The sequence below is a fragment of the Gymnodraco acuticeps genome, unplaced genomic scaffold (genome assembly GCF_902827175.1).
Source record: "Gymnodraco acuticeps unplaced genomic scaffold, fGymAcu1.1, whole genome shotgun sequence".
NCBI lineage: Eukaryota > Metazoa > Chordata > Actinopteri > Perciformes > Bathydraconidae > Gymnodraco > Gymnodraco acuticeps.
In genome coordinates this window covers 53,012-125,100 of record NW_022991983.1, presented here as the reverse complement: position 1 = coordinate 125,100, position 72,089 = coordinate 53,012, and the positions used below count along the sequence as shown (strand labels likewise).

The 72,089-nt window shown below is 41.5% G+C and overlaps 1 protein-coding gene and 1 pseudogene across 1 annotated transcript; one reads left to right on the top strand and one right to left on the bottom strand.

Annotated features, from left to right (window-relative positions):
- The first annotated feature begins 44,727 nt into the window (after window positions 1-44,727).
- Window positions 44,728-47,212, top strand: egr2b (early growth response 2b). Its single transcript, XM_034201059.1, has 2 exons — window positions 44,728-45,090; window positions 45,405-47,212. The coding sequence occupies exons 1-2, from the start codon at window positions 44,922-44,924 to the stop codon at window positions 46,565-46,567; spliced, it is 1,332 nt and encodes a 443-aa protein (XP_034056950.1). The 5' UTR covers window positions 44,728-44,921; the 3' UTR covers window positions 46,568-47,212.
- A 4,183-nt stretch (window positions 47,213-51,395) lies between these two features.
- LOC117536263 lies at window positions 51,396-56,998 on the bottom strand (annotated as a pseudogene).
- Between the last annotated feature and the right edge of the window lie 15,091 nt (window positions 56,999-72,089).

The following is a 72,089-nucleotide window of genomic DNA, read 5'->3' as shown; positions in this document are numbered from 1 at the left end:
TTCTGACTTGGCTCCAAAAACCATTACCTCAGTTTTATCTTTGTTTAATTGGAGAAAGTTCTGACACATCCAGTCTCAGTTGTACTCATTCTTTAAACTCACATGCCTAGTCAACAAACACAATCTTAGATCTTAAATGTTCAGATATCCACAGGTTTGTCGTCATGGTTTCAATAATAAACATGTCCGGAAATGATCATCGTAATGCTTAAGATATAACCACATTGGCTTTTAGTTAGAAATGACAAAATAACTGGGACTTCACAAGGTAAAGTCCCCACAACCCCCCCTTTCCTCCTATGCTTCAGTTATAATTAACACAGCCACTAAATGACTGTGTCACCTAATTGTAAACTTACAGTATGCTTGTGGTGCCCTTACTTAATCATTTGTTGAATGTTAGAATATTTGGTACCACTTTACAATAAGACTACCCTTATAAAGGATTCATAAAGGGTTTATAATTAGGTTATTAATTAGGTTGTAAACACTTTATTATGCATTAAGAACCATTTATAAACCAGTTCTAACATAGTTTTCATACATCAACACAGGCTCAATATTTGGCAAGATGACTAAGCCTTATATTGGCTACCTAGCTTACTTCGTCTTTTTCATCAGCCAACATCCTTGGTATCTGTTGTTCACTGAGTTGATTCTCCCCCCATCCATCTTGATGTTTCTTGGCCTTTCTTTATGACCAGTTACTAACATTTATAACTGCCAAAAGGGACTCTTATTGTAAAGTGTAAAACACATTCTCATTTATTAATGAGTTATTACTACCATACATGGCAGTGACTGCTGTTGTTAGCTTCCTGTCTCTCTGCTAGCAGCTCCGTGATGCTACAGGGGCTCTGCCTGCTCAACTCATCCGGGGAACATAACTTGAACTCGGCCGTGTTTGTCGTGCTGGTGCCTTGTGGACTATTCTTCATGCTTATATCGGACTATTGTGACTCGCTCTGCGGTTAAAACAGACGGTGCATGAATGCGGTTTTACAGTAAGTGCAATTTGAGTACTTTATTTATGTGTTTATGATTTGAATCAGCTAACGTTAATGAATGTTAAGGCTTGGGTTAGCATGTAAGCGAGTGGTAGATACATCTGTGCTAACGATGCTAATCGTAGCCTCCAAGTTAAAACATAATAGAGAAGTGTTAAGCGTTAAGTGAGATAATACAGTAGAACAAACGGCTTCTGTTTGAGGTTGATAAAATAAGGTCATCCTTGTAAGTTAGAGAGATATTTTATTAGGTCGGTAACTTTATGCATCGCTAAGGTTAATTTAAATTCAAAGTAGTGTTGAAGAGAGGCGTGTTGAAGAGAGGCGTAGTGTATGTGAAATCAACCTCACAATAAGATGTGTGTATATTACAAATAATAATGTCATATTTCAAGATGATTACTTAGATATTACAATTAGGGATCGACCGATATGGCTTTTTCAAGGCCGATACCGATACCGATTATTAGTAATCAAGGAGACCGATAACCGATATTTGGAACCAATATACATTTGCAGTCAAATCAGAAAATCTTGGTGTCAAAATGTAGAATAACACAAACTCCAACACAACTCAACACAACTTCTTTGAAATGCATTTAAGCATATATTATGTTTAATTAACTTTTAAACATCTTACAACTGGTTTCCTCTCTGTGCCCTTTTCTTTAGTGCAGCCATCTGCAATGAGTTAGAGAGAGAGACAAGAAGTGGGGCTGCAGGCTGACATGCTTAACTAACAAGAATGCTTAATTTATTATATCTGTCTATCTAGCATAAAATCCCAATAAGCTGCTAGCAACTGCAAAACACTAGTGCTAGCTAATGTTTTGCAAACTATTAAAAGTGAGGCTATTACAGTAGACCTAACGTTAGTCTAGTAGACTCACTTCTAATATTTTGCTAAACATTTGCAAGATACATGTTGGCTAGCTAATGAGCTTCACATATCAACCTGAAAAACTGCGAGGCTCCACTCGCAGCCCCCCTCCTCCGCACCACAGTTACTCCGCTGCGAGACGCTGCACGCACCCCCAACTCTGACTGACTTCCCGCGTCCCTGTGTAACTGGGAAACTGATAGAATTGGATCATAAGATCGTGGTGTTTTTGCAACTTCAGCATAGGGGATAGGGATGTTTATTGAACTTCGGTTTAACACATGTATGGCTCTGCCGCTCAGCGCTGCTGCTTGCTTCAGTCTGTGTCTGCGTTCTTTCGCACCTGCCTGTAATCTGAGAAGGTCCCGCCTCTCTGGCTGGCTCCCGCCCGGAAAATCTTCAGTGTTGATTGACACTTCAGTAATAGCCTATCAGATAGCGCTGTGGGCGGGACATTGCTCGTGTACACAGAGTGGTGACTGCAGCCAGAGAAACGGCCGCATCAGAGCCAAAGTTGTATCGGCAATTTGATTAAAAAAAAGGCCGATACCGATAATCGGTCAAATGCGGAATATCGGCCCCTAATTACAATATGGTTGGTTGAGCTGAAGTTCATTATTGAGCTTACACGTTAACCTCACAGTCATCTGAAGAACGAACCCAAACCTTGTTATTTTTATTAATTGTAATAACAAATTGGTATCAAATAAATAGTTAGCATTGGTAATACCAATGCTGATAAAGTAAACTATTTTATTTGAGTATTTGTGTCTGGGAGAAGGTACTGTACCCAGTTCCTATGTTCGGCAGTTATAGACTGGGCTTTCTTGTACAAGAGAATAAAAAATCAATCAAAAAAAACATCAATATGGACCATTACTGTATAACTATCCTTAAATTATGTTATACAATGCACCATATAAACAAGTATGGCATTTTGAAACATGATGTGCAACCATTTTTACTGTAATTTGTGTGCATTTTGTTGTTAACTAAGATGATGTTAGGATTTATTTTGTGTTAGTATGCACGTGGACGCTTTGGACATACCTGGAGAAGGAAAAATGGGTCTTCGGAATGATGGGAGTTAAAGACAAAAGCGGAGACTAGTGTTGAAACTAGTGGAGAAACGATCAAGATGCCACCTTGTCCCTCTGATTAGACGGCATGTTAAGTCAGGAAGTAGCATTATTAGTGATGAGTGGAGGGCATACAGGAGAGTGCTGAGTAACAAGGGGTACAACCACTACACCCCCAGACGGCAGTCATATCCAACATAATGAAAGAGCTTGGTCGACCGTCAAATGACATGTGCGTAGACTGAGAGGAAACCGTACAGAGAGTTTGTTGGAGGAACACCTCAAGGTTCTTGAATGGTCATCTTGGCTTGGCTCTGCTCACCCTGATGGACTGCTTGGACGCTTGTTCAAGGATATACACAAAGCCTTTCCAGTCTGAGTACCATTATGTCTTACCAAGTCTTTCATTTATGTCTGAGAAAAGCTTTTATGTTTAAATATGTGTATCAGTCATGCTAAACAGTCATTACTTTGAGTCCTAATTTTCTTCACGTGTGAATAAAATGTTTTGCTTGGTTCTGTTGCATCTTACTTTGCATTTCATGTGAAAATGTGTATTAGGTAAGCGTGAATGTTATAACTCATTCATAAATGGACATGTGTATTAAACCTAAAAACAACGCACTCTTTCAGTGACTCATTGTCAAGGAGTGAACTCATAGGCATGAACTCAAATGCACAACTCAGACTCAAACTCAGGTGGTTTTCAAAAATAAAGACTTTACTGGACTTTAACACAGTAACAAAACAGGAAAACACAAAATCAGTAGACATCAGGAGCATGAGAAAACGGGATATGACCATGGAGCAGGCTAGAGCGTAGTCATGAATGAGGAAACAAACTGGCACTGGACAGGTGGGGACTAACACAATATATACACAAGGTGAGGGGAACAGGTGGGAACAATCAGGGCGGGGAAACCAATCACGAACACAGGAGACACATAGGGGCGGGGAGCATGGAGTTCTGAAACGAGAGGGAGAATTACTTTTCACAATAAGACAGGGCACAGAACAAAGGGACATGACGAAACTAATATAAAGAATACACTTTCATGATAAGAGACATGACACTCATCAATAGATGGTGATACCGATGTGTTTCACACTTTACAATAAGGCTCCCTTTTACCAGTTATAAATGGTAGTAACTCATTAATAAATGAGAATGTGTTTCACACTTTACAATAAGGCTCCTTTTTGGTAGTTATAAATGTTAGTGACTCATAAATAAATGGTCATAAAGAGATGCCAAGAAACATTAAGATGGATGGAGAGAGAATCAACTCGGTGAACAACAGATACCAACCCAGCTAGCGGGGAACGTTCTCACAACTTTGTCTAACGTTACCTACAGGTTCTAATAAGGTTTTAAAGAAACGTTTTAATCTGATGTTCAAAGAACCTTTTTAGGATGTTTATTTTTTCAAATAATGTTCCTATAAGATTTCAGGTTAACTAAGACATAACGTTTTAACTGCAACATTCAGAGGATGTTTTGAGGATGAAATGAAATAAAGTGTTTTATAAAATGTTCCTTTAATGTGATATGTTAACAAAGGTGGAACGTTTTGCCTGCAACATTCTAAGGATGTGTTTTGGACGTTGTTGGGTAACACATTACAGATGTTCTTTATAAAACGTTCCCTCAATGTTACATGATAACAAATGAAGAACATTCTCCAAGAAACATTCTGAAAATGTTTTCAGGATGCTATTCTTTTTTTATAAAACGTTCCTGTGATGGCAAATATTAACACGGTCATGGTCAACGTCAGATTGATTTCTAGAGCGCTTTAAAAAACAAACTTGTTGCATTTGTTTGAAAAGGATGTTTTAAAAAAAATCTGATGTCACCATATTTTCCTTTTGAATAAAACAAACAAGCACGTAATTCATGATAAGCTGTAATCAGATATTGCATGTTTGCGGTGGCATGTGTGAGTTCCCAGCTAGAAATGTTTGTTACCATTCGTTGTTCTAGGAATGTTTTCAGCGGGACGTTTTATTTTGGTTCCCAGAATGTTCTTCTGAAAGGTAGGATAACGTTCTCTAAAAACATTCTTAATATTTTAACATTTTTAAGATGTATGAGCGCATTGAGACAATGAATAGGACGTATAAAAACGAATTTATGCATGCCAATATTCACTCACATGCACTTATAATCACACTAAGGTATGTAGGCCCACAGTATTCATATCATAATATGTGTAAAATATCCGAAAATAATCCAACTTTTTTCTGACTATAAAGGTTGTGTCTCGTATGTAGGTTCTAACTGTTAAGCTATCTGGCCGCGTGTGGTTTGTGAGGGCTGCGTATAAACAGTGTCCGCTGTTTATGCATATTGGATACAAATCGTTATTGCACCCTTTAGATTTGAGACCGACAGACATATAGAGGAACGGACCGACTGTCACTGCCGTCCCTGAAACTCCTGTTAGTGTTTGTATGTGTTTGTTTCTACTGTGTCTCTCTCTCTGCCTGCTGGGGCCTGTACTACGAAGCTGGTTCAACCTAACCTGGATATGTTTGAGTTAGCCGGTTGGCCTAATCCAAAACATACTCAACGGTACTATGACGCTGGTTATCAAGTGGATCGCTCAAGCCAGCCGTGTCCTATCTAGTTAGGTGCGCGTTCACATGAAAGGGGTGGTATCTGGAGCATTCGACCAATCACAAACATGGAGAAGCGTACTGACAGCGCAGCGTTATACTTCCTGAATGAAAAGTCAACTATAATATTAGACATATGAAGAAGTTAAACTTTAAACATCCATGACTTAAACACTTTATACAGGATAAAAGCCACATAGCTGTACCTGCAAGGTGAATACAGCTGGTAACAGAAAAGTGTTTGAATGCGTACATTAACAGGTTTGACTTTAATTACATTTGACTCGAGTGTTTCGTCAACTTAATGTGTTGCTTGAAATAATACTTCTGCATCCAGTCTGTGACACTGTGAGTGTTGCACGGCCAGATACGGCTCAGCTGACTCAGATCAGGAGATATATGATACATTATGAAGTGATATGCCGCGGACTGTACTTAATGTTACTCTGATCCGGTTACTTATGTTGTGGCAGATATTTAAGTAAGCTTTCTTAACGCTAATGTTATAATAGTCAGATTGCTCTGAAGATGGGAGGTGATATTCTATTCATGTTCACGTTCACACAGTCGGTGATTTTTGCCGGCCGTCTTTCCTGCGACTGCAGCTTTTCTGTATTTCCTTTCTCCTGTAATATGACTTGATCGCTTTAAACTCCGCACACTGAGCTCTGATTGGTCAGCAGGCAGTGCTTTCACTGAGTTGAGCTCTTAGCCTGCAACCTAACCTGGTCCCGACCAGGTTAGCCGCTTAGCATAAGTTACCATGGAGATCTAGCCTGCTAAAAAGAGAACCAGCTTCGTAGGACCGGAAAGCCGGAGTTTTCCCTGAATTTTGCCAGCTAAGCGAAAATCCTGCTTCGTAGTATACCCCCCAGGTCTGCTCTACACGGCTGGGAGCAATCTCCAATCAACCACACCTGCAACCTGCTCATCAGCCACACTATGAAAGCCTGCAGCCTGCACTTATTCCCTGCCGGATTGTTGCCGTGAACGGTTTGCTGCGGGCCGCTCTAGCTTTTTACCAGCATATTCTTTGACAACTTTGCCTGCTTTTGCCTCACACTCATTTTGATGTCCCTCCCATGAGGAATCCAAGGCCTTCCACACTCCCAAGCAGCCAGGCCTCTCTACCCACCCTGGAACAACTGTTTCCCACTGCCGCCATAACCAACCTCCACTCCCAGCTCCCCTTTTCTAATAAACAAATGTTACTTTCACCAGCTGATTCCGAGTCATCCTTTTACATGTGTTAATAGTCAAATTCCAATAGTTAAGTAAACTATCAAAATCATCCTAATGACCACAGTGGTCAGTCCACTTACCCAGGAATTTTTAGTTGAACAATTACAGGAATATTATGTTCTAATAATGTAAACATATTGTAGTAAATTGTTACCACAGAACATTTGCATAATGTTTTAAACATAAAGCATGTTATCCTTCTCTAAAATAATAACATTCTGGCAACATAAACAAATCTAACTTGCAGCTGAAAACATTTTAAGAACAGTAGGGCATAATGTTCTAACAATGTTATCAAAAACATTTTAAGAATGTTTTTAAAGAGCGTTATCCTACCTTTCAGAAGAACGTTCTCCGAACCAAAATAAAAGCTTCTGCTGAAAACGTTTTAATTATAGTAGGGCATAATGTTCTAACAATGTTATCACCAAACATTTTAGGAAGGTTATCACCAGAGTTGGTAATAATGTAATAATATTACTTTTGTCGGTAACGGAGTAGTGTAACGCGTTACTTTTATAATTTAGTAATCACACTACAGTTACTAACATTGCCCCGACACGCACTCGTTACTTTTATAAAATAATCACACTCACTGACAGACAAGAGGGGTTTCCCCCGCAGGTTTATATACATGTAGGCCTATGTAATATGCGCGATTTGCGAGACCACATCTCCACGTGCAGTGCTGCATAAACATGGCTGAGTCTTTTCATCTGTAAACTCCCTCAACGGGGCCGCTCGCTGTCTTTTGTTGATCGCCCTCTCACGGGTGAACAGTTCAATGTCCCGCTTCATTGTAGGAATTCTGTCTCTACCACTTTAGTTTGACCATCTCTGTTACTAAGTTATGGAATACTAAATAAATAAGTAATTAGATACCTTACCGTTACTGCGCTCATAAAGAATGATAAGAATAATGCGTCTTGAACTGGTTTCATTAATTAGTGTCTTGACGTTTCACAGACTGTTAGCTTGTTGTGGTAGGCTGGTAGCCTATTTTAGAGCATATAAAAAGAAAGACTTGTGTTATGTCTTCCTTAATGCAATAGTAATTGGGGGTGTAAGTGGAGTCTCGCAGAGGCAAAACTGTGGCGCGCTTACACTGTAGGTGCGCCACAGTCTGCGTGATCTGCCTGTAGGGAGGGGCGGGCCGGCCCTGCGAGTAAAGTAACGAGTAAAGTAACGAGTAAAGTAACGAGTTACTTTATGTAGAGAGTAACGAAGTAGTGTAATATATTACTTTTTTTTAAAGTAATATGTAATATATTACTTTTTTTTAGTAACGACCCCATCTCTGGTTATCACCAAACATTTTAAGAATGTTTTTAGAGAACGTTATCCTACCTTTCAGAAGAACATTCTGGGAACCAAAAGAAAACTTCCCGCTGAAAACATTCCTAGAACAATGAATGTAACATTCTCAGAATGTTTTTAGAACCAAACATTTCTAGCTGGGAAGGATGCTGGCTGATGAAGAAGACAAAGTAAGCTAGGTAGCCAATATAAGGCTTTGTCATCTTGCCAAATATTGAGCCTGTGTTGATGTATGAAAACTATGTCAGAACTAGTTTATAAATTGTTCTTAATGATTAATAAAGTGTTTACAACCTAATTAATAACCTAATTATAAACCCTTTATGAATCCTTTATAAGGGTAGTCTTAATGTAAAGTGGTACCGAATATTTTGCCAAGCCCTTCCTCCAAGATGGGTACTTACCCACAAAATTGGCCATAGGTTACTTTATTCAATGTGAGCTAATGAGCTACCTAAAGCTAACTTAAAGAGCTGTCAAAATTATTCAATTTGTAAGACATTTATTGTGAAGGAAAGAAGTAGCACCACAGCATTTGTGTGCCTTGATCACACTCAATGCAATGCATGACGGAAATCACACAATGTCACTTCCATTAAATGTTACGTTAGCTGCATGCCGTTAGCTGAATGATGTTAACTGCATGATGTTAACTGCATGCCGTTAGCTGCATGATGCTAGCTGCATGCCGTTAGCTGCATGATGCTAGCTGCATGCCGTTAGCTGCATGCCGTTAGCTGAACGCCGTTAGCTGCATGATGTTAACTGCATGATGTTAACTGCATGCCGTTAGCGGCATGATGCTAGCTGCATGCCGTTAGCTTCATGCCGTTAGCTGCATGATGCTAGCTGCATGCCGTTAGCTTCATGCCGTTAGCTGCATGATGTTAGCTGCATGCCATTAGCTGCATGATGTTCGCTGCATCAAGTTAGCTACGTCACTTGCAGCCATAGGCGGCTTGTAAAAAATAGCACTTTACCCCTGCTTACACCTATGTGTACGCCCGGTACATTATTGGGAAACCCTAAATGTTTGAGCACCCTCTATAAAACGTCAAGCTACCCCACAGCACCCCCAAAAGAAAATATCTGGCGCCGCCACTGCTTGCAGCCAGGTAAGACACAGCCTCATGTACATGCAACCCAGTCTCATGGTATTTTCGTGTAATAGTCACAAAATGAATTTAATCTATTGATTCGTGTTCATTGATTTTCCCATTTCTTTCGTGTCACACAGAACGATTTTAAAAGCAATGTATTTCTATTGGTAGTATGTTTCGTGCCTGCAGCACGTCTTTTTCTCCGCTCGGGTCTTGGAAGACCGGAAGCTGTGTGGTTCATAAAAACATTTTCTTACTCAATATCAAGCCACGATTATTGTTTTTATTTTAAATGGTATAATGTCTCTTAATGAGGAAAATAAATGGGGCTCAGAGCCTCAGAATACTGAAATCTGTATTTTTGAATTTGTTATTATTTGGTGCAGGCACGAAACATACCACCAATATAAATACATTGCTTCTAAAATTGTTCTGTGTCAGAATACTGAAATCTAATTTGTTATTATTTATATTGCTTTTAAAATCGTTCTGTGTGACACGAAGAAAATGGGGAAATCGTGTTGGTGAACACGAATCAATAGATTAATTTCGTGACTCTAACACGCAATGCCGTGAGACTGGGTTGGTACATAATGTGATTATAAAAATTTAAATATACATATTTCCTATAAATTCGAACATCATTATTGTCCAATTTTGACAGCCTTATTTGTTTGTGATCATTGACATGCCCACACTTAGTCTTGACAACTAAGACATTTTATGTATGATATTTTAGATGTTGTGTGCATCATTTTGTACATACAGTATTTGCCCTGAATTCAGACATATTGGGTATGATTGGAAACTTTAAAATATACAATAACATCTTAAATGAAGTTCGCTGGATGCAGTATCTTCTGTTCTCTTCTCTTCTCCTATCTTTTCTTCTCTTCTCTTCTCTTCTCTGGGTTGGTTGTTTAACTAGTGTCTGTACAACTGAGTGGCATTCAATTATGAGCGCTATTATCAGCCTGGAGGTTAGTCTAATTCACTCCTACTCTGTTGTCACAACATTAAGACCCCCCAACCCACCCGCTCCTCCTCCGTTATCTAAACTACACACATCTGATAATAATGCCTGATTATGATGTATACACCTCTCCGCTCACCCTCCCCCCACAACTCATCCCCAGCTAAATGAAAGCGGGGAGTGAATGAGCTTCTCCTATGCTGCTTTAACAGCATTAAAGTGTTGGGGCAGGTATGGTTTCCTATCAATTTCATCCAGGAGGAAACACAACACTCACCAACATCATTAGTGAGCAGACATAATGTAATCACTCATGGACAGGGTGTGTGTGTGTGTGTGTGTGTGTGTGTGTGTGTGTGTGTGTGTGTGTGTGTGTGTGTGTGTGTGTGTGTGTGTGTGTGTGTGTCAGAGTTCCCGTTAGAATATTTTTTCGCCGGTCAACATGTCCGTTAAAGTTGAAATCTTCCGGACAAAATGAGAAAAGTGCCGGTGTTCCCGATCAACTTGTTTCCCAATCAACTCGTTTCCGTGGGGTGCGTGACTTTCGACTGAAATACACATTTCGATCGCTTTCTTCTGTCGTTTACATACATCTTTTGGTATATTTGGCTTCTTAGGAACACGTTGATGCACATCCAGTACCAGTGTGTGAGGTTGTGATTACGATGGCGATATCCGGACACGAACAGCTAGGACTACAACGAGACAAACGAGTTGCTCGAATAAATCATTTAAACCAGCTATTGTTTCCAGACTTATTACGGAATATCGTTGTTAATGTCCAAGTCCATCTGTGTATACCTTCAGACAGCCTCCAAGTGAAGCACACAGTGTTTACTCACAGTTTGAAAGCAGCGTGGAGAAGTCTTCATCTGTGTTAAACTGTGATCCTCCCACGGAACTGGGACCCGCCCACGTTAAAATGTGACCCGCCCAGGTTAAATTGTGTTACGATTTCTGTGGCTATCTACCAGCGATCATGTTTAATATGAAAGACTACCCACACATGTATCCCTTATAAAAACGGTATTGTGCAGCACTCATCCAGATAAGATGTGACTGTTACCTCGTTTTGCAAAGATAGCAGCAGAAATGTCATTGGAGATATTTAGACTTTAAAATGCTGCTTGGTCGTGAATGTTGGTGTCGGCAAACAATATTACGAATCCTTTATTCAAACATAATATTCAATGTGCATCGACATGAAAATAACAAAAAAGTTCATGCTGGACTCAAACCCGAGTCCCAACAGTAAAAATCAATCATGCCCTGCGCGTTATGAGTGCGCCACGAATCATCACGTCCTAACAGATCACCAGAGCTCATTTTCTTACATTAATATTGTCAACAAGTTCTAGAAAAATGCAACCCGAAGTTGTTTGAAGTTGTTGCTATGGAAACAACATGACGGAGAACAAATTAATATCTTCTACATATAATAACGGACAAAGTAAAGAATGAAGTGTAGGCTATGCCTGTTTGAAGTTGTTGCTATGGAAACAACATGACGGAGAAAAAGTATAATCTTCTACATATAATAACGGACAAAGTAAAGAATGAAGTGTCGGCTATGTTTAAATGTTTGGAATTTGACCGTGATGGCCCTCTTGAGTTGCCGTAAAATATGACGAATATGACGGATGACGGATGCGACGGAAATACACCCGAACATATCTGGTAGCCCGAACATATCTGGTACTGACACCGGCTAACGGGAACTCTGGTGTGTGTGTGTGTGTGTGTGTGTGTGTGTGTGTGTGTGTGTGTGTGTGTGTGTGTGTGTGTGTGTGTGTGTGTGTGTGTGCTAGGAAGGGGGTTGGTAGGTCTATATTACATCCAGCAGCAGCGGCACTTATTAAAAGTGAACTTTTTACAATTTTGTTTGTGTGTGATTGTTTTATGTGTGCATGAGTGCATATGTGGTTGTGTGTGATATGCATGTTAATATAAGCTCATGGTAATTACAGGTGGAGTTTTTTTCACAATTTGGGCATCAAGAGGTTTGGAGGTCAGAGGTCACACATTTATCACAGTTTATGTCAGATACACAGAGTGGGTGGGATGCAATGGCTTGTGTGTGTGTGTGTGTGTGTGTGTGTGTGTGTGTGTGTGTGTGTGTGTGTGTGTGTGTGTGTGTGTGTGTGTGTGAGTGAGAGATCACTGCAGGATGATATGAGATATATTTTTAAGCTGTCACAAAAGAAGAGTGTAGGAGGAGAGGAAGGAAGCAGCATGGAAAGGAGGAGAGGGAGAGAGGAGACGTGAAAACAGAAAAAATAAAATAAACATAAAGAGGAAAAAATAGGTGAGACGAAAGGAAAAATGAGGGAGACAGATATGAGGAGAAAAGGGAAGCGAAAAGTGGAAAAAGACAAGCAAATGAGGAAAAGATGAGAAATAAAAAAAGTGGGGAGAAGTTACAATGAAAAGGAAGAGAGGACAGAAACGGGGTGCGGAAAGGAATGGATAGATTGAATGAAGAAAAAAATGCAAAAAGAAGAGGAACGGTAAAAAGGAAAGGGGTCAAGGACAAACGAAAGAAAAAGGATGAGTAAAGGAAAAAATAAAAAGTAAGATCGAAGATGGAAGTAGGAGAAGAAGAGCATGAAAGGAGATTTAAGATTAGGGAATGCTTTCGAAATGAACGGAAAAGTAGGAAAACATCAATAGGAGAGAGGAGGGCAGAGATAGGAGAGGAGAGGAGGTGACACAAGTAAATGGGAGAGGAAAAGAGATGGGGAGAAACGGAAATAATTGAAGTGGATGGGCAGAAGAGAGGAGACCAGGTGAGGAGGAATAATGATGACACAAGAGAGGAGAAAAAGTGGGATGGAGAGGAAAGGAGAGTAGAGGGGAAGCGGGAGGAGAAATGGAGAGCCTCTTTATGTGTGACGCATCCAGTCATAATACATAAAACCAATGCACCATTATACTCCACAATACTCCACAGTGTGGTGTGTGTGTGTGTGTGTGTGTGTGTGTGTGTGTGTGTGTGTGTGTGTGTGTGTGTGTGTGTGTGTGTGTGTGTGTGCGTGCGTGTGTGTGTGTGTGTGTGTGTGCTGAAGAGGGCTGTTTGCAGTTCGCATGTTCATGCAGTAATTTTGTACTTAGGTTTCTCTGTCCCTGGGGTTGTGCGTCATTGATCAACCTCTAATAACCCAGCACTGTTTATTTCCATTAATTAGGATACCAAGTTTTGTTTTCATGTGACAATATAAATGTTACAAAAAGGCATTATAAATTCCTGTAAAATTCCTATTCTATTTAGGAAGTGGACGTAGTCACCGTGACTTCACCAATTGGTTTGGAATTCGAGTTTGGCATAATGGTGGTCACCATCTTGGTTTTCGTGTCGCCATCTTGATTCATATAAGAGAACCGGATACAGCGTTGGAGGTGGGCTCCCGTTAATTTGTATGGAAGCCGTTTTGTTCTACGACATTAAATACATCAGCAGTGACCCCGCTGGTGATTTCTGAAGAGTTTACGTGTCTGAAAAACGATGGTTGTTAACAAGTGGCTGAATAGGACTACAGAAGTTAAAACTAAACTGCAAAATGTTCAAACAAACGCTTACAATCTGTATGTTTGTATATGGATCTTACAGTAAGTTGGCGTGACGTTGAAGCAGTGACCCTGCTGTAGTTCGTTTATAGCATAACGTTAGCATTTTGCTTCTGGCGACTAGATTTATGATTAGAAAATTATAAAAGACATGTGGATATTATCCGGCTGAACAAAACGTGATCCGTCTCTTAAATGTGTCTCAACCACAGACCTTATTTCCAGCTATTTTCCAAAATCCTATGGAGAAATTGCATTGCGTTTTTGACGAAGGAACCGGAAGGAGTTTACTTCCGGGTTTTAGGACGCGTCACTGCGGTTCTCTATTAGTGCATGAAGCCAAAATGGCCCAACTCTCGAGAACAAAAATACACAGAAAAAACTGAAACGTTGACTTTAATTTAATGTATTATGTCAACAGATTTCACAAAACTGTATTAGGTTAGTTGAAAGCAATACTATTAAAAACAAATATAAAAACACAATAGTTTCAACTTAATATCATTGCTTTCAACGAACCTAATACCGTTTTTTTAAATGTGTTGACTAATACGTTTAATTCAATTCAATGTTTCAGTTTTTTCAGTACCCTACCACCCTGTGATGTTCTTCATCCATTTGTCTCATAGAGCACATAGACTTCTATATAATTGGACTTCTTTTGTAACCCGTGTAGTGCAGGTTAGAAGCACTTCAACATTTGATAATAAATGTGCAAACCTATGTGAATTTAACAGGGACTTTTATTTTGAAAGATACAACACTTAAAGGTGGGGTAGGTAATTCACTTCAGATTTTTTTTTTTGCTATATTCCATGGAATGCTCCTAACGTCCCGATAGCAATGAATACATTAAATGCTTTGACAATAAATACATACAAAAATTAATCTCTGGAAGCCGTGGCGCTGTAAAAAGCACGACCAATCATCTGAGCCGGCCCGGCTAAAATAACTGGATGGCCTGCCTGCCTGTCAGCCTTCCATCTGTGCACAAACTTATCTCGTGCCCTCATTGGTCATGTGCGCGTTCGTGTGTGTTGGAGGAGGGGCTCTGTAAGGAAGTCTGAAGGAAGGGGCAGGTTTTTTTCGGCTGCGTACTTTCAGATTCTAGCGCACTCGAGCTGGTTTCTCCATTCTTACCTACCCTACAGTACCTTTAAATTAACACTTCATAAATGTATATAACTTTCTACTTTGTCGCTTTTTAATACAGATGGACTTAATCAGCTTTCATGCAGAATTTCTAAACTTATCCATGAAAAAGAAAAGTTTAGTTTAGCGATTGTATCATTAAGTGAGCATTCTTTGTTATTATAAATCATCTACTTAAAGAGAAATAAAAGCTTATATTATTATTTAAATGCTCATGTTGAGTAGCCCATGTGCTTAGCTACACAACTCCTTCAACAAGGAAAGAACACTTTACGAAAAGGACACTCATTGAACCCGTAGACAGCTGTTCATAAGACATGAAAAGGCATTAAAGCAAGATCTTAAGACAAAAAACAAAGAAGGTCTTGTTTCCCTTGCCTAGCTACAGCACAGACAGAGACAGTGAGGAAAGCAGAAGCATTTTAATGTCAGGACAGAATCAATATGGGTACAATGATGGGTTACAGAGAACCGCAGTTGCCTTAAATGTTGGCCATGAATCATGGCATTAGTGATGGAGGATCGATACAGCTGAAGAGAAACTACTGCCAGATCTGTTCTCTACAAACTTGGCTTGGCTTGTACGGCCTTTAATATACTGGCAATTCACTCCCTGGTCATGTGTCGCCCTGTGTGCTGTCTTGTATGAATGCACTCTCAAGTTGCTTTATTAATTAGCCCTAAAACATCACACACACATACACACACACATATATATATATATATACATATATATATATATATATATATATATATATATATATACGGTAACATTGAATTAATTTTGGAATTCAACCTCAATTTTCGGTAATGTTTATGAGGCAAGGAAAAAACCCTCATTCGGACCAGAAGCTGCTGAATGGGTTAATGTCAGACACACACTCATAACCAGAGCTGAAGAATATACAGAGGGGATTTCTTCTTCCACCCACCACTGTGATTGTTTGTTTGTGTGTGTGTGTGTGTGTGTGTGTGTGTGTGTGTGTGTGTGTGTGTGTGTGTGTGTGTGTGTGTGTGTGTGTGTGTGTGTGTGTGTGTGTGTGGTTGCAGAGCTGCACGGTAAGCATCCATGCATGTCAGTGTATCTTGAAATTGACATTCAGGTTGTTGTGAGTGAGTGGATAAAATGTGGGTGGAAGATAATGATGCATATTTTCAGATCTATATATGGTATACAGAAAGCCTGCTGCATCAACCATTTCTGAAACCCTTCTAAGTTTTTATCAAATAATTATTATAAAAAATGCTAGTTTAAACATTAAACCTGTTCCATCTGAACAAAAAAAATGTTGATACATTTGAAGATGAGTCATTTGCTATTGGTATACTGCATATGTAAAAAAAAAACATTTTAATCTACATCAAATCAGACAACCGTTAGGAGAATAAGTAAACAAAGGATTTAGTATTTCATACAAAAAGGATGATTTTTATTCCTGGCAATGTGAGAATGGAGGATCCTAGCACAAAAAAAAATCTTCGTTGGTTTGGATTTCATTTAAAAATAATTGGTACATATTTCGGCAATAATTCTTAAATTCACAAGTTTAGTTGGACAGTGTTTGCATCGCAGCAACAAGCTAGATTTGCTCTGCTGTTTTAGTTGGATTTATTAGAGAGTTTTTGATTAGTCATTATTAATACATCACGTTATCTTCATACTACTTCAGTGTGAAGAAGATTCTGTTAATTTGTGCTTTCATTTGGAACAGTTTCTGTTGACTGTGACAGATTCACCTCTTATCATTCACGTTTTAGTTAAATAATATCTAAACATTCATATTCCTTCACATTAATTCTCATTGAGTCAATCTAGAGAATTTGGAGATATGGATTCAATATTTCCCGTGGCGTAGCAACCCCTCCTCCTACCCTCTGTCACCTTCTCATGCTGCTATCTTCTCACCTCTTTCACAAACATGATTTATACCTCCAATTATCATACAATCAGCCTTCATAACATGATCTTTATTTCTTTCATTCATATCATTTAACTGTACAACGAGCCCGGAGAGTTTGATTTGTCATTTTATCGACTGGAACGTGGAAGAAAAAGCGGCCATGTTGGGAAGCTGATGGATGGTCTGTTTGTGCGTCTGACAGGGTGCATTGGCGGAGCTTCTTGGGAACTTTAACATGGGGCTTGGTTGTGTTTAGAACCAGTTTTGACATACAGGGGTCAGGGTTGAGGTCCTGGGTCCTGGGTCCTGGGTTTGGCAGAGGTCAGAGTTGAGTTAAGTTTGTTCACCTTTGACCCTCAAGTTCAGCCAATCATTAATAACTGTCCTCAGCTTGTTAACTGCTTCAAACGCCTCGACTAAGTTCACAGATTTTCTATCAAGCAGAAGGCAGGCAGCCATATGGACGACATGCAAAACTTAAACAGGAAATAAACTGCCAGATGCTCCAGGCCACATTAGCAGCTGTTAGCATAACACACCGAAATCTCTGTGGCTGAGTTGCATCATCTGTAAATTAGGAACCAGGTTTTTGACAAAGAAGAATACATGGAATCAAAAGACAATGTCTATGGCTTATTTTTTATATTTGAGTTGTTAACTCTTTTTGTGAGTTCAACAATGTAGGAGTTGTGTAGCCGAGCTCATTGATACTTGTGAAATTCAAATGTTTCCTCACCATCACCATCAAGAGGTCCAAACATAAAATCTTTATTTCTAAATTCTAAATCTACATTTTACCCACCTAAACAAATGCATTAAAAGTAATCTATAGGATGAGTTTGCACCCTGAGGCTAGGTACAGAAAACTGAATGAATAGGCCAACTCAAACAGAAATGTGTAAGGAAGTCTGTGCTAGTTAATATACAACCAATGAAAACACGCTAAAATATTTAGTGTCAAAACAAAATATAGGACAAAAAAAGAATGCACATTAAACAGACTGCATGTTGCCAATTCACGAAAGCCTGACCGAAAGTTGTAAATATTAAATATTCAGAACTGCTTTTCATTTACTTGTAATTTATTTAATACACACATTCTTATTATTTTTGACAGAGGTGTTATTTACAGATTTATATTATTTTTGTATACTATTATTTAATAATTTTTGGAGCCTACACATCTTTTTTTTGCATTTGTGGAAGGTGTTGTACATATACATATATACATATACAGATGGATTGCTGATCTGTTCACACAAATAATATTGAGACAAATGTACCTCCATACAACACCACCAGTGTTTAGATAGAAAGAAACAGCAAGATGAGATGTGTGTGTTTATTATATGGCTGTTTGTGTATCAGTATTTGATCAAAGGTAACCTCAGCCTAAACATGATCCACCAGTTCCCAAACCAAAGGGTCCAATTAACCAATTAAGTCTCTCATTAGCTCACCTAGCTGTGTTAATGGACTTGTTGAGCAGAGAGAGAGTCAAAGCAATAACATGGTAATATGATTACACTCAATATCAGAAAGAATAGAGGGGGGAGTAAGGAGAGTGATCACACTAATAATCTGTTTCTGTGTGTGTGCACAGTCTATGGATGAGTTTATATCAGAAGCTAATTTATATACAGAGATTGTTTTTTAAGAAATATGGGTTGTATTTTAATATGTAATATCAAGTTTCAATATGATCATAATGGCCTCAGCAGGAGATGGTGTCTGGCACTCACACATGTCTTACTGTGCACTGGGCCCTTAAAGGAATCTTTCATTTTTGTACTAATAGGTGCGTAGTTGGGATCTAGAAAAAAACGGAAATGCTGACTTTAACTAGAAAATGCATTTCCTGCAGAAAATGCGTGCGAATGCTGTAAACTGTGAACATTTGTGGCTGAAAATGCAGAAAAATCGGAATGTTTTATTAGTTGAATGGTCTCTGTAGCTGCTTTTAGCAACAAAAACCAAGTAAGTGTGTTGCTGAACTTAGCGGAGAAATGCAGAAAAGTGAAATGATTTGAATGATATTGTTACAGCTCAAATGCATTGCAATGACTTTGTTGAAAACTTGAAAGTGAAATGTTAAACACAAAACTAAGGCCAACAGGGTGGGTGGAGGGGGTCTGGAGGACGGCTTGGGCTAACAGCAGAGATCAAGGATGGGGTCTCGGGCGGACGGCCCGGGGGCAAGGCAGAGATCAAGGAAGGGGTCTCGGGCGGACGGCCCGGGGGCAAGGCAGAGTTCAAGGAAGGGGTCTCGGGCGGACGGCCTGGGGGCAAGGCAGAGTTCACAAAGGGGGACTCGGGCGGACGGCCCGGGGGCAAGGCAGAGTTCCGGGTGGGGCGAAGGCCAAACAGCTCCGGAGGCCCGGGCAGGACCCGGTGTCGGCCGAACAGGAACCGGAGCCGGTGGGACAGGCTTCGGCAGGATCCCCCATGGAACTGGACAAGAGGTTGGCAGTACCCCCGGCAGGACAGGTGATGGCGGGGCCTCCAACTGGACTGGACATAGAGCTGGCAGGATCCCCAGCGGAACCTCTAAAGGTACGGGACATAGAGTTGGCAGGACCCCCGGCAGAAGAGTAGTCGGCGGGGCCTCCAACGGCACAGGACTTAGGGTTGGCAGGACCCCCGGCAGAAGAGTAGTCTGCGGGACCCCCAACGGGACAGGACATAGGGTTGGCAGGACCCCCGGCAGGAGAGTAGTCGGCGGGGCCTCCAACGGGACAAGACACAGGATTGGCAGGACCCCCGGCAGGAGAGTAGTCGGCGGGGCCTCCAACGGCACAGGACTTAGGGTTGGCAGGACCCCCGGCAGAAGAGTAGTCGGCGGGGCCTCCAACGGAACTGGACATAGGGTTGGCAGAACCCCCGGCAGAAGAGTAGTCTGCGGGACCCCCAACGGGACAGGACATAGGGTTGACAGGACCCCCGGCAGGAGAGTAGTTGGCGGGGCCTCCAACGGGACAAGACACAGGGTAGGCAGGACCCCCGGCAGGAGAGTAGTCGGCGGGGCCTCCAACGGGACAAGACACAGGGTTGGCAGGACCCCCGGCAGGAGAGTAGTCGGCAGGGCCTCCAACGGCACTGGACATAGGGTTGGCAGGACCACCGGCAGGAGAGTAGTCGGCGGGGCCTCCAACGGGACAAGACACAGGGTTGGCAGGACCCCCGGCTGGAGAGCAGTCGGCGGGGCCTCCAACGGCACAGGACTTAGGGTTGGCAGGACCCCCAGCGGAACCTCCAACGGTACAGGACATAGGGTTGGCAGGACCCCCGGCAGAAGAGCAGTCTGCGGGACCTCCAACGGCACAGGACATAGGGTTGGCAGGACCCCCGGCAGAAGAGCAGTCTGCGGGACCTCCAACGGCACAGGACATGGGGTTGGCAGGACCCCCGGCAGAAGAGCAGTCTGCGGGACCTCCAACGGCTCAGGACATGGGGTTGGCAGGACCCCCGGCAGAAGAGTAGTCTGCGGGACCTCCAACGGCACATGAGTAGGGACTTGAGTAGGAACTTGAGAGGAGACTCGAGAGGGGACTGGAGAGGGAACTCGAGAGGTGACTTGAGAGGGAACTCGAGTGGAGACTCGAGAGGGGACTTGAGAGGGAACTTGAGAGGGAACTTGAGAGGTGACTTGAGAGGGGACTCGATAGGGAACTCGAGAGGGGACTCGAGAGAGGGCTTGAGAGGGAACTCGAGAGGAGACTCGAGAGGGGACTCGAGAAGGAACTGGAGAGGAGACTTGAGAGGGAGCTTGAGAGGGAACTGGAGAGGAGACTCGAGAGGGAACTAGAGAGGGGCATCGAGAGGGGACTCGAGAGGAGATTTGAGAGGAAACTTGAGAGGGGACTCGGGTAGGAACTTGAGAGGGGACTTGAGAGGGCACTTGAGCGGGAACTTGTGTCGGTCGGTACGACGACAGGACACGGGGAGCTGGCGTTGGCTGGAGAGCTAACAAGAGACGAGGTGCTGGAGTCGGCCGGTACGCCGACAGGACTCGGGGAGCTGGTGTTGGCTGGAGAGCCAACAGGAGACGAGGTGCTGGAGTCGGCCGGTACGCCGACAGGACTCGGGGATCTGGCGTCCGCCGATGAGTCAACAGGTGACGAGGAGCCGGAGTCGGGACCATGACTGCTGGGGCCGGTACTTGAGCCGGAACCATGGCCGGTTCTGGAGCCGGAAACATGGCTGTAAGATCCAGTTCTTACATGGCTGTAAGGTCCGGTTTTTGAGCTGGAATTGAAGCCGGAACCATGGCTGCTGAGGCCGGAACTGGGGCCGGAACCACAGCTGCTGGAGCCGGAACTGGGGCCGGAACCATAGCTGCTGGGGCCAAAACCATGGCTGCTGGGGCCAAAACCATGGCTGCTGGGGCCAGAACTGGGGCCGGGACCATGGCTGCTGGGGCCAGAACTGGGTCTGGGACCATGGCTGCTGGGGCCAGAACTGGGTCTGGAACCATGGCTGCTGGGGCCAGAACTGGGGCTGGAACCATGGCTGCTGGGGCCAGAACTGGGTCTGGAACCATGGCTGCTGGGGCCAGAACAGGGGCCGGAACCATGGCTGCTGGGGCCAGCACTGGGGCCGGAACCATGGCTGCTGGGGCCAGAACTGGGGCCGGAACCATGGCTGCTGGGGCCAGAACTGGGTCTGGAACCATGGCTGCTGGGGCCAGAACAGGGGCTGGAACCATGGCTGCTGTGGCCAGAACTGGGGCTGGAACCATGGCTGCTGGGGCCTGTACTGGAGCCCAAAGCATGGCCTCCGGGGCTAGGGCTGCTAGCCTGGACCTGCGACTCCTTCTCTTAAGAGCCTTTTGGAGGCTCCGTGGACCTCCAACAGCCAGACGAGTTCCAGAGAATGGCTCCTGGACAGGAGCAGGAACTGGGGAAGAAGCAGAGGCCGACTCCAGACGGAACACACCGAGGCGTACGGCGCCAGGTTGGAAGTTGGGAGTCAGGGTGCTAGCATGCCTGGGGCTAGCAGGCCGGGAATCACACACCGAGAGGAAGTCCAAAATCTAGCCAGGTAAGAACTTCACTAAACCTGGCTTCTCCATAGCCATCTGGTGTGCCTCAGCCATAGCAGCCTCTCGCTGCTGAACCCTGACCGCTCCTATCCATCGATGAGCGCAGACAGACAAAGAAAAGGTAAAATCCAATAGTTCCTGCTCAAACGGATCTGCTGGGCCCATATCTCAGGTCGGTTCGTAAAGTTACGGTGTGTGTAGTAGTGATGTTACGTATTGCGCCGAGGCTTCGGAGCGTGTGTCGAGTAATCCCCGAAGCTTTTTGTGAAGCATGTATCGAGGCTTGTATCGTTTTGGGCCAGTGACGTCATCGATGACAAACGAAGCCTCGCTGCCTGTCGATACCACGTGACTGCTTCAGGAAGCGATTCAGATCGGTTGAACCGTTGAACCACAACGCTCATAATACCCATGGATGTATAACAAGAACCATATTACCCCTCCTGTACCCGGGCCCGGTGACACGATGGAATCAAGAGAGCTCAGATCCTCACTTATATAGAGGTCGGAACATGTCATAAGTATAAATAGATACAAGCATACATAAATGTAGGAATAAAAACATCAATAAAAACTGGAATACATATCTTGCAGTGTTTTCAGGGAGCTGTAGTGTGTGTGCTGCGGCTCAGCTGGAAAACAGTTGACTCATGACCGCAGGGTCCCTGGTTCAACGACTGAACAATACGTCTTTTTTGTTGTTTCTAAAAGCTACAGCTAAATGAGATAATGTAGTTAATAAATGTATTCTTTGATATGCTTTAGCCTTTCTCAGGCTACAACATGGTTACGTTTATGAATATTATTAAGGAATACAAATCCCTCTTTGCAATGTTTACCAGCCTCCTTAAGCTTTTCAATCACAATCATTAAACTGGAATAAATACAATATTGTTAACATGAAAATATGATTTAATGTTCGTTGTTTAGAGTTATACTAAGGCTTTACTCATTGGGAACTCGGTATGAGATAGAGCACACTGTTGAGATGTCCAATCTGCCTGTTTGACACACTTTGACCAACAGGGGGTTTGTGTTCAAATGAAGCCCATGATGAAGCCTCATGAGATGAACCCTTTTGCGAACCAATTGGCTGGAAAGCTTCAAAGCTTCATAAGGCTTCATCTCGCCATCACTAGTGTGTAGGAAGCAGGACCCAAAAAAGCATTTCAAATACAGTCACTAGCCATCGTCATTCCGATGTGGGGGGAGTGGTTTTCACCATCATTATCATCATTATATATTTTTTAAATGACTAATATTGGCCTAAAATACCCCTTTATTGATCAAATAGGAATATAATTGTCTTTTAAATAATGTAAACTAAAGGGAACAATCTATTTGACGCAGCTGAAGCTCTGGCCTTCCTTAAAAAATAACTAATTTAATGAAAATCACAGTTGTATTACACACAATGCACTGTTTTTTGAGAACAAAAATTGGTAAATAATGCACCATAATACATTCTGATGAAATATAACAATTATTATGAATACAAATAAAATAAAAGAAGCCTCCCGTGAGTTACTACAAGCTATAAAGTAGATTTTTAAAAACGTTTTATAGAATAAAAAGCTCACTGCGGGACGTTGTAAAAATGCGTGTGTGCACCACGACAAAAGAGCCTCACTCACTTTACATTGGGGTTTTTTGCGTGGTGCAGACACGTAAATGTAGCAAAGTTCGTAACTCCACCACGGTGTTAAGGAGTCGTGGTGGAGTCACGCATTCTGGTGAGACCAGGTTGAAATATACACAGCTAGATGAGATCGCATTATTTTTAGATGCAACTTTAGAGTAGAGGGGAATTATTGAAACGGGATGTCCAGTGTTCCACGGCATCCGCCACTGAGAAAATGTGGGGCAGGGCTGTAAAGTGTGGGGGGGGGGGGGCAATGGCCCCTTGGCCCCCCTACTTCCGGCGCCCCTGACCTGAGTGACATCATCTAATCAGAGCAGACACGCCCACAGACAGACTGGTACACGCACACACTGGAGGTTTGTATTATAATTTTTTCAACAAAAGTTAGAAATAGGTTTATCTCTCATTCAGAACAATGGAAAGGCTCTCCTTTCACTGCACATCTCCATGGAAACCTTTGATCTCTGGGCTCAGGTACACAGATGTTTGATAACTTCGTCACTGTGGTAACCTTTGATCTCTGGGCTTACACACATACAGGTGTTTGTAAACATTCATGCACTACTACTTACATATATGTAACTCCTTCAGCCTACTTTCAGCTGCAGAAACCATTCAACTATTAACTTATTCAGCTATTTCAGGACATTGAGGCTATACATGTTGTTGTTTATACCTTTGTTAAGCCTTTTCTTTTAAGTATTAAGCTTCTTCACTATTTGTCCTACTCTTCCAGTTTAACATTTCACTTTCAAGTGTTCAACAAAGTCATTGCAATGCATCTGAGCTGTAACAATTTGATTCAAATCATTTCACTTTTCTGCATTTCTCCGCTAAGTTCAGCAACACACTTACTTTGTTTCTGTAGCTAAAAGCAGCTACAGAGACCATTCAACTAATAACACATTCAGCTTTTTCTGCATTTTCAGCTAAATTCAGCCACAAATGTTCACAGTTTACAGCATTCACACGCATTTTCTGCAGGAAATGCATTTTCTAGTTAATTGTACAATAAACTGTATTAGGGTAGTTGGAAGCAATTATATTGAGTTGAAACTCAAATGTTAACCTAATACAGTTATGTTAAATCTGTTGAAAGTATACATTTAATTAAATTCAACGTATCCGTAGTGATGGCTAGTTACCTATCTCACTACATGATAAATTAGAGGTTGGTGTCCATACATTTACAAAAAAATGCTCAAAGAGAGTATAAGAAATGAAACTACTCTCAGATTTACATTGATAATATTCCATGTATATCCTGTACACAATCAGACACAAGGGCTGATGGGATGCCCTAAGGCTTAATGGATGTGTCTCTTTCTTCAAGAATGATTAGCAGGATGTTGTATTTCAAATCAAAGAGCACAATTGATCTCTCATTTTAACAAAGCATGAAATTGTGAAAGTTAAAGTTAATGAAGATGATCAGATATCATAACGTTATCAATGATGTCATCAAAGTAATGCTGGAGATACACATGTTTAAATGTCCCATTTACCAGCCTGTAAAGTTTTACGACCCTATTCAGAATGCAGATGCACTGTGTGTGTGTGTGCGTGTGTGTGTGTGTGTGTGTGTGTGTGTGTGTGTGTGTGTGTGTGTGTGTGTGTGTGTGTGTATGTGTGTGTGTGTGTGTGTGTGTGTACATAGATCAGTGGCTGCTCAGGCTATTAGAGATGGGTCAGGCCTCATAGGGCTCCCGTGGTTTAATGTATTAATATATCTGTGTAGATGTTATGTTCTAATGCTTTCTCTCATTAAAGAATTTGATCTGAAATATTGGCTTAATAAGACGATACAGTAATATCATCCCAAATCAAGATCAAGCAAGTCTGGAAAAAAGGCCCAACATGTCAGATCTTGCACTAATCTATATATTATGCTGATCTTACACATTTTCTTCCTGATATCAATGTGTGACTTAAAACATATAGACAATATTAACCCTAATCACACAAGCATTTACATAATATTACATTAAGGGTTTAAGTTGATATTATTTCTGCTTAGTTTATAATATGATTACAGTATAACCACCTAATCTAAAAAACTAAAAGGAGAACTTTGTGATTATGTCATTCATCTTTCATCAGATATTACTCTATTGATTTCCTTTGTCTTTAGCAGCACTGTCCCCTTTGCTGTAACAATGTAAATGGCCTCGCTTTGGGATGAATAAATTATATGATAATTATAATTTAAATTTTTTCTGCATTCAGGGAGGCATTGTCACCAATATCTGCCAAAGCAGCAGTTCATTTTCTTTAGGGACTACCATGGATGTATAAAGAAAGATGGATACAGCATTGGGGGCGGGGCCTTGTTCATTCATATGAAAGTTGCTCAGTGAAGCATGAAGCCATAATGGCCTGATCTGGGCCCACAGAGCACGTTTTTCTTAAGCCTCCAAACCACTCCGTCACACCAAGTCTTGGCTCAGTCAAATGAATGGTTGATTCATGGTCTATGATTTTGCTTAAAAGCTGTCATATTACAGCAATATAAGTCAACGGTAAAGTCTTTTTGGGCCCAATGACGTCACACACTGACACAGAAGTTGTTGTCCACTACAAATATTTGCTTCAACATCGGGCTCATTCCCTGGGGCTTGGGGACATCCTCAGAACTGCCCAACAGCGGACAAAGTGTCACAAACGAGCTGAGAACCAAAATGCAACACACGGGAAACCAGGGAAAGTCGGTAAGCAGCTTTATTATAAAGTGTCTCACTTGAAAAGTTCTGATATGAGATAAACCGGCAGACAGTAGGGGACAGGCGAGGGTTCCAGGAGTAAGCAAGACGGGAGATACAGGTACAGGCAGGGTCAGGGAGCAGGCGAGGCAGAATAATCCAGGGATAGGCAGGGTCAGGAAACAGGCGACGCAGGCTGGTCAGGGACAGACAAGGTCGAAACCGGGGGAGCAATCTGGGAGGTAATGCGGGAAATAACTACATGCTGCGAAGTACGTTCTGGCACTGAGGTGAGAGTGTAGGGGGCCTATATAAAAGGGGAGCTAATGGGCGTAACAGAGTGTGAGAGAGAAACAGGGTGTGACTGCCAGGTGACTAAGGTGATTGAGAAATGCTAATGCAGAAGTTACATTTCCTTAAAATTAGTGGAGGTAATTTTGGGCTCTGATTAATTTAGTTCAGTCAGACAACTCACGTGTTTCTTTAACATGTTTATTAGAAGCAGCATATAGTTAAGTTTGGCGACTAGGCTCTGGCCTCATCACTCCACAGATATACATAGCACCATGAGTGATGATTAAATAACTAACCCCTGAGCCTACAGGTGGAAGCTGGGGTGGTGGTGGGGCAGCAAGCAGCAGCGACGTAGAGGTAGCTGCAGCAATAGCAGCAGCAAGCAATGCATAGAGAGAGATCTGCAGGTTAAATAGAGCGGCATATTAAGGAGACTCTGTTTGGTTGGTTGTAGAGTGGCAAGGGGGCGTTATGTATGAATGCAGCATAAGTGCTCGAGTTGACTGCCTGAACTAGCTCGCAGGCTTCGCCCCATTTCCTGGGTATAAATACCACCTCTTTAGACTGACTGCTGAACACGGTGCTGCATTTCTTTAAAATTCTCTAGGCCCAGAGGAACTTCCATGTTCTCCTAGAGAGACCACATTTGATCCATAACGCTAAACCAATATCAGTCTGACCCCATTTGGAAGTCATTCGATTTAAGACATACACGTTTCAATCATAACTCAATGATCAGTCAAATTGAGCCAAATTATGTTTGAAAGACTTTACAAACCTCGTTTGTATGGACCCTTGTGTTGGTGGGGTCATTATTAGTTGCAAAACAACAACAAAAGCACATAAAGGTGAAGACACAAAGCTGATGTGTTAATAACAGCTGCTGCGGTGGTTAATTATGTTGATGGACAGATGCTTATTGCTGAGAGAAGCTCCACATATGATTAATGCACTCATCGACTAATGGGTAAACTTCCACAATGTTTGTACAACCTGACACAATATACACAAAACAACACAAACACACACACAGGAGATGTTGGGACTAAGGCCTCATGTCTCAATGTGACTGCTGGTAGTAAATTAAATAGCGATTAGTTGAGGTCATTTGTTAGGCTGTCTGACACCAGATCAGCTCCTGGGAGGTGCTGGAAGATGAATGGAGTGCTCCACAAGTACGAAGTCAACAGGTGAAGATTAACTGGCTTTAATGATGCCATTTGCTTAATGTCTTCACCATTTACTTTCTGTTTGTCTTCTCTTACATCTGCAGAAAAAAAGTAGTTATAGTAAAAATAGTTCGTTGAACATTCTGAGAGCTGCCTTTTAGATATATTTACATTAAACACACAAAAACTACGATGGGCTAGGGCTGCTGAATATATCGATATTATATCGATATCATGATATGAGACTAGACATAATCTTAGATTATCAATATTGTGAGTGTGTGATTTTTTTTTTTTTACAGGAATGAAGGGTGCATGTGAGGGATATGTTATGGTTGCATTAATGTCTGCATGTTGAAGCTGAAGGAGGTGGAACCATGTTCCCCTCCTCTCGTTGAACATGGTGTGAAGTGAACATGACACATAACATAACATCAGTGTGGAACGGTGATGAACTCTTTGACCTGCAACACTCTGTGGTTAGAGACTTCCATTGGTTCAGCAGCCCCATCATCCCAGTCTCAGCTCTCACTCCTAAAGTCACTAAGGGAGGACTATTAATGGGGCTATGAGAATGACACACACACACACACACACACACACACACACACACACACACACACACACACACACACACACACACACACACACACACACACACACACACACACACACACACACACACACACACACACACACACACACACACACACACACACACACACACACACACACACACACACTCTCACGCACACATGCAATATGGTTATGCACCTACAGTATGTGTAGAACAGATCTTTCTATATCTTTCTCTAATGACCTAATCTTTCTGATATGAGGAAGGTTTTTTGTAACTCTTTATTGCTGTTACAGGACATTAGCATTAATGTTTTCTGATGATGATCCAGAAGTCAAATGTCAATGGTGGAGCCCGGCTCAGTCTAATGACTGAGGCAAGGGATCGCTTTAATGAGTGGAAACCAATTAACTGTGACCCGCTGATCTTTGGCTGCTCCCATGTGATCCTGCAGACATGCTGCTTATGATAAATGGGAGCTGCGAGATTCATTCTACAATTATATAGCCATTTTGATCCCTGGCAAAGTCCTATTAAGCCCAGGGGATATACTGAGTTTACGTTAAGTGACAAACATCTGGAAATTCTGAAATAAATAAAGCAGTTGTACAACTTTTATTAGTAAATAGTACAACAAATCCTGCCAGTTAATCATATGGTCCTAGTAGCATTGAAGACAGAGGGAAATTAAAATCCTTTTTCATCTTTATAATATTTGTACATGTTAAAATGTCAGGGGGGCTCCCTCCGCAAGATGAGGCCCCCTCCGCAGATCACGCAGTCTGCGTAATCTGCCTGTAGGGAGGGACGACTCTGTAAAATGTGTTCAATTACTTATCTTGAACTCAGGGGTGTGTAATGTGTCCAGCCTCATTGATTTGGAAAGACAAGTAAAAAAAGGTCATTACCATTATATAGAAACACTCAGGCTGATATCTTAGCAAAAACATTTCTCGTTTCCATTTGAACTTTTTAGATGTTTGCTTTCAAGTCAAGGTGTTTTTTGCCAATATCAATGCACACACACATGAGCTTGTGTTAACATGCAAAATGACATGTGCACACAGAGACATACACAATCACAGCTGCGGGATATATTATAGACCTACCAACCCCCTGCCTAGCACCCCCCCCCTCCCCACACACACACACACACACACACACACACACACACACACACACACACACACACACACACACACACACACACACACACACACACACACACACACACACACACACACACACACACACACACACACACACACACACACACACACACACACACACACACACAAATGTCAGTCACAATCATTTATATCACTTGCTCACCATATCCTTCTTCACAGGTTGTCTTTATAGAACATGTTAATAAATGTTTCTATTTTGCACAGCCTCCTCTCAAACTGTTAAAAGGACAACCCTTGTGAGAATGGCGTTTTTTCCCTTTGCTTTTCTTTCCACTTCTTACTAATCCATGCACAAAAACACACACAATCAACACGTTTAGATGAGGATGGCTCAGAGAATCAAACTGTTAGAAATGACACCAACCTCAGAACTGACAATGTGAGAAAGAGGTTTGGTTGTTGGCATGCTCAGTTAGCAACAAGGTAGCGAGGCCGGTGAAGGACCAATCAATCAATCAATCAATCAATCAATCAATCAATCAATCAATCAATCAATCAATCAATCAATCAATCAATGTTTATTTATATAGCCCAATATCACAAATGTTACATTTGTCTCAGTGGTCTTCACAGTTTGTACAGAATATCAAGCAGAATATCAAGCAGGCTGCAGGCTGGCTTGTTCACTGAAGTCAGGAAGCAGGGAGGTGGATCCTTCAGCAGACAGTGAGTAACAGCTCTGCATACTCTTCTACTGCTTTATGTGGAATTCAAATGGAAAAACTTGAAACTGTTGTGATTTGACCCACAATTCTACACATAGTTTTAAGTCAACATACAGATGTGTGCATCTGCTGCTGCTGCTGCTGCTCTGCTGCTAGGAGGTATCAGCGTGCTGAATGCTGTCAGAGTTCAGAGCAGATGGAAATGCTCTCTTCTGAAACATGGTGAGTGGCTCATTTCACAGAGTGGATTGTTGAGGGAGCAAAAAGGGGAGAATTTTTCTCTTTCTCCAAAATAACATTCGCACGTATTTCCGCGTTTGTGTGGGTTTCAAGTTTTGCTTCATTTGAATGTTTTATTTTAGGGAACATTTTTCAAAGTCAGAGTAATCACATTGATGCAATTTGACAGCATGGGAAAGTACAGTGGCACCGTTGCTTTTCACCTATAACATGTTCAAATGTTTGGAGGTTTTCTTTCTAGTTTGTAGAGTTTTAAGAGGGAGAAAAATGTACTACTAAAAATATATTAAACACAAAACATCCCATCTATTATATTTACCCAAAATACTAATCACAATGAATTCCAGCGGCATTATAATTCCAGTAATGCATTCTTATAAATAGCAACAATCAGATTATGGTAATGTTCCTCTGCGCTGTCTTGTTATTTCAGTGCCCTCTTTCTGAAATCTCTTTGATGGTCACCCTCAATAGAGGAAAGAGCCACCTACACCAAATTACCAAGAATAACAGAATCCTCCCACGGCCCGAGGAGAAGAAAGAAAATCTGCCGGCCAAACAGCAGCCATCTCCCACATGGTCATCTTCATCCTCCTGTGTGTGCGTGTGTGTGTGTGTGTGTGTGTGTGTGTGTGTGTGTGTGTGTGTGTGTGTGTGTGTGTGTGTGTGTGTGTGTGTGTGTGTGTGTGTGTGTGTGTTGGGGGTGCGGGGTGACACGGGGAATCTGAGGATGTGGGTGGACAGTGACAGGCCGAGAGCGCAGGAAGGTAGAGAGACAATACGAGGGAATGAGAAGAGGGGAGAGGGCAGAGCGGAGTTTTAACACGTTCACGCTTCATTTTTACAAAACGCTCCGTACTGTCAGCACTTTCCTTTTCCTTTATATTCAAATATGTTTTCCAAGAAAAAAGCTTAAATGTAGCTAAATGTAAATTCTTGGAAGGTTTCCTAGGAAAGAGAATGTATCATTGTATTTATTTTGAATAGAAATGTCATCTTATGCTTTAAGATTGTCTAATTTTAAGACATGCAAGTAGCTCAATGAATAGTTACATTTGTTTAAAATAATCTCTCAGTTCTCCAATCATCAAAGTTGTAGCCACAAATTCCACTCAAATTCCATAGCTACTATTTGTCTGTATTTTCAATAAATCATTACTTAAAAATATGAGATAACACTGAGATGTTATGGACACTAAATGGGACTTTATTAAGGGACCCAAAACTATTCATACATTTTTGTTTATCATAAATCCTATCACCTATAGAACATTTAAAAATAATGCCGCTTGTGAAACTGTGTTTTTGGTGAACCACTCATTCAAAATATTACATTTTCAATATAAAATACAAGAAATGATTGGACAATGATAAGAACATTAAGAGCAATGGAAGAGCCGAATAACTTTTATTGATGTTCACATTCTGATATGCTTGCTGCTGATACATTCTTATCAGAGATAGTTAACAACAACACATTCATTAGAAGTTAAATTGACTTGAGTTATTTCTTTTATTTGAAGTCATATCCCTGAGCTCCCCATTAAAACTAAAAGCTGAAGTTACTATTTTCTTCTTCCTGTAACTTAATCACCCATAGCGATACATGAAACAACACAAATATAAAATAATGAAACATCATGGCGATTTGGGGCCAAATCACCAAACTGTATGTGCTGTTATCAGGAAAGCAGTGGAGCACAGAGGGATGGTGAGGGAGCGCAGTGGTACATGCTGATTGATCTTGTGAGGAGTTAGCTGGGGGGGTCCGGGGCCCCTGCTGCTGTCGGCCCGCTGACTCTGGAGCTGCTGCTGGAATAAAGCCTGGTGACGGGGCGGCCGGCGGGCGTGGGCGCACCGAGCGTTCGGCCATCAAACCCCAAAGGCCTCCACTCCCCCCTTCTCTCTTTGTTTTCTCCATTCACTCCTCTTTTCCAACTTCTTGCTTATTTCCTCTTTTCTTTACATCCTATACTCGCCTGTACTTTCTTGCATTCCTTCTCCCTTCTTTAGTCCATGAGATTCATTCTTCTTGTTTCTTTTTCGATCCTCCTCATCCCTGATTTTTTTTAATTCCCTCAACCTGTCTTTTTCCTGCTTTCTTTGACTCCTTCTCTCCTTTCCTCCTTTCTCGCCTCCTTTACAGTTGACCGTACTTCCTTTAATCGTCCCTATTCTCTCCTTTGGATTATTTTCTGATATTCCTTTGTTTCTCTGGTTTGGTTGTCTCCTCTTCAATTCAGATGATCTGAATGTGTTTCCTTCTTGACCTCCCTCCTCTCCCGTAACTCAGTCTGTTCTTTCAACTGTCCACTTCTCTTTCACTTCTCTTTTTCCCTCATTCCTTTCCTCACTCCTTGCTTCTATTGTGTCCTCAAAAGATTGTTCTCCCTGCATTTGCTACTCCCACACTAAATGTATCCTACTCACTTCTCCATTTCCTTTCATTCCTTGCTGATTCCCTATTCCCTTCTGTCTTTACCCTACTTTCCTTCCCTTCTTCATCTTCTCCTTCTTTGCTGTTATTTGATACCTTTTTGTCTTTAAAACATCAGCAGTTATGGTGAAAAGTTTCCAATGTAATATCTTCAGATCAATGAAGTTTGAAGAAGCTCATCCTCAAACGATCATCTGATACCATCTCTTTCTTCCCTTTCCTTCACCTCCCCCTCCCTTCCCTCCTTTCTTTGCTTCACTCCTTTCCTTTTTTCCATTATTTTCCTATATATATATATATATATATATATATGTATATATATATGCTGGACACGCCACTGTCTCCTTTTCTTCTCCTCTGTTATCTGGCAGGGCTTTCACTCGTCTCTCACTTCTCTGCCACAGTGAGCAAACATTTTTCTGCCCGTGGGCGAGACAAGAGAAATACAGGCAGCATTATCTGAGGACGTCCCCACAGCCAAACCGTTTCCTCATCTGAGTTTGTGGAGGCGGACGAGAAACATTCCTGAAAATGCGAAACATTCAGATGAGGCTTATTAACGCCGGGGCTTTTCAAACGCTTTCAGTGTTCTGCACAAACTTAGGAGCTTTTGTGGTGGCTCGGCTATTGTCAATGGACTGCTCACACAATCAGCATCTCATGTGTGTTGGACTGAGCAGACTCACTGTGGTCCAAACACACTGCTGTCAATGACCTACTGTATACTGGGAGCATCATATGATGTGCATTGTTTGCAGGTCAAAGACTATAAATGCCTTGTGCAAGAATACAGCTGATGATTAAGAGCATTTAAGAACTGATGGGAAGTAAGAACAGGTTTCTAAAATGTGTCAGTCTGAGCTGTCACTCAAACATCTGTTACTGTATGTCAGGATGCAGACATGTCTTTCAGCTGTTTGTGTCCAAAACATTATAATACAAATACAGTGAGAGATGTACACTCTACTTTTAATATGTTTGGCTATTGGCTATTACATTGCACTCACCAACGTTATTGTTGTGATCATGCATGGTAACACTAACCTGATGACGTAGAATACCTTTACCAGGTTTGCAGGGTGCATACAACTTTTTAGGAATTGTAGTGTTATATTGTTTTTTGTGCATGTAAGTGGTGTGCAAAGGCTAACATCCCTGTGCTCCCTCCAGAGGGAGTTTCTCTCTCACATGATATGCATAACAAAGGTACTTTTTTCACCCAAATCATACATTTACTCTTTACAAGTATATTTGCTTAAAACTGCAACCACACTCTGGGAGAAAATATCTTTCCCATGAATTGTAATTGAGAATGCAGTTTCGCTTTATAGGAAATAACGTTTTAGAAGACAGAGTTTCTCATACATAGGTAATAATATCCAGGTTAAATACCTCTCATGAACATGTGTCTTTGATAATATCTTAATAGTATGCGTGAATTAGCATTAAAAAGACCAGTTAATTCCCTGTCAGCATTAATCTTCATGATCTGGCAGCACTGATCTACAGCTAGTGACAAGCCACACATAAATACGACCTGGAAGACAGGGGACGGCCTCATTAGTCCCAGCTTTCATTACGGCATGTCAGCAAGCGTTCCTATGTGTGTGTGTGTGTGTGTGTGTGTGTGTGTGTGTGTGTGTGTGTGTGTGTGTGTGTGTGTGTGTGTGTGTGTGTGTGTGTATGTGTGTTGGTGTGTGTGTCTCATTATCATTTGAGTTCAGGCACTGAGAGAATGTTTAAAGGGTTTTCCCATTGACACTGTTATCACTGTGGCCTTAGCTGCTCTGTCAACCAATATGTCACATCAATGTGTGTGTGTGTGTGTGTGTGTGTGTGTGTGTGTGTGTGTGTGTGTGTGTGTGTGTGTGTGTGTGTGCCTGCATGCGTGCTAGTGTTTGTGTGTTTGGTTAATGTGTCTCTGCCATTTACTCACCCAGTGATTAGGAACCTTTCCCTTCTGACAGCCTGTGTGTGTGTGTGTGTGTGTGTGTGTGTGTGTGTGTGTGTGTGTGTGTGTATGTGTGTGTGTGTGTGTGTGTGTGTGTGTGTGTGTGTGTGTGTGTGTGTGTGTGTGTGTGTGTGTGTGTGTGTGTTGTAGAGCTATTTGTCAATGTGCAAGGCAGTCCGATAGACCTCAACATGTGGTAATGTTATTACCACACTTACTTACTGCTTAGGTTGACTAGTTAGGTTAAGGAAATACAACTTGGTTAGGATGAGAAAAGTAATTATTATAATTCCACCCACCTGACCTTTACGCATTCTTTGTAGCTCTTCATTCCGTCACCTGACTTCCTGTTTTACTTTAACTTGCATTAACAAAGTTTACGAACAGATCATTTGTCATAGCAATATTTTTAAGACAGAAAGGCGATGTGTTATTTTGATCATGTGAACACTTTGCAAATGAATGCCCTTGAGTCACGATCTGTCTGTGTTTCCTGTTTTATTTTCAAAAGTGTTCACCCCCTGTGTTATGGGTTTACTTCCTGTCTCTGTGACTCCCGTCCTTTTTGATTGATGCCTGATTCTGTTCAACTGGTGCCTTTGTCTTTTGCTTTCCTAGCCCAGATGTTTCTTGTCCTTGTGATTAGTACTACATGTATTTAGGTTCTGGTTTTCTGTTAGTTGTTGTCGGATCCTTTATGTGTTTTATTATGTAATGGTTCTTGCCTTGCTGCGCTTTGCCCATCTTTGTTTATACCTGGTCAACTTATAATAAAGTGACTTTGGTGTCAGCGTGACACCCTGTCAGGTTGAAGCCAGCAGTGCATTGGACACAGCAGTGTTTCCACAGTGGAACCGTGCTGTGCAGTGTGAAGTGAGATCAGTCAGACCACAGCACTGCAGTGTAGTGGGGAGCAGGGGTGGATGGTGATGGGGACGATGACTGTACACAGACAGCTATGACACTTTTATCTGGAACTTTACAGGGGCGGCTACTTGTTTGTGTTTTAGTCGGGTGGGAGGCTCTACTGACTGCATACAAATGCAGCCTTTATACGGACACCATTTACACTTAAAAAGAAGGCATTACAAGTGACAGAACTCATCATGTTGAGGGGTTTATTTTAGGTAACTTAAGTAGGAGAGAGAGAAAGAAAGAAAGACAGGCTGTGTGTGTTTGTGCCTTTGCATGTGTATGAACTTTTGGTGAACCTCTAGTTGTGGGCTATGAATGCATTATGGTGAACCTCTGCTTCAACAAGTGTTTCAACTGAACAGTCAAAGAGGGCTGCATGCAAGATGGCAGTTACATCCCATGAAATGAACATGAGGCCTCTTTAGTTTTTTGTAAAATATACAACTATATGTAGTTGCTAATTTGAGGATTGTTTCCTCTATGGGGACTGGCATGTTATCCCGGCTTGTTCTCTCCCCATGTTGCCTGTTGAGCTCAACAGCAGTGGAATAAAGGCAAAATGCCCCCAAAATAACATATTAAAAATGTTAGGTTTAGATTTTTCATAATTCCTCCAGTTGTAGGTGTTTGAGCCTTTTCTTTGTGAACATCTGTTTTCCAGCCAAGGTCCGTAGCACTAAGCTAGCTAGCAATGATGCACAGTCTGTCTGGAGTGTGTGGTTGTGTTCTCTCAGCCGGACTAAACTGGATTTATTCTAGGATTTCAGTCCAAATCCTTTCTTAACTTTTCTCCTGTACATTTATAAAGCAGATTCATAAAGCTGCGCTCTGAACAGTGTAACCCCCTACAAAGCTGCTGTTCCGCTCTTCTGAGACAAGGCATGTCTCTGTACAACGTATAACAGAGGTTTTCCACTCTGCAGCCCTTCTTTTATCTCTTTTCTCTTTTCTTTTCTCCTCTATCTTGGACTGATATCAGAGCGCGTCCACTAGCTTTCATGTTTCACACAGACAGCGATGAAAGCTGTGACGCAACAAAGCTAACAGTCATGGTGGCAGCAGGAAAGCTGCTTTATAGAAAGAATTATGGATTTAAGAGCGGTGACTTAGGGGTAATGATCTTCCACCTCAAGAGGTGTTCATTGGTGTGTCGGTTAGAAAGACTGTCCTGTTGAAGTGTCTTTGAGCAGGACATTGAGAGACCTGCTGCCCTGCATCAAAGTGTTTGCTCAATGTTTCAAGTTCAGTGTATGTGCCGTGGCTTTGAATTTGTTGTAATAGGTCTGTCCAGACTAGTTTGAATAAAGAAGCACTAAAACATGTAAGACAGACACAAAACGAAAATAGAATACAAAACAATTCACAAATACTGCATACAGTATCTACACTATATTGTGAATATTGTGGATTATTTTTAATGGATTACTTCAGGATATAAGTAATTTTGTTCTTTTAAAAAGAAGACGAGATAATTCAAATCAACCTCATGTCTTTGTGTTGAGTAACAAAGCTGGAATAAGGAGGGGATTAGCATAGTTTAGCATGCCTACAGGAAGCAGGGGGGAAACAGCTAGCTTGGCTTTGTCCAAAGTTCAAAAGTATAACCACCCTGCCCTCTGAAGATACTATTCATTTGTGAAATATATAACATGTGAATTATTGAACTTAAGAAGTGTTGGTTGGTGTATTTGTCTACCTCTGGACAGAGCCAGGCTAACTGTTTCCCCCTGCTCATACTCTTTATGCTAAACTAGGCTAATCATGTCCTGACTCCGCCCCTGTAATCAACACAGACTAAAGACTGGTATCCATTTGTTCTGCACTTACCTTTAGAATGAGATTGAGTAATTACATTTCCCAAAATGTAGAAAATATTCTATAATATTCTGCAAACCTTTTGTAATATTCAAAAAAAAATTGGGATGTAATCTATTTTCATTACCTCAGGGGTATTTTTGATATAATTAAAATATAAATGTAATATATAACATAAACACACCAGAACAAAGAATACAAAATTGTGAATCAAAATCGTAAGTGTTTGCTTAGAGAAGGTGTTATTGTTTCACTTGGGATTAATGTTAGCTGCTGCTGGATGAGATATTGTTTGTGGGATTTATTTTTCAGGTTAGGGATTTTTTTCCATTGCATCTTTAGGAATAATAGAAATTGTGAAGGATGTGGGAGAAGTATTATCTCACAAAATGGTCCAAACAATGGTACATGGGGTAAGCTGAGGACAGGCCATGTGAACATGAAAAATATATAGAGATTTTAAAGAAATCTAGATAAATCGATCAATTCAAGTATGAATCATTCATATTATATATAAGAACATTTCAAAATACAGTATAAAAACAAAAAAGAAACTTGCCAGAGAGTTTGCTTTCCATTACTGCTCTGCTTTTTTTAAAACGTTTTTGTCCAGGCAGCGGCCAGACTGGCTGACACATGCCTACCTAAATGATGCTTACATTCTAAAATAACTCAAAAACACAAAATCACTTAAAAACAAATGTCATGCCAAGTCTTTAGGCTGTTTTGTGAAGCCATGGTTTTGGGAGGAATGCTCCATCATACTCTGATATTAAGCATGAAACTATACGTGGGGCATTGAAACACTTTCATAAGCCTGTCAGTGCTCCAAATATGGGCGTTGAAAGTCAACAGGCCTGTATGTGGGGGCAGCCCTGTTGTTGTTGATCTGTCACATGAAGATGGGTCAGATTTAAATGTAAACCAAATTAGCTTTCTCCCTTTGACACACTCATCGTCTCTCTCCACCCTTACACACATCAACACAACATGTTTACTCCCACACAGAGAAAGTATGTGGGCAACAAAAGCAAACTGTATGCAGTGTGGGGTTTTTTCTTGATGTGTGACAATTAAACAGGCAAGGAAATAATTGTTTATTCACTCAAACTAAACTCATGGCAGGGGTAAAACATGAGTGGTAATTATTGAAAGTGAACCAGCTTGTATTTTGTGGAAGAAAATGTGCTTTTTTTTGAAGGGTGTATCTTTACTGGGTCAAGAACTTCAAAAGCAGAGAGCCAGATAGACCTTAATGTAAAGTTGTGACCTGAAAATGACATTAGTATGCTTTGGTTTCAATAAGGCTTTGCTTTCTTAAGTTTAAAGATAATGGATTTGTCCTCATTAAACTTGACCCTAAGTGTATTCTGGTGATCATTAGACATAGTTCATCTAGTCTTAGTTCACTACTGTAAACTAACTGTTGACGCATCTGGAATAAACTACCAGAAAAGGTTCACTGCAACCCTTACCTCTTTTAAATGATATAACTGTTCATATATTACACTTCCCTGTAACTTTTATTCTTGTATTTATATCTGTCTTTTTCTATTTTAGCTTTTTTTTTTTACAAAGGACTTCAAATTGCCTGTTGTTGAAATGTGTTACATAAATAAAATGGCCTTGCCTTGTACCGTACTAGATTGCTATTTTGTCCTTTTTATACTTCATGTTATGCTAATTCATATTTCCACTCCACTATGTTTTGGAAGAAAGGGATTGCACTTTTACTCCAGTGCATTTACACTTGTAGTTACTAGCTACCATTTATATTTAAAAAATGCATGTCATTCTTTATATGATATGATGCAGTACTGTATTTGTATCTAAAAATGTAAATGCTCTTACATGTATTTGTCTGCAATTAAAACATTTAAAATTCAGGACTTTGACTTGTAATGGAGTCATAGCCCATAAGTATTACTACTTTTACTTGAATAAAGGATTTTAGTACGTCCTCCATCTGATGGTGATATTATTAGTATTGGTACCTTCTTTTTATCTTGATCAGCCCCTGACACCCACAGACACCATCTGTCTATGGGTATATGTTAGGGACCGTGCTGGGATTTCCCCTGGGTTTCTCAATATGTTACAATTAAAAGGTGATGTCAGATGACATGTCATCAGACTGCTCAATTTGTAATAAGGTATCAATAAAAGAAAGTCATGTTAATGTTGAGATGCGTAATCTGTAGCCAGCTAACGGTGTGGTGCGGTGGGTAATGGATATGTTGGTCGGTCACTCCTTGAATATATCAAGAACTATTTGATGGATTACAAAACATTTTGTACAGAAGTTCATGGTATCGAGGAAAGGCAACTTTAAGTGAACATCTGGCTTTTCCTCTCAATAATGTTGTAATATTTGGTTGCACTGAAATATCTTGCTATCCAATGTATGTAAATTACACATTCTCCGCCTTCCTGTGGTACTTTTTTGGTGCTAATTTGTCAATGTTAGCATGCTAACCCTCTAAACTATGGTGGTTAACATTGTACCTGGTAAACATCAGCATGGTAGCATTCTAATTGTGAGCATGTACAGGGCGGATCAGGAGTTCAAGACTACTCATAGACCGCAAGATATAATCCAGGCCAAACTGTGGGGGGGTCCTAGGATTTTTACTGTGTTAACTGTATGGGGCTGTATGGGCACTGACATCAATGAAATCCAACATCTTTGAGATGAGCCTTTATTGAGTCTTTATTGTGTTCTTTGCAGGCCAGACCCACATTACCAGTTTCAAACACACTCATCCAGTTGAGCTCTGTAGGACAGCTCCCCCCTCCACACCGATCCACCAAAACAATCACAAACAGAAACTACACACAATGCAACGCAAGTGTTTAGTTGCCTTTAACCGTGGTTGTGACTCAGCATGCAGAGCGCTCTTCCACCAATCCACAGGGTGGTGGTTTGATCCCAGTCCCTGCTGACCTGCAGTCAACATATTGGTGTGTCCTCTGTATGATTGTGTGGGAATGGGTGAATGCTGACTTGCAGATGTAAAAGTTATCATAAAGACTGGAAACGTGCAATATAAATGCAGTCCATTTACCATAACCTAAAGGCTTCAAACTACATTGAACAGCATTAAATACCTCCTCTTGTGTGAACTTGTGTGAACTTTTGCGAACAGTGAACTGAAAGTGTCCTACTGTACGGTTAGACTTCAACGTAAAATGACACAACACAAATTCATAGCAGTGGAATTAATTGGAAATATATTTTTATAGACATCTGTTTTCTCCCACAGTAGGACATCCCTTACTCACCGATCTATTGAAACATCAATCAATCAATCAATCAATCAATCAATCAATGTTTATTTATATAGCCCAATATCACAAATGTTACATTTGTCTCAGTGGACTTCACAGTGTGTACAAAATATCAGTATGACAATACGACACCCTCTGTCCTTAGACCCTCACATCGTACAAGGAAAAACTTCCGGAGAAAACCCACAGTTTAAAGGGAAAAATGGTAGAAACCTCAGGGAGAGCAACAGAGGAGGGATCCCTCTCCCAGGACGGACAGACGTGCAATAGATGCCGTGTGTAAATTGAAAAGATAATACATTTGCAACATAGGTAGTCCAAATGTTTGGAAATGCATGTGTGTATAATAGGAAAATGAATCCAGGACCACAGCCACGACTCAAGATCCAGGGCTCGCGATCCAGGACAGAGGAGCGCAGGATCATCCATGACTCCGGATCCCGGCGTATATAGACACCAAAAAGAAAGACATTTGGGGAAGCTGGGTTAATCAGAACATGAGAGTACACAGGTATAGACAGAGAGAAGGAAGAAGTAAGATCTCCCCCGACAAACTAAGCCTATATCAGCAAAACTAGGGGCTGAATGTAATCAGCCCTAACTATAAGCTTTATCAAAAAGGAAGGTCTTAAGCGCACTCTTAAAAACGGATAGGGTGTCTGCCGTCCGAACACAAACTGGAAGCTGATTCCACAAATGTGGAGCTTGATAAGAAAAGGCTCTGGCTCCCATTGTACTTTTAGTGACTCTAGGAACAACCAACAACCCTGCATTCTTGGAACGCAATGCCCTAGTAGGACAGTAGGGTATAATGAGTTCTTTAAGGTAAGATGGCGCCTGCTCATTAAGGGCTTTGTAGGCGAGAAGAAGAATTTTAAATTCTATCCTGTGTTCTATAGGGAGCCAGTGTAAGGCAGCCAGAACAGGAGTAATGTGGTCCCTTTTCCTAACTCTGGTTAGTACACGAGCCGCAGCATTTTGAATCAGCTGAAGCGACTTGACTGACTTCTTGGTACACCCTGATAATAAGGAGTTACAATAATCCAGCCTTGAAGTAACAAATGCATGGACTAGTTTCTCTGCATCGTTTTGAGGCAAGATATGCCTGATTTTTGCAATGTTACGTAGATGGAAGTAGGCGGTCCTTGAAATTGATTTTATGTGGGCGTTAAAGGATAAATCCTGAACAAATATAACACCAAGATTCCTTACAGTCTCACTGGAGGCCAAATGAATGCCATCCATAGTTAGTTTATCTTTAGATAATTTGTTTCGTAGATTCTTCGGGCCAAGTACAATAACTTCAGTTTTGGTCGTGTTTAACATAAAAAAAAAATTAAATAAAAAAAACATGCCAGCTTTTGGTCATTTTATTTCAAACGTCAGGAACAATACACACACACACACACACACACACACACACACACACACACACACCACACACACACACACACACACACACACACACACACACACACACACACACACACACACACACACACACACACACACACACACACACACACACACACACACACACACACACACACAAACATACACACACACACACACACACACACACACACACACACACACTCGGGGCATGTGTTTAATGATAGGTCTGTTATTGACAGGCTTTATTGACTAGTGTGCTGATTAATGTGTGGGATGTGTGTGTGAATGAGACACTCTGAAGCTATTTAAACACTTGTCTCATTAGTCACACCTTATGTTAGATGGAAAGACACGTAACTACTTGTGAAGCAGGATTGATGATATCAGGGTTTCAAAAGTATGCAACACAAGCAGCAGTGGCAGTGATGCTAAAAGTGATAGTTAAACAGTAGTTCTAAAAAGTGAAGCAGCATTGGCAGTGTAAGTCCTTTATGGCTGTGTGTCTGTCGACTGTCTGTCATCCATCATACCAAAACAATAAAGCAATTTATATTCGGGATAATGTCAACATAATCACCAAAGTCATTGGGGTTCATCATCCAGGGAGCATGAATGTGCTATACTTTGTGTAAAACCCTCATGATCACTTTAGGTTCTGCAGGGGCTTGTGAAGGCGCACTGATCGCTCTAATTGCTGAACATTCATAGGAAAATAAACCAAAAAATAACAAAATAACTTTTCTTCCAAAAATCATTGCAATGCATCCTCTGTGGATAATGAATGTCTGAAGTTGTCAGGATATTTCTATCTGGGCCAAAGTGCCTCAGAAAGACAAATAAAATAACCTCCTTATCTATAAAAGCCTTTTCCAGGTTTATAATGTCTGTATTTCTAAAACCCCGCTGTGAAGGCTATGGTTAGATCCATCATTATCACACAGAATGGGAGTTGAAGAGCTTCCTGTCTGATGTCATAATTTCTCTGGTGGATAAATCACGAGGATGACTTTATCATGAGTTGGTTATCATGTTAACCAACTTTAGCAATATGATTAATGGGGATGGGTGTTTATCTGTCCCCTGTCGTCCCGTAGGGCACTTTGTAATCATAGTTTGCTAAATATGATGTATTTAAAAAAAACTCTGCAGTTTTATTTATCCATTTGCTCAGTAAAGGTTTCCTTTGACATCATCAATGAACAGTTAACTTCAAAAGTCTGACACCCTCACCTCAGTAATAGCTATATTTAGATCACAACACAATGTGGCTCGAACACACAACATGGAAACTATATTCCACCCAAATTGCCCAGTTTTATCTGTTGTCTGTCTGTCAACTTTATCCACCCACGGGGGGACTTTTACCAGATCCAACAGCGAGAAGAGAGGAGGGGGTGGAGGCACAATTCCCCATGAGGCCACAGGAGGGCACACAACTCTCCCAGGATTAGAAAACACGTCTTTAACAATGTGCATCACAAATATTTATGGAGAGTACAAAAGGCTGCAAGGGAAATTATTTATTTCATATAAATATACTCTAAATAAGGAAACATAGAGAGTAAAACAATCCCTTTTCATATCATAAACAGTGTTATTTTAGTTTAGTTTTATTTTGTAGGTCTAGGCCTACATATTGACTGTTACTTTCTGGAGTATAATGCACACATTATTGTTATAATTCCTCTATTTTTAAATATAAATATATATTAGAATGGGGGCAAGTTGGGATCTATAACAAAATCAGACATCCCACGAGGGTAATACGTATACAAATAATTTTTTATAACGAACATAAATTAAACGTGTCCTTATTTGTGTTACCATCGGTGTTTTATAGCATTCATTCTGCTTTGTTTATTTCACATGGCCCACCACCTACGCCTTTACAAAAATTAGTTTACTTTCCCTAGCTGTAAATATCTCTTTGTGACTATATTGAGCTCGTCAGTGAACTGAATCTATTTTTCCTAGAGCATAGTCAAATCACCCTGACAGAAGTTTCCGAGCAGCCTCGCGCAGCTCTCTGACCGGATCATTTGCTTGTGGTTGTGCCAGGCTTCTCTGCTCAGATCGGTAGAACTCGTCACTTTCCGATGATCATATTCCGGAATCAAAACCAAATATGGGAGTATGGGGGACGTTCCCCTGTTTACCGGATTATACCTTTTATGGGTTAAGAAACCGGAATTCCTCTTTCTATATCAGAACGATATCAAATACATTGTAGAATACATGTATAACAAATCATATTTTGTAAAGGAAATGTTAAGAATTAGAGATGCGTTCGCTCACTCTGGTGGGTTTTGTTGATGTGTTGTTTTGTAGGAGTTTATCTCAGTGTATCAGCGAGTGGAAACAGTCCGGTTTATCTCTCCTGCAGCAGCGGGTGCTTCCATTGACAAGTGATTCCCTTTGAAATCGTCACGGAGCCTTCCAGCCAATCAGCGTCGGCAGCGCCTCTCTCCTTGCGCCTCCCACTCCATATATGGGTAATGACGTAGCAGCCGCATTCAAAAGGTTCCCCATATAAACATACTAGTGCCAGGGCCACCGTTCCCAAATAGAGTTACTTTACGCGGTGTTGACATTCACAGCAGAGCGCATGAGGCGCACCAGACACGCGGAGTTCATCCTCTCTCACCCGGTGACAGACAGAGACATGCAGTGGTAACCCAGCGCTACACACTCTGATTTGTTAAAAGCCTTTAAGGAAAAGAACATACAAACAAGAGAGAGCGAGCACACGCGGCATTGTAGATCGTTACAATGACGGCTAAAACTTTGGAGAAGGTGCCGGTGAATCTCGGGGGGTTCGTGCACCCCGCAGCAGAGAGCGTGTACCCGGTGGATGACATGGGCTCCAGCCTGCAGACCTCTGTGGCTATCTTCCCTAGCGGAGACATGGGAGCTCATTACGACCAGATCAACATGGCAGGTAAGATCACAGACTTTGGAGCGAAGGCTATATTAAGGACATTTTCATCAAGGAATTTATGTGAGTGTTTCACTAATTCTGAAAAAAAATCTTCATCCTCAAAATGTTGTTTTGCATTTGAATCCATTATAAGAAAATCTGTCCAATATGTTTTTTATATAAAGGTAATAAGACCAGATTTCGTGCGTAATGAGGGGGGAAAGCGCAGCGGCTTTCTCTCACTTACGCCCAATGTCCTGTCCAGTGTGAACATCTTAACATCTTAATCAGGTTTGTGTTGCCTCACTAAAGACCTGTTTGTTTTGTGTCCGCAGATGGCTTGATGAGTGCAGATCTGAGCATGGAGAAGCGCTCTCTGGACCTGTCATACTCCAACGGCTTCTCTCAGCCCGCACATCACCGCAACCAGACCTTCACCTACATGGGAAAGTTCTCCTTCGACTCCCAGTATCCAGGTAACTGGAACCCCGAGGGAGTGATCAACATCGTCTCGGGCCTCTTTAACGTGGCCCAACCACCACCTCCTTGTCCCTCCTCTTCAGCGTCCTCCTCCCCGGTTTCTTCTGGATCTCCCAATCACTTCTCCAGCGGAAATTTGAGTTGCACCATGGCGGCTCAGAACCAGGCTGAGATAGATCACCACCACCACCACATGTACTCTCCTCCACCTCCGTACTCCTCCTCTGGCTGTGGAGAGATGTACCAGGACCCCTCTGCGTTTTTGTCCCCCACCTGCCCCATCGCCTCTTACCCACCGCCCTCTTACTCTTCGCCCAAGCAGCCCGGGAGCGACGCGCCTGGGCTGTTCCCCATCATCCCCGACTACTCGGGCTTCTTCCAGCCGGCTTGCCAACGGGACATGCACCCTGCAGGTATCCAAGATCGGAAACCGTTCGGTCCATGTCCGCTTGACACTTTCCGTGTCCCTCCACCTCTGACCCCGCTGAACACTATCAGGAACTTTACGCTGGGGGGTCCGGGTACTGGCGGCTCCGAATGTGGACCAACGAGGCTACCCTCTGCCTACAGCCCTCAGAACCTGCCCCTGAGGCCGATCCTGCGGCCCAGAAAGTATCCTAACCGACCCAGTAAGACGCCCATCCACGAGCGGCCGTACCCGTGTCCGGCTGAGGGCTGCGACCGGCGGTTCTCCCGCTCCGATGAACTGACCAGACACATCCGGATCCACACCGGACACAAGCCGTTCCAGTGCCGCATCTGTATGCGAAACTTCAGCCGCAGCGACCACCTCACCACGCACATCCGCACGCACACGGGAGAAAAGCCGTTCGCGTGTGAGTTCTGCGGGCGCAAGTTTGCCAGGAGCGACGAGAGGAAGAGACACACTAAGATCCACCTGAGACAGAAGGAGAGGAAGTCCTCCACTGTGTCCTCCTCGTCCTCCTCTTCCTCCAGCAGCTCCGGGTTGGAGCGGCCGTCAGGCGCCATCAGCACATCTGGCGGGATGTGTTCATAGTTTCCCGGGAAAACGTTTTTGTAACCATGGCAGCGTGGCGCACACTAACCACTTAAAGAAAAATGACTTTTAAATAATGATTCGGTGTGTTTGAATGTTGTGAACTAAAGAGAGCAGCATAACCTGCAGGATGGGAACGAACAAGATCTTCTGTGCAGTGGTGCGCTTTTACGCACATCCACCCATTCCGTCTCAAGAACTGATGGAGAGACTGACACGAATGCACTTTGCCTGTACAGTCTACTGAAAATAAAATAAATAGCTATTCATTCATAAGAATATATGAAGGCGGTTGTAATATAAAGGGGACTTTTTTAATTTCGCCAACTCATAGGCCAACTAGAGCGCGCAACAGGCTGCGCGTATAAATGTGAGATAACGGCAATAACGTTTTAAAGAAAGAAAACAGTCTAAGTTATTTAATTGAAGTGTTCATTCTAACATGATTGTAATGATTATAATTCCCCTTTAGTGCCTTGCTTTGTGTCTTTTTGTACACTGACTGATTCAAGGACGCTTCTAATGCAATGTACATTTGTCCTTATTTAAAGTTTGAAGAATCTATTTTTGTACACATTTCGTCTCGTCTAACAGTTGTGGTTCATGTGTAAAACAATGTTGGAATGTAAATATGTTGAACTCTTACCGACTTGACCCTTTTGTTGTGACGTGTCTTTTGAGACTTATTAAATATATGTGAATGATAAACACATCTCAGATTGTTTTATTACTCATAACTCGAGAATAGCGCAGTCAGGCGAGATGCGTGCATGGAACCCAAGCGTCTCTGCAATACATTTATTTTATCTGTAATTATAAAAAGACTGAAGCTGTTGATGTTGGAAATTTCATTTGGGTAAATCCCACACTGCGTCACTATTGGCATTTCTGACTCAAAGTGTTCACCCACTCGCTTTTTATTTAGGTTTAACGCTTTGTTATAAACAGATAGGATCTGGTGTGTGCACTTCAGAGAGAGGGTGACATAAATAGTGTTTAGAGACTCTGTGGCTGAACTATCATTTAGAATAGATGGGATAGTTATTTAAACTACTGTTTAGAAGAACGTAGAAATAAAGGTGTAAGGTATAAGAATACAATATCACCATATTCACAGGCAGCCTTGCAAATATTTAGAAATACTGAGGTCACAAGTCCAAATACCCCACTTAAGCCCCCCATGTAATGTTTTACATTTAAAATATTCAGTTTATCTTTATTCTTTTTAAATAGATGTCCAGTATAAAGGTCTTAATGCTGTTTTAAAGCCTTCCAATCAAATGTTGGTAGAGAAATACAGCATCCTTTATATGTTCCATTTTCCTTACTCTTTATTTCTATTTGCTTACCCTTAACTTATAATATATTGATTTAAAAAAAACTCAAACATCCCTTAAAAGCTTAAACAGTCCAATGTAGTCTCTAGTTTGATAAAGCCCAAATCCCTTACATTAAATATGGAGTGCAATACTTTTTGATATATGATTCCATAATTGTTATATCCTTTTTATTTGGAACTCAGTAGAAACACGCACTCCTTTTACATTTGACCAGCTGAAATCTTTGTGATGTTTATTTGTAAACTTTGGTGGGTTTTTTGGTTGTTTTATTTCCTCTGTCCGTATCATTGAAACCATCCCTCTGCGGAGTGGGCTGCTGGCCCCCTGTTTCCATTCCACTGACATCAGGATGTGGCTCTTCACTTCAAGAGCTTTCACTTAAAGGTTCATTAACAAGTTCATGAGTCAATGATTACTAATGCCTACATTTTACAAATGCACAGTTTAATTTAGGCATTGATATTCAGTGAAAAAAACACCTTATAGAAAACCTAAAAGTAACCTAAAGTAAAAACTAAAAGCTTTATTCTACATTTAGATGTGCGGTTACTTATGACAATATTAATATATAAAGAATGACATTCTGCTGTTTGTTTATTCCACTTTCCCAAACTGCTATTGTGTTGCTCTGTGGTACTGGACTAACATTGGATGTCACTATAAGTCCTGTCCCTTTGCATCTCCGGGATCTTGAGTAGCAATGTGTCACTTCAATGTGTCACTTCAATGTGTCACTTCAATGTGTGAGCCGAGCAGAATCCAGGATGAAGTGACTGAACTGTGGGGAGGTTGTTCAACATTTCTTTATTTAACACAATATGAATAAACTGTTTTTTTCCCAATACAAAGTCACATTTGTCTTGAATAATTAGTAAATGATTGGTTGTTTAATTGACTTGTCGGATGTCAGCTGAAAGCCTTTATGATCAGAAAAGACTGTATTGTCATTGAGCAATGCCACCGTGGGAGAATCCAATACTTTACAATGGTCTGGGGTATAGTAGCTCTGGAGATAGGAAGGTGCAGTTTTCTAATAGAGGTATAGGTCGCCCCCCCCCCCTACACACAGATTAAAGGGAAATTAAGCTTCTTCTTTGATTTCTGGATGGAGTACACATTTCTCTTTTAAGAAGCGGCATGAAGCCTGCTGTAATCTGTAACATCTTTATTCTTCTGACGCCAAGTTGACCGCAAGTCCAAATGACCGATTCTGTAGAAAGTCATGATACAAAGACCTCACTGTTCTCCTACCCCCCCCCCCCCCCTTACTGAACGTCTGCTCACACTTCCCTTTAACCCTCTTTATTAAGCATTTACAGTATAAGCAGTCAATTAAATAAATGGTCTATAAGTCATGTAAGGCCTTACCACGTCATGTCATTGTAATCAAATATAAGAACTGTTTCAGTGTGTGTTCATGTACTGAAATGTATCCTCTTATACAAATAGTTTTTTGATAATAGCCTCCACTTCTCGGTGTCCACACAGGAGGATCTAGTTGTTAGGAAATACATGAATGAACACTACGATCTGCTTTCACTTTGTGTCATAACATGTTTATGAATTGATCTATGCAAATGCTTAATAACTCAACTTCCTTTGTATATCACATTCAATACAAAAACGCAGCCCAAAGTGCTGTGTGTAGCAAGGTTAAAGACATACAAAAAACAGAAATAGAAATCAATAATTAAAAAATGTATGATTTAAGATGATTTCAAATGGACTTAAAGTCCAGCGACAGTCCTATAGGAAGAGATGTGTAACTCCTGATAATCAGTGTGTGATACTGCACCTTCTCTCCTCTTATTATGTTGTTGAATTCAGATCATGGAACATTTCCTAATAAATACAAGTTACAACAGTCTTTAGTGAGTGTGACACCAAAGCATCTGACCATGAGAAAAAGACACACATCTGAAATCTGAATGAGCCGCTAATAAAGACTGTTCTTGTTCACGCTGCACCACAAGTATTCCACACACTGATCAGCCGGCCTGATAGACTTTACTCTGAACATTGAGGATAAATGCATTTAATATGAGCGGCTGCCACTGACCTGACTGACTGTCACTGTGTCGGAGTGTAGCCAAGTGTGTGAACATGCAGACATGAATATTAGCACTGTGTCAAGTAGTGGTACACAGATCCTTTACTTGTGTAAAAAACGCATATATCAATGTACAAATATGGAATTACAAGTAAAAGTCCTGCATGAAAATCCTAAATAAGAGTACAAAAGTTTAGGCATTTGCAATTACAAGCTTGTCATATTAACAATGGTCGTAAATCTTCATAATAAAAGTAACTATGTAGTGGAGTAGAAAAAGTACAAAAATTCCCTCTGAAATGTGCTATTACTGTAAGTCAAAAGTACTTATGTGCAGTAATAGCATTAAGAGTTATATATTCTGAAAGATAATGAAAGGAAACAGTAGAGAAGCAGTTTGTTTATAATAACTAAAGCTTTACAGAGCTGCTGATGGAAACAGAAAACCTGCTTTATAGAGGATTTCCATCCGCTTAGAGATAAACTCATTTCAATTTCAAAGGTTTAACAGCAGATATAAGTTTGTTACATTTTAAAACCTATACTTTGCATACATTTTAAGTCGTGCGGCACATCTTCTTTGGTATCTCAGAGTGGGAGAAGACTCTCAGGACGTTGACCTTGTTCTTCGTCTTCTCCTCGAGGCTCTGGTCTGTGTGTTGGGGTCGCTGTCCTGCTGGAGCTCCTCTCTCCGCCTGCTGTCTCGCACTGACTTAAGGACATGCATCTATTCCTTTGCACTTGTTTCACTTTCTTCTTCTAAATGTTAAAATCACACGCCTCCACCCTTTCTGCATCACCACCGTCCTAGACTGTAGACCCTAACATCTTTACTAACTCACTGCTGTCAGGGCTGTTAGACATGCTAACATTAACGCTAGTCCAGGACAATGGTTATAATTCAAATATAAATAGTGAATTGTGCTCATTGACTCAAAGACTGTAAAACAGATACAAATAGAAAGTGGGTGGAGTTGTGCTCTGCTTCTAGAGGCTTTGTACTACTGTCTTCCTATTGGCTCACAGACCTGTGGTTATAGCCTCAACATGAAATGTTGTGATATCATAACGGTAGAAAAGGAAAAGCATGTAGTAGACGCTGTCTGAGGTGGCTGTGTGAGATGAGTTGACTGAGCCTGTTTTTATCACAGGTTTGGCTGGAATATGGAAAAAACGTGAAACCGTCACAAATGTACACAGCAGTGAAATATACACTCTGCATTCAATTCCTCTTAGCTTGTGCTAGTTCCAAGTCACTGACGGTATGCGTGCTAGAGCCATCATTAATATCATTAATTACAGCCCTTTTTTTCTACTATTACAACATTCAAAAACAACCCTTCACGTCTCAGAATGATATCATTTCACAAGGATTGGACTGCTGACTAATCCGAAATCCGAAAAATGAAAAATGAACAACACTACAGGACTACGAACGTGATGTTCCATGATTATTACCATGTGTTTTATTGTTGCACATACATTGAACATCAGAGTAACAGCATCGCTTTAAAGTGGCTCGTAGACCTGAGCCGCTGTCTGCAGAGATGTCAAATAAAGTTTGACACACACACTGGAATGATATAGTGTTTATCAAGCTACATGTAAGAGTTTGTGAAGAAAGTGTACACGTGTTTGTTTGATATATAGGGAAATGCAAAAATTCTCTAAAATAGCTACAGTTTAAAAATATAATGTATTTTCATAGACTATACATTTGGTCTGGACTGGGTTTAAAGACTTCCATCAGGCTTAAATATGAGGCATCACACAGGCCCTATCACTGTGGATGTGATACGTAGCTGAACATCAGCTTACTATGCATCAGCTCACCAGGCCTGTGTAGGAATCATGTAAGTGGAATAAGTTAAACGCATCAAATACAAATACAGCATATATAAAGTGTGTGCATTGTGGAAGAAGAAATGAGTGTCTACCATTGAAATACAGCTCTAAAGTATACATTCACAAATAAGGCAATGTAGTCGTCACAGGCTTTGGCATTAAGACACGTCACGATGTGGAAGAGTGAACAACTCAAATGTAAAGGGCTTTCCAAGCCTCACAAACACAGAGACTCTAATGACATCCCATCATTCACAGAACGTTTGGCTAATTACATTCATGTGTGTAGAAGGCAACATAATGGTCTGCAGAAAAATACCATATTAGGAATGCAAACTCCTCGTGTCAACTCAGTTCTCAGGACTGAAAGGTAACTCGTGGAAGGTGAAGAGGTCCTGATGTGTTCAATCCTGTTTCTATGAGCCTCTAGCCCCCCGAGCAAGGCACCAATCCCTGTGAGTTCCAGGTGATAACCCTAATGTGTGGAAAACTCTGTCTCCTTGTAGATGAATATCAGTATACTATCTCTGCAGTCCCTCAGATCAGAAAGAGACTGCAGGGCCTGGGTACGGTTCCCCCCCCACACCAGAAGTCATCTGGCTGAGGGATCTCTAGCAGCCATGTCTCCTCTTCCTTCTCCTTCTCCTCTCCCTGCTGCTCCTCGTTGCTCTTCCCCTCCGGCCCCACCTGAGACACAGTTTGCAGGACTTTGTAGTAGTGACAGTCCCGCCCGTCGTCTGGATTGTACGGAGGGGCCAGGATGTCCAGGAAAGCAGCCGGCCCCTCCACCGTGTCGATCTGGTGGAGGTTGTCCCGCAGAGGGGTGAGGAGGCAGGGCCCGCTGGTTTCTGAGAGCTCCACCACTGAGCGGAGCACGGAGCGCCGCAGGGACGACGTCTGGTACAGGGCCAGCGGAGGCTCCAGCTGGGGGGGGGCGCTGCCGACGCTCAGGTTGTTCTCCAGCTTGTCGAAACAGCGGACGCTCACCTTCCCATAGAGGACCTGAACATGAGACAGGAAACGGTTACCAGGGCTTGTACTTGTATCTGGTCATTTGAGACACTGTTATTTAATGTAAGGTCTACTGTCACCATTAGAAGTAAATGTGCTCCTCTCACTGCACTGGACAACTGAAGTGTTGTCTTTAATTAGATGTATTATGTCACCTAATTTCACACAACTGTATTAGGTTAGTTGAAAGCAATACAATTAAGTTGAACCTAATATTTTTTTATTTAAACGTAATATTATTACTTTGAACTAACGTAGTACAGTTATGTGAAATCTGTTGACATAATACATGTAATTAAATGTTTTCAGTTTGTTCAGTGTACACCTAGATGACTTCCTTTCTCATATGAAGTAGCACAGATGGTATTGTCTCTATGCATAACATGATGTTCCCTTAGCTCTCTAAATCAGGGGTGTCAACTCATTTTAGTTCAGGGACAACATACAGCTACATTTGATCTCAAGTTGGCCGGACCAGTAAAATCATAGCATAATAACCAATAATCTTTTTACAAATAATTATGAACAACCAGAAGTTTTATTTTAACACTTTTATGCCTCAGTTTATCATGTATGCACATTACAACTGACAGATCACAGTGTATCTACAAGACTCAACAATTGCAATTAATGTCTTCTCTGTCTTTTTTCAGGGATGCAAACTCATCAGGTATGAAAAAGGTGACAAGGATCCGAGCCCCCGACCCCACGGAATATCGGCTTTAAAATGAGGAATAACAGAGGATTTCACATCTAATAGAAATATATAAAAGCATTTATTTTAATTGTGTAGCAGTCAGTTTATAATTTTGGCAGCACTGTTGAGCATTTTGAAAATGTATTTTCATGCCTCTGTGCAAGGCTTAGTCTTTCTATCTGTATAGCCACTGGTGTAAAGTAACTAAGTTCATCAACTCAACCAGTACTATACTTGGGTACAATTGTGAGATACTTGTACTTTACTTAAGTATTTCAATGTTTTGAAACATACAGTTCAGAGGTAAATGGTTTTTAATCCCTTTAGTTACTTTACAGATGTGGATGAATGATGTGAAATATAATTAAGTGTTGAATCAGACTTTAGTTCCACCTGGAGTAAATCCACCAGCTACCCTGCAGTATACAAAGTCATTCAAACTAGCTGCACCTTTACCAGCTTTGAGAACACTTTCATGATCAATCATTATAAAACATATCATATATATTATTCTGAAATGGACCAATCTGCACAATGACTACTTTTACTGTCGCTACTTTAACTATATTTTGATGAGAATACTTTTCTACTTTTACTTGAGGAACATTTTGAATGCAGGACTTTTACTGTAACAGAGTATTCCTACACTCTGGTACTTCTACTTTTACTCAAGAACAAGATCTGAGTACTTCTACTTTTACTCTAGTACAAGATCTGAGTACTTCTACTTTGACTCAAGAACAAGATGTGAGTACTTCTACTTTTACTCTAGTAAATATCTATACTTATACCACCTCTGTTTATAGGCTATGAAAAAAACAATTAGAAAACGAAGCCTAAAGCTAATGTTAGCAGATAGTGACAATGTATGCTAGCTAGCTAGCTCAACGATTCCTTAAATAATATTGCGACAGAAAAACGTTTCAGTGCACATCACGCTCTGCCGCTCCGACAGGGAGCTCTGCTCTGAACACCTGCACTGTTCTAACAGTGACTCCGGTCCGCACAGTTACTGTTAACGAATACGTAGGTATTGTAGCTGCTGAAGTTGTTAGACCCTCAACACCATGCGCGTCATGATGGCACATAACAGCTCGCGGCCGCAGATTACTAACCCCCTAACCCTGGCTTTCAATATATTCGTAATGCCGTCACAGTTCGTATATAATGGGCATATGTGGGATTTGAGTGCTGTCTTTTGCAAAAAGTTACATGACACAGGAACCTTTAGGTACAATGTATCACGTATCATTATAAACAAATTATTGGGATTAATAAATAAAATAACAATATCAAATCATAAGAAAAAACCCTAGCGGTTGGCCAGTTCTATGTTCAGGGGCCCATGATGCCATTGGGCCCATGCATGTGAGAAGGTAACATGGTGACCCCCAACATGTGTTTAGATGCTGTTTTTAAGATGATTTTATTCTCTTTGTAACTCTGTTTGAAAGGTATATAAATTAGAAATGATAAATTTGTTATAGTTATGATTATATGACATGTTCTCTGGCATAGAAAAATAAATGTACTATAAACTCTAACTTTGCCCCACTTCGATTTTGACAAAGGTAACTTTAGACCTCACACGTAGGGTCCGATAACCATTGGTGAATTTGAGTTGGAACTTAATTATTTTTGAACTTCATGACTTCATTTACTTTGTGAATTGAATCACAAACCCAGTACAAGTCACTTCTCAATTTGTGTGAGACATACACAGTGGTGGAAAGTACGGCCCGTCCACACAGCGGCGTGCGTTGAAGCTTCCAACGCTTCTGCCCATTCACTTTGAATGGGGTGACGTCACTTTTAGCCGAACTGCATTTTGGGAAGCGACGTGGAGCGTTGCTGGCTTCAAAAGTTGAGCAATGTTCAACTTTTGACGCCTCGACGGAGGCGTCAGCCAATGAAATCCAGTGTATGCAAATCTGCCAGTACAAGCGCTAGCCAATCAAACCACGTGTATGCTGGGAGAGACTACGCAGGTCATTTCCTCATATTCCAAAAAATGGAGGGAAAATTCATTATAGCGGTAGTGAATCACCCGGTGCTGTATGATCAGTCTCTGTTCATCTACCGGGATACAAACCGGAGGAGCGAGGCATGGAGGGAGGTGGCAGAGACAGTGGGTGAAACTGGTAGGTTTTCGCCTGTTTGGGGATTTTATATCTAGTTTACTTCGTTTTAACATTGCTATTGCTTTGTATGTCGGGGGCGGAAGATTCATGTGATTGGTTGTTGGTCGCAAAAAATCCCCAAGCTTCAGATACGCCCACCTCCAAGCGTCAACGCACGCTGCTGTGTGGACGCTCCGTATACTAATAACATTTGAGGTAGGCCTACTTACACTTTAATTTGACTACTTTATAATTGGTCTCTACTACATTTTGGAAGCCAATTGTGTACATTTAACTACATTAACTTTACAGATGTATTTACTAGTTACTTTATACATTTAGATGTTGACACTCAATACTTAGTAACAACTTTAAAATATGATTGTTTGGTATAGATTGAACCACCCAACAATAAGTAATTAAAACCATGAGTGGGTTAACAGAACATTTATTGGCAGCAATTCAGCCAAGAAGTTATCTGTTCAAATATGGTTCAAACACATTTCACAGTTCCAGCGTTTGAAATGAGACATTTTGCTGCTTTTGCTATTTTAAATGTTTCAAATATATCAATGTTTTTTCCTGTAATGAGTACTTTCACTCCTAATATTTCATTTTCTTTATCAAGTGTGGTATTAGCACTTTTACTGAAGTAAATAATCTGAGTACTACTTCCACCTCTGGACATAAGCTTGTGTGAGCTAGCTGTGAGTAGCTAGCTCCAGTAGAGTGACAGGCAGACGCAGGACAGAGGCGGGCTGAAGGCCACAGACTGGAGGTGTATTCACCTTCAGCATCCCGTTCATGCCCGGGTGGTCGTGCAGCGGGATGGAGGCTCCGCTCCTCAGCAGGAACACCCCCATGCTGAACACCTCCGTCTCGCAGATATGCATGTAGGTGACAGGGGGGATCTGGAGCTCCGCTGCCCCGGTGCTTGAGTTGCTTTTCCGGGGAGCAATTTTCAGGTCAGCCGCCCTGACCGTAGTCACTAAAGACACGAGTTCACCTTGTTGCTCCGCGAATAGTTTATTATCTCCGTTGGCGGACGGCTTCCAGCCTTTGAAGGTGATGTGTGCTTGTTTTGCTATTTTCTGGATGAGAGGAGTTCTGCTGTCCCGCGGCATCCTGGCTGCGGAAAAGAACTAACGGTTATCTGCGAGTAGGGTTCCGAGACTTCCGACGCAAAGAAAACAGTGTTAGAATGCCTTTCAAATGCTTTAATGTCAACAGAGTTCCTCCAGAGCTGGACGCTCAAAGTTCAAAAAGATAAAAGACGACTTAAATAAAAAATAAAACGCGTTTCATGGTGCTAATATCTAATTTTAGCCCCGGATAACAGCTCCCTCCAGTCATTTTCCACCCACTCGCCACCTCGTCCGCGATTACGGAGCCTGGGCACTGAACTACTAGCATTGTGGGATATGGAGTTTTATCAGAACATGTTCAAGTCAAATAATTCACGTAACGTGAAAAATGAATTACTGCATGATCAAATCGTATTTATCAGAAATACGTGTGTTGCGTTTGTAGGATTAGGGTAAATTCTAACAGACTCGAAACAATATAGACCATGAAGCCTGCATTTCAGCGGAACTACATTACCCAGACATCCTGAGATTGAAAAGAGTTGCAAAAGGGAAAGAGCGAACAGGCCAATGAACTCCGGGAAGTCCTCCCGTATAACATCACATCCTCTATCTCTGCTACTGCAGCATTCTCACTTTACAAGTTCTTAGAATTATAACCAGGGACTTTCTTTTGTTTACCAGAATCAGGATTTGAAACCACAGGTGCGATTAACTTGCAATTGCCCCTAGTCCCTATCACATAGGCTACTGTGGTTGATGTCAACCTAAATACTATATTCCAATTAATAAATAAATGATTAAACTATTGAATCCATAAAAAAAAAACATAAAATCATTTAAAAATATGTGCTCCATAATTGTATGGGCTGTGGTCATAACATTTGCAGTTGCAAAATACATTATGATTATGAAATGTTTTGCACATCAATAGTGAGCGCATCTAATAGGCTAATATATCTCTCTATATCCTAATGTAGCTCTTTATAATACAATTTAAAGGTCCCATGTCATGCTTTTCCGGTTATTACCCATCCCCTTGTGTGTTATGAAGGTTGTTCTGCATGTAAACGGTCTGCAAAGTCACAAACCCTCAAAGTACACCCTTTAGGGAGTAAAACTCTAACACAGAAAATACCTGTCTATGCTGCCCCAGAACGCCTCGTTTAAGATTTCTCTTTTTCTTCCTGGGTACAGTGACGTGACGTGCCCATACCCAAATGGACCAATTCGTGGAGCCGTTACGTTACGTCCACGGAGCCGTTACGTTAACACACACACACACACTCAATCTTTTCTCAGTTGCAGCTCCACCGATTTCTCCTCCCTGAGACCGCAGGACGCGGCGAGGCTGTGAGTCGGTGTTTGAGCACACACACAAACTCCCAGCCAGGCTGCGGGTGTGTGTGTGTGTTCGGGCTGGGTTTCGCTGTGTCTCGCTGTCTCGCAAACGGCCACTGGGCTCAGGGAGGGGGGGGCAGGAACTCCAACAAGCCGTTTAGGACAGAGAGTGAATACACATAGGCCTACTATGGCTGCATCTCAGGTCGGTTGGATTCCTTGCGTCCCTCACTTGCGTCTAGTCCCTGCGTCTAGTCCCTCCCACCAGGGAAGCATGGAGAGATGCAAGGAAACCACGAGAAGCAAGGAAATTAGTTTTAAGAGCAATGGGACGTCCTTTCCTCCGGAGCGTCACGTGAAGCGACGTCTGTTTGTGATGACGCTGCACAGCTGATCGTCTGACAGCAGCTCTGTCCCCGTTATTTCCACACACCCCCGCCTCTGTTAGTACACATTTACTGACACAAACATTTGTATCATCTGTTGTAGACCCAAATACATAAAATAAAATAAGAACTCATTCTCAAAAAAGATAAACGCCATTCTTAAAATGAATAAACCAAAAAAGCGATCATGAAAATGTTTCCAATAAATGAATAAAATAATTTTTGACCACTTTGTTGTTCAGATATATCACATATTTGTAACTAAATGACACATGAATTGAAACAAAACACAGTATAGACTGAGGAGTGACTCTCGTGAGTTTCATGTATTTTCTTCACTCCGCTGGGAAACGGCTCTCATGTCAAGAAGCATGAGATCAGTGCCATGGGATGCTACTCAAGATGGCGCAGACAAATCAACTTCCGGTGATACCGAGGACCGACGAGCGAGGAAATGAAAATAACCGACCTGAGACGCAGCCTATAAAGAGATGCTGTATAACAAACCAATGCGATCGGGGGATCACGTGATGCAGCGAAGCTAGGTAGACGCTAGCCCAGGGGCTCTCCATCCTAATTCAATTTAAAACCTTTAAAAACACCCAAACCCACTTTTAATCTGGTCGGACGAATGCAGCATGGACTTGAGATCAGGGAGCAAACAACAACATTCAGCTGATAAGCAAATTCTGACATCTATAGAGAAAATTGCTCCCGAGACTTGTGAGCAAGAAGTTTGTGTAATGGCGGCGAGCGGAGGAGACTCACTTATCCTTCAAGAGATTAGAAACGGCAATCAAGCTCTCTCCAGTAAACTCGACTCCAAAACCGCAGAAATTAATCAGTCTATCTCCGGACTGAAATCTATGCTGGATAAGTTGAGCTCCCGGGTAACCAAAGCAGAAGACCGTATTGGCACGGCGGAGGACCAGCTGGTGGACCTGGACTCTCGTGTTGTCAAGTTAAGAAAATAAAATGACTTTTTAATGGAGAAGGTCGACCAGCTTGAGAACCACAGCCGACGCAATAATATACGTGTCATTAATCTCGGGGAAAGCTGCGAGGGAAACGATCCTGTAAACTTTTTTGTTAACTGGATCCCAGCCACCTTGGGACAAGAGCATTTTACCGAGCCCCTGATAATAGAGCGGGCACATTGGGCTTTTGGACCCCGTCCATCTGCAGACCAGAGACCGCGTCCTGTTCTGATACGGCTGCTCAAATGCCAACACCGAGACAAGATCCTGCGCATCGCCGCACAGCGGTCCAGAGAAAATAAGGGTCCCATCAAGTACGACGGTAAGCCTGTGCTGTTTTTTCCCGACCTAAGCGCCAGCTTGGTGAAACGCAGAAAGGAGTATGACCGGGTTAAGACGGAGCTTCGATCCAGGGATATTCTGTTTGCCTTACTCCATCCTGCAACATTGAGGATCACGCTCCCCGATGGAGGGAGAAGATTCTTCCAAACACCAAAGGAGGCAGCGGCATTCCTGCGTGAGACTCCAGCAGGACCTCAACGGAAATAACAGGTGTTTGAAAATCAGTCGGGCAACCGTAGTTCCCACGAGTTGCTGTGTCTTCATGTTTAAACTGTAGTCACTATTGGTATATTAAAGACATTATAATACAAGTGATGACAGCATTCAAAGAGACTGGTTTCATAGATACCGTATAAGGTCATTTCAAATGGGTTTTTTCTTTTTTCCTTTTCTTCAGTGTTTGTGAACACTTTGTTTCACTCAATATTGGATCATTTGATATGATAATCATTTTTTCAGACAGAGCCCTGGGTTTAGTGAGATGTTTACTGTACTAGCCAGACATGCAAGGTGCACATCCCAATTTGATAGGGTAGATGGTGCCGGATGTTTGGGACTAGGCACTTCGGGGGGAGAGGGGTGGGTGGGGTTTTTTTCTTTTTTCTTTTTTTTTTCTATTGTCAGTGCATTATCTTACTTTTTGCCACTTTACTGCGGGAGATACATTTACACTTACATGTATACTCTTATTGTTGATGAACAGGGCAGTGACATTTGTTAGCTTTAATGTGAATGGACTAAACGGACCGGTTAAAAGGAAAAGAGTCTTGACACACCTGAAAGAACTGAAAATTGATATTGCTTTCCTACAAGAAACCCATCTTACCGCACAGGAGCATAATAAACTGAGGAGAGACTGGGTAGGACATGTAGTTTCATCATCCTTTAACACCAAAGCCAGGGGAGTAGTTATTTTAATAAATAAAAACATTCCAGTGACGATTGAAGAAACTATTATTGATCCATCAGGCCGATATGTATTAGTTAATTGTCAGATTTACTCAGAACCCTGGACACTTTTAAACTTATATGCACCCAACCATGATGATGCATCCTTTATTCAAGATATCTTTCTTAAGGTGTCAGGGGGACGACAAAACATACTGGTAGGGGGTGATTATAATTTGTGCCTGGATCCTATTCTGGATAAGTCATCCTTGGCAGTATCTAAATCAAAAGCTGCCAAAACCACCCTGGCATTTATGAAAGATCTAAATTTGACAGATGTTTGGAGACGGATGCACCCTCAAAGCAGAGACTACTCTTTCTATTCCTCTCCCCATAAGTCTCATACTAGGAACAACCTTTTTCTCTTATCAACGCAGCTAGTTCATAGAGCATTGGAATCTGAATATTTATCTAGGACCCTGTCTGATCATTCTCCTTTGGCCCTTTCTATTTTGATGCCAGAAAAAACAACTAACTCATATAGATGGCGACTGAACCCTACCCTTCTTCGAAAACCAGATTTTTGCATGTTTATTAGGGACCAGATAAAGCTATTCTGCGAGACTAACTGTCCTTCCTCCCCCAATAGTTTTATATTATGGGACACACTTAAAGCTTATTTAAGGGGACAAATAATCTCTTATACAAAAGGTATTAAAAAGAAATATATGGCAGAAATAGAAAAACTGGAAACGGATATTTTGAAATTGGAAAAGGAGTTTCAACAATCTGGGTCCAAGGTATTACACCAATCGCTGTTAAACATGAAGCTCAAATACAATACGCTGCACACTTATACAATTTAAAAAGCCATTTTAAGAACTAAACAAAGATATTATGAATTGGGAGAGAAGGCACATACAATTCTGTCCTGGCAACTGAGGAAAGAGGAAAGAACAATTAACGCAATTCAAACTGAAGCGGGTTCAATAATAACCCGGTAGAAATTAATGACACATTTAAACAGTTTTATGCAAATGTATACACATCGGAATCACCAGAAGATCTGACTAAAATTGATGAATTCCTGTCCACTATTGACTTGCCAAAGCTTGATCAGGAAGACCAAAATAAACTTGATCTTCCCTACACTCAGAAAGAAATTGAAAAGGCTTTGTGCTCATTGCAATCTAATAAATCGCCAGGGGAAGATGGTTTCCCACCAGAATTTTACAGAGAATTTAAGGATTTACTCACCCCACTCATCATGGATGTAATTAACTTAGCATCAAAAACTCAAACTCTGCCTGAATCATTCTCTACTGCCATAATCACTGTGATCCACAAACAAAATAAAGATCAATTAAAGTGCTCTTCATTTCGACCTATTTCATTATTGAATTCGGACTATAAATTAATATCTAAGGCCCTGGCTAACAGGCTTGGCCAATATTTGCCACAATTAATTAATCCGGACCAGAGTGGTTTTATTTCTACACGTTCATCAGCTGATAACTTATGTAGGCTCTTTAATATTATCCACCTACCAAAGTCAAAGACTGAGCCTAGTATAGCTGTAGCTTTAGACGCTGAAAAGGCCTTCGACCGGCTGGAGTGGCCATATTTATTTAAAGTCTTGGCCAAGTTTGGGTTTGGTCAGTTGTTTATTAATTGGGTTAAAACTCTTTATCATCAACCTCGGGCCAAAATTAGTACTAATGGTCAGATCTCTGCCGCGTTTCCCCTGAGTAGATCAAGCCGACAGGGCTGCCCCTCTGTCTCCAGGGCTTTTTGTCTTGGCTATTGAGCCCCTAGCTCAAGCAATTAGACAGGATCCTGATATAAAGGGTTTTAGAGTGGATCAGACAAATCATAAAATTAATCTCCTGGCAGATGATGTACTTTTGTACTTGACAGACCCTGGTAACTCCCTCACCAAACTAGAGACCCTGCTAAATGCTTATGGTGTTATCTCAGGATATAAGGTAAACCAAGAGAAAAGTGAAATCATTCCACTAACTAACTTTGATTACACTGAGTATCAACGTACAAGCCCATTTAAGTGGGTTAATAATATAAAATATCTTGGGATAACTATAGATAATGACCTTACAAATATATACAAACTAAACTACCTCCCATTGCTCAGTAGAATTGAAAGTGATCTACAAAGGTGGATGAGTTTACCCATTACTCTAATTGGCAGAGTTAACTGTAAAAATGAATATACTACCAAGGCTACAGTATCTTTTCCGGTCCTTACCCATTCAATTGCCTCAAACTTTTTTAAAAACCCTCAATAAACATGTTAGACAGTTTATATGGAACTGTAAGGTGGCCAGGGTATCTATGGAGAAATTAACGTGGGATTACAGATCAGGGGGCCTTCGATTACCATGTTTTAAAAAGTATTATTTGGCGGCTCAAATGCGATTTGTTTCAGACTTTTTTGAGGGCGATGGTGCCCCATCCTGGATACAAATTGGATTGCACCCCCTGAAAGAAAAAGTGTTGAGCGATTTTATTTATAAATGGAACCCCAGGACTATATCCAAGAAGACAGACAACCCTATTTTAAGGCATTTGATTAAAATGTGGTGTGAGACTCATAGAAGTCTGGGACTGAAAGTTGGACTGTCACCAAAGTCACCTCTGAGACAAAATGAACTCATACCCATGACTCTCAATAACAAGATTCTGGAAACTTGGCATCATAAGGAGATCCAACATTTGGAAGATTGCTACGAAAAAAGACTCCTCATGGCCTTTGAACAATTAAAGAGGAAATATGACTTGTCCAACAAGACCTTCTTTTGCTATCTTCAGTTAAGATCCTTTCTTAGAGCCAACCTGGGCCCTGAGATAACTTTACCTGTATTGACTGATGTGGAGAAACTGCTTCATGAGGGAAATGTATACAAAGGTATTTCTAAAATGTACTCTTTACTGCTGAATGAGGGCCCAAAGCCAGGTTCACACAAATCTAGAGCGAGATGGGAGTCAGATCTGGATGTAGCAATTGATGAACAGCTCTGGTCAGATTTATGTAAAGACAGTTTGTCAGCTACTATTAATGCCAGGTACAGACTGGTTCACTATAATTTCCTCCATCAACTGTACCTCACCCCACAGAAACTACATAGATCCAAGCCCGAGCTGTCAGAGATGTGCTTCAGGTGTGGTATCGAGGTCGGCTCCTTCCTACACTGTACCTGGCTTTGCACAAAAGTGAGGTGCTTTTGGTACGATTTGTGTGACACCTTGACCAAGATCACAGGATCTACCTTCCCTTTAGATCCTGAGCTTTGCTTACTGGGTGATTTCACAAGTCTCAATAGATCTTTAACTAAATCCCAAATTAAATGTATGGAAATTGCTTTATGTGTGGCTAGGAAATGCATAACACTAACATGGAAATCTGACTCTCTCCTCATTGATAGATGGTCTTCAGAAATGAACAGTTGTATTCCTCTTGAAAAGATCACATATAGTCTTAGAAAAGGATATAACACCTTTCTGAAGATCTGGCAGCCTTATTTAGAATTTAAAGATGCATCACTGACGCCACCATAGGTATATCATCTGATTAGCCAACAGGCCTCTGGATATACAGTAACACTGTGTATGTGTAGTACAGTGACGTGCGGTGAGGTTCATGGCTGGTGAGGCACTGACTCTTTCAGAGTCAGATTTACAAATATTATATTCTGACCTTAATCGAAATATTCTGTTATTTTCAAAAGCTTTTTTGGTCTGATGTTTCGATTCATTTTAAACAGACCGTTCAACAAAAGGATACCCAACATCTAAATATTGGATTGTTCTTTCTTAGTAAGATCCCATGTTCATTACCAATGTGGTCTTACCTTGACTTGAAGATGAAGTCCATGCTATCCTTCTGGACAACAATCTCTATTACTTTTTTGTAAAAGTCCTCCTTATCTTCCTCTAGTTTCAAAAGTCTAGTTTGTTATTCGCGTCTATACCGTCTCTGCGTAGAATAACAGTAGCAACAAGGACCTGTGGGCTCACGTGCGCCCCCTTCAGTGCGGCAGAGGTTATGGCTGCCTCCCCTGGTGATTTTTTCATTGCCGTTGTACGGCGAGCCTAAATATCATATATACGTGTAATAAGTTATTTAGAGACTATGGATGGCGAGGATAAATGTAATAAAGGGATCTACAAACATTACATTGGTGACATACAGTGAGATGGTAACAGACATGCGCTTAGTGCCCACTTTCCAGCCAGTTTCTGTGAGGTGACACATTTTGAGGTGAGGCAGATCTCATCTGTGCCTCACCTCACCACACAGTAACTGGCTTGAGCGCGCTCACAAAATAAGTGCCCGCGCTCCAGCAAGTTACTGTGGGCTTACGTGAGGCAGAGCTCGTCCCTGCCTCACTCCTCATCGCTCCCATGTAGTTGTAGCGGAGCTCGGCAAATTTGCTGATTTTGACTATAAAAAGCGATTGGAATCAAACATAAATCACATTTACAACACAGATCAGTGGAGACATTTTATTATTATTACTATTTAGTTTTTCTTTAGTTGTTTTTCCGTTACATTGTAGTATGGCCAGTCTATGAGTATGACAGGTGAGGCTCTGCCTCCCCTGACTGCACGTCGCTGGTGTAGTATCTCGTTGTGTTTTGATTTATGCACTGACTTTTGTTTGTTTTTGTTTGTCTTTGTTTTGTTATTTTGGGGGGGGGGGGGGATGCTTTGCGTTTTTATGCTACATGTTTGTTGTTGTTGTTGTTGTTGTTGTTGTTGTTGTTATTGTGTCATGTTTAACTGTTACATAAACCTGAAAACTATAAATAAAATATTACAAAAAAAGAAACCAATGCGATCATCTTTTTTTCATCAGTGAAAATTGCACAATATAAATCTATTCTAGTAGACCTCAACAATGGAATTATGATCAGTAGAAATGGCCATGACATAGGACCTTTAAACAAAATGCAATGTGCTTGGTACCCATGTAACTTTATCCCCCCGCCGCTGTTATCAATCGGCCCAATGGCTAGTAATGTTCAAATTTGACCAGCTATTCACTTTTTTTGGCTTGTGAGTTATGTACATCTAATAAACATATGCACATTTCTAATATAATACTCATTGTGGAATGCAAGGACATTCAACACATTAATTTCATGAATAAGGTAGGAGGACATCTGTTAAAGGTATACATACACTGAACAAAAATATAAACGCAACACTTTTGTTTTTGCTCCCATTTTTCATGAGATTAACTCAAAGAACTAAAACATTTTCTATGTACACAAAATAACCATTTCTCTCAAATATTGTTCACAAATCTGAAAAAATCTGTGAGCACTTCTCCTTTGCCGAGATAATCCATCCCACCTCACAGGTGTGGCATATCAAGATGCTGATTAGACAGCATGATTATTGCACAGGTGTGCCTTAGGCTGGCCACAATAAAAGGCCACTCTGAAACGTGCAGTTTTGCTTTATTCAGGGGGTCTGGGGGGGGTCCGAAAACCAGTTAGTATCTGGTGTGACGGGTAGGGGTAGGGGTAGGGTAATGTTGTGAATCGAGTGGCCCATGGTGGTGTCTAATCAGCATCTTGATATGCCACACCTGTGAGGTGGGATGGATTATCTCGGCAAAGGAGAAGTGCTCACTATCACAGATTTTTTTCAGATTTGTGAACAATATTTGAGAGAAATGGTTATTTTGTGTATATAGAAAATGTTTTAGATCTTTGAGTTCATTACATGAAAAATGGGAGCAAAAACAAAAGTGTTCAATCAATCAATCAATGTTTATTTATATAGCCCAATATCACAAATGTTACATTTGTCTCAGTGGACTTTACAGTTTGTACAAAATATCAGTATGACAATACGACACCCTCTTTCCTTAGACCCTCACATCGTACAAGGAAAAACTTCCGAAGAAAACCCACAGTTTAAAGGGAAAAATGGGAGAAACCTCAGGGAGAGCAACAGAGGAGGGATCCCTCTCCCAGGACGGACAGACGTGCAATAGATGCCGTGTGTAAATTGAAAAGATAATACATTTGCAACATAGGTAGTCCAAATGTTTGGAAATGCATGTGTGTATAATAGGAAGATGAATCCACGAGGATATCCATCCAGGACCACAGCCACGACTCAAGATCCAGGGCTCGCGATCCAGGACAGAGGAGCGCAGGATCATCCATGACTCCGGATCCCGGCGTATATAGACACCAAAAAGAAAGACATTTGGGGAAGCTGGGTTAATCGGAACATGAGAGTACACAGGTATAGACAGAGAGAAGGAAGAAGTAAGATGTCCCCCGACAAACTAAGCCTATATCAGCAAAACTAGGGGCTGAATCTAATCAGCCCTAACTATAAGCTTTATCAAAAAGGAAGGTCTTAAGCGCACTCTTAAAAAACGGATAGGGTGTCTGCCGCCCGAACACAAACTGGAAGCTGATTCCACAAATGTGGAGCTTGATAAGAAAAGGCTCTGGCTCCCATTGTACTTTTAGAGACTCTAGGAACAACCAACAACCCTGCATTCTTGGAACGCAATGCCCTAGTAGGACAGTAGGGTATAATGAGTTCTTTAAGGTAAGATGGCGCCTGCCCATTAAGGGCTTTGTAGGCGAGAAGAAGAATTTTAAATTCTATCCTGTGTTCTATAGGGAGCCAGTGTAAGGCAGCCAGAACAGGAGTAATGTGGTCCCTTTTCCTAACTCTGGTTAGTACACGAGCCGCAGCATTTTGAATCAGCTGAAGCGACTTGACTGACTTCTTGGTACACCCTGATAATAAAGAGTTACAATAATCCAGCCTTGAAGTAACAAATGCATGGACTAGTTTCTCTGCATCGTTTTGAGGCAAGATATGCCTAATTTTTGCAATGTTACGTAGATGGAAGTAGGCGGTCCTTGAAATTGATTTTATGTGGGCGTTAAAGGATAAATCCTGATCAAATATAACACCAAGATTCCTTACAGTCTCACTGGAGGCCAAATTAATGCCATCCATAGTTAGTATATCCTTAGATAATTTGTTTCGTAGATTCTTCGGGCCAAGTACAATAACTTCAGTTTTGGTCGTGTTTAACATCAAAAAGTTTAAGGTCATCCACGTTTTTAAGTCCTTAAGGCAGTCTTGAATTTTATTTAGATGATTAATTTCATCAGGCTTGATTGATAAATATAGTTGAGTATCATCCGCATAACAATGAAAGTTTACAGAATGATTCCTTATAATATTGCCTAACGGAAGCATATATAATGTGAACAAAATAGGTCCGAGCACTGAGCCCTGTGGCACTCCATGGCTAACTTGGTTTGCGTGGAAGATTCATCATTGACACGTACAAACTGAGAGCGTTCAGATAGATAGGACCTAAACCAGCCTAAAGCAGTTCCCTAAGTGCTCTAGTCTTTGCAATAGGATATCATGGTCGATAGTATCAAATGCAGCACTGAGATCGAGCAAAACTAGAATAGAGACACGTCCCTTGTCAGAGGCTATTAGAATGTCATTTGTGACTTTAACCAGAGCTGTCTCTGTGCTATGATGTGTTCTAAAGCCAGACTGAAAATCTTCAAATAAATCATTGTTTTTTAAGTAATCACACAACTGTTTTGCGACTGCTTTCTCAAGAATTTTTGAGAGGAACGGAAGATTAGAAATAGGTCTATAGTTGGCTAAAACCTCTGGATCGAGGTTGTGCTTTTTAAGAAGCGGTTTTATCACTGCTACTTTGAATGATTGTGGAACATAGCCTGATAATAAAGACATATTCATAATGTTTAATACATAAGTGCTAATTTATGGAAAAAAAAAAGTGTTGCATTTATATTTTTGTTCAGTGTAGAATCCCTCATTCAACGTAATCCAGTTTTACCCAAATGCTAAGTGATTTTGAGTTCCCTCAAAACAGTAACGCAGCGTTGATGTCTAGGGCTTTTTTCTTTTTAAATGTAGGAAGACAAGATCCCTGTTAGCTGATTCCGACTTATCATTGGCTACAAACAAAACAGCAGATAAGACACCTACAGAAAAACAACAATATTAAAGTCAGAAAAGTAAAGCATTCTTATTCATATTTTCTACAAACACACATACAGATAGCCTATTGACCTATGAGATCATTTTATGCTTTGCCTGTCATCTCTTTCTAGAGCAGAAGGAAGTGACTTTGGTTAACCCAACAACACTGAGCAACTGCCCTTTACTGAACGCATGTGTGCCGGTGTCCGTGAGCTTTTCACATGCAGAGCAATTGGCACCGTTGTGTTAAGGTTTCAGTACCTCTTTACATGTTGTGTGTTTAGTGTTTGGGTAACTGCACGTATGTATGTGTGTGTGCAACACACTCTCACTCCATAATCGTCCAGGAGCGACGTTTGGTCAGGGTCCCGTGGCGTGCAGTTGTGATGCTCCTAGGCTCCTTCAGCTTCATAAAGGGACGCAAATAGCTTTCAACTGATTGCAATGTATTCCCATCTGCGGCGGGATTTGACGCTCATGGAAGCACGGCATTCGTTTGTGTCGGCTGCCCTTAAAGGCAATGTGAGCGTCCATTCCCATTGGATAACGGAGAATTGTACACCCGGAAGTAAGTATTCCCCTTACTGTCGATTGATTTTACAGTGATATCTGCACTACTCATCGACTAAAAAACACCAGATTATCCTTGATAATTACACAACATTGATTGGCTACATGTGTAGATCTGCTTGCTTGGATAGTGCCTCTTCTTTGCCTTTCCAGGTCTTTGATTGAGTGTGGATGATCATACCTATCAAACACTAGAGCAACACAGTTGTTGTTTTCCTTTTCCATTAGTGTTGTGATCTTCTTCCAGACACACTCACCCAGGTCATTGAATGTCTGAAAGCCTGAGTCAGGGAGACTGTAGAAGAGCCATGTCATCGATGATGTATGCAGATGGTTCAGCAACATTAGGCAACTGCTGTGTCTCTTCAACTACTGACTCCAATTTTTTTAGCAAGGTCGGCTTTGTTGTCTTTCTCATGCTTCCATCATCATAAAACAAAGAGGGGGGGACAGCAGCAAGTTCATGAGACATCACAGTCTCCATGGATACCTATCTTTGCTTGGATACAGCAAGTAATCTTCGAAAGAGCACATCTGAGTCCATGTGAACCTTTCTAGTACTGACTCCACCTGATGTTTTCATGTCTTTGAAGGTTGCACACTGTTTTCTTTTCTCAGGATCCCAGAAGCTCTTAGTTTTTTTGGATTTTGCCAGGCGTTGTTCAATAAAGATGGCATTCTGCTCAGCGCCATCTTGGAGGAAACTTGACAGCTCTTTTGCAACTTTCTCAGATGCAACCTGACCACTTACAATATTGATCAGTTCCTCAGGGATACCATCAAGGTCAAAGGGGTTCTGCTTCTGCTCCACAGCTTCCATTATCTTTTGTATGTCTCCCTCATCTCTGTCCATTCTAGAGGCTCCATGTTCTTTGTGTGCTTTTGGGCCCTTTGCATCAGTGTCACAAAGGTCTTTCATGGCATCCACGTATGCTGTGGTCACATGCCTTGTCATCAACCATCTTGTGAGAGCTGCCTTTCGCAATGTGAAGCCAACAACTCCACCCTGACTCTTGCCTTCTCGGTTAATGGTTTGCTCCAGTGCCTGATCAGTCGCCACACAGTTGAACCTTTGATCCTCTGACCGGCGGACAACAAATCTGCCTTCTTGCATGAATGTGTATGCTTCTGGTTGTTCATGTTCAAGAGCTTTCATTTCTGCAACGTAGACCGGCATGCACTTGGCATAATTGGTTCTTCCAGCAGCTCTGAACCAAGAGATGACTTCACACATGCTATTCAGGTGAAGTTGAAAGTCTGTTTCACGTTCTGAACGAAGGATCCTTAGCAACAGATCAGCACCCTTGAGGAACATTAACCAATATCCAAAAGTTGCTGATTGCTTAGCCCCTTCAACTATGAAAGTCTTGATAATGTTCTGGATCCCAGTAAGTTCCGTCTCCACCTCACCGATAAGCTGTTGAGCAGTGGCCTTGTCATTACCATGAAATGCATGCTGTACATCTCGTAGGAGTTGCTCTTGTGCTCCAGTTATTGCACATTTGCCTTTCTTTTCAAGCCATGATTGCATGGCTTTCCAGAAGAGCCTGAACAGAGCCTCAGAGGCTAGCTTTATGCTCCTTATTCCTCTTGCCAGCTGCTTCCCCTGAAGCAACTGTCGGGCTGTGCCCTCTGCATACACGTCTGACTCAGTGAGTATGTCAAACAGTCCGCCATCACCATAGAGCTTTCCAATGCTTGCAAGGTAAGCCATTGTGATATGCATACCTCCTAGTCTCATTGTGATCTTCCCTTTTAAGAGCTCTGGTTTGTTCCACAATATCTGTTGCGCTTTGCTATAAATTGCAAGGTCTGCAGTCACAAGCACATGGTGTTGTCCCAGTTCTTCAGCTAGCTGTACAAGCTGTATCATAGCTGTATAGATGGTGGACAAATCTGAGGGCAATTCTCTTATGAAGGGCATGTATAGTACACTGGCTACTGGACAAGGTGTGTCTGATGTGAAGGCATTGAATGCAGACCACGCAGGAATATGCTGTTGATTCTCGCTCTGGTTTCGGGCCAGCTTCCATACCAGGTCTCTGCCTTCTGCTGCTTTGGAGACTGCTGTGTTTATGTGTAGTATCTCAAGTTTGGGAAGTTCGGGCGGTTCTGGTTGCTTTGGAGGTTTGATATATCTGTATCCAGAAATAATAAGAAGCTTGTTATCATATGCATTAAATATCAACTCAGAACACTAAACCTCACCAAGTATTCATATTGAACACCCCCACCAATTAATTTGTACTGTGACTATACACATGAAAACGGAATGAATACAAATTCAAATAATCCAAACATATCTGTGAAGTTTCTCTCCATTCAAGTCAGCTGTGTTCAAGGTTGAGAGAGACCTATCTGGGACTCGTGCTAGACATTAATATGCAGTGGAGACATGGCCTCTTCGGTACACAACAGATGCCATAGCATGAGTTGTTTGCTTCCCGTCCAGAGTATCCTCATTCTGATCAAAGTTATCGATGGCTGCATCAACAATTCCATGTTCAGTGACTCCAGTGAGGCCAGTTGGGATGTAGACACCACTCTCTGTCCTTGATATCTGGTCTGCTGCCACAGATGTGAGGAACTGTCGAACCTCTGTATAGGAAACACAGTGCCCCATTGCACTGAGCTCATTGATGAGTGACTTACTGCCAAATTGATGATGAATCAAAATGGCAAGTCCCAGTGTGATTGGCGTATGGATGTGACGGCACTGTGCAATGAGATCATGGCAGATTACAATGACACGCAGATTGTCCTTCAAAGCTGGTTCCTCATCACAGGTCTCACAATTTCTGTGAGCATTTGAATCAACACACCAGTTCACAAAGTCAT

Coding starts and splice junctions, on each gene's coding strand:
- egr2b (XM_034201059.1), top strand. CDS start 44,922: ATGACGGCTAAAACTTTGGAGAAGGTGCCGGTGAATCTCGGGGGGTTC. Junction 45,091..45,404: donor CGACCAGATCAACATGGCAG/GTAAGATCACAG, acceptor TTGTGTCCGCAG/ATGGCTTGATGAGTGCAGAT.